Source organism: Ichthyophthirius multifiliis (assembly GCF_000220395.1).
Source record: "Ichthyophthirius multifiliis unplaced genomic scaffold scaff_1120509250959, whole genome shotgun sequence".
NCBI classification, from domain to species: Eukaryota; Ciliophora; class Oligohymenophorea; order Hymenostomatida; genus Ichthyophthirius; species Ichthyophthirius multifiliis.
Genome location: NW_004086338.1, coordinates 1 through 57,647, shown reverse-complemented (window position 1 = coordinate 57,647; position 57,647 = coordinate 1). Strand labels below are relative to the sequence as shown.

The window sequence follows — 57,647 nt, the reverse complement described above, 5'->3', positions numbered from 1 at the left end:
ACCTCTCGTAACCCTAAAACGAGAATCATGCCACTAGACCAACAACCCTTATTCATAGCTTTTGTTTGTTTTATATATATAATTTAGAGATTTTATATTTTTTTATATTTTTTTTATTGTTTTTAAAATAAAAATATTACTATAATATACTAAATAAAATTTTATATTATATCAAAATATATTTTTAAATATAATTTTTGATTATAATTTTTATATTCTCATATATTTTTTAATTATATCTATATATTAATTTAAATTTGTTTTTTTATTATTTTATATATTTTAATATTTTTTTTTTATATTTATTTCATAATTATTTTACATTTAATTTTTAATATTATTTTTTTATATCTAAATATAAAAATATTTATATCAATATTTTATTAATACTATTTTTATATATTATTATAAAATATTAACAAATTTATTAAAAAAATTTTTTTTTTAATTTATAAAATATAAAATATAAAATATTATTTAATAGTTTATATTCTAGCTTAAATATAGAAAATATTTGAGAATATTTATGATAAGATTAATTTTTTAATTATCAAATACAATAATATTCTGTATGTTCTGATAAAATAATTGATTTTTATATAAATTTAGAATGTTATTATATATATAATTTTTTAAATAAAAATTACTTAAAGAAATCGAAAATATTTAATTACTTTATTATGTCACTTACACATATGTATAATATTAATTTTAATATATTAAATAAATATTGTTTTATACGAACCACATTAAAAAATATTATCAAGAACAATAGCTATCTGAATTATAAATAGAAAAATAAAAATATTAATTTTTATAATTTAGCTTCATATAAATGCACCAATATGTAATAAAAAAAAAAATAATTTTGTCAATTGTGTTAAAAATTTATTGATAAAAAAAAAATTTAGTGAAATATACTGTATAAAAATATTAAAAATTTATTAAATATATTTATAAGTTTATAAGTATACTTAAAAAATATAATAATAATATGGGATGCACAATATAAGATATATATATATATGAATGTGAGGGTAAAAAATTTTATAATAATAAAGGATAATAGAAAAATGGGATAAATTATTTTATTAATAAAAGGAAAAATATTATAATAAAAATGTTTTAGTAATTGAAATGATAAAAAAAAAAATATTTAAATAATTATAAATATAAATAAAATGTATAAAGATATAAAAAATAAATATAAAAATATATAAATATATATATATTTAATATAAATAAATTTATATTATAAATTTTTTTATACAATAATATATTCAATATATATATTTACTGTTTTTTATTATAATTATTTTAACTAATGATTAATCTATTACATCTTTTTATTTATAATATATATATTTATTTATTTAAATATTTATATATATATATATTTATTTATTTTATAAAATTATATAAAAATATTATTATTTTTTTTAATTTTATAATTATAAATAATAATAAAATATTTATTTTTTAAAAATAAAATAATTGAAAATTAATACATATTCTTGTAGTATATATATATTTATTATCGGAAATTTACAAAAAAAATATATTAAATAATTAATATCTCTTTTTTTATATTATTTTTAATACTAATTTTATTTATTTCTTTATTTACTATATTTTAATTTCTTAAACAAGGTATATATTTATAAATTACTTTAAATTTTAGCTAATATCTTTATTTTTATTTTAAATTTAATGTTTTTTAATATAATATAATATTTATTATATTTATAATTAAATCTCAATTAAAAAAAAATATACAAAATATATGTATTAAATTAATAATTATAGTATATATAATATAAATTATACTTTATTTTAAACATAAAAATATAATACAAAAATTATATGTTCTATAATTAATATTGAAAAAATTAAATATATATATAATAACAAAATATGTTATAAATAAATAAAATTAAAGATGATTAATTATTAAAATATTTTTAAAAATCAATAATAAAATTTTCTCGCTTGTAAACTGATTATTTAACTTTTTATGCAGTTTCTATTAATTTAATTTTAAATTAGAATTTTAAAATTAATTTTGTAGAGAATGCTTAGATTATGATAACTTGAAGAAATTAAAAACCTTAAAATTCCTTTACAATATTTTAAAGTGCAATATAAAATTAAAATTTTAAAAAATGAATTAAATATTTTTACATAACTAGTATGATATATTTAATATAAAATATAATATAAAAAAATTAAGAATAAGATAATTTTATATGTATACACGTATATATAATTGAATTTCACTGTAATTATGGCGAAAAATATAGATATGGATATTTTACTAAATCTTTAGGTTAAATGAGGAATATTTATATTATTATATAATTATATTGATTTATTTATTTAAAAATAAATAAATTTAATAATTATTGTTTTATTTTAATTAATATAAGATATTATTATTTTTATATATTATTATGAAATATTTATTATTATTATTTTGAAAAAATTTATGATTATATTAAAAATATAAATTTAATTTATTATTTATTTTTAATCAAATTAAACCTATTTCTTTGATTTTACAAAAAAAAAAAATCATTAGGTTTTTAACTATTAAATATATATAACATAGAAATAAAAAAATATAAAAAAATTTAAATAATATAGAACATTAAAATAAATGAATAATAAAATATTAATAATGATTATATTTGGATTTTTATTTTATCCTATTTATAATTCTCGAATAAAATCAAACCAAAAAGTAATTATTTAAGAATAAAAAAAAAGCGAGATAATAGAAAAAATAAATGACCTTTAAGAAAACTAATTTTTTTAAAAAAATATAAAAGTAGCTTAATAAAAAGATAAAGATTAAACTTAATTTAAACATTATATAGTTTTAGAAATATAAAGGTTTTTTAATGTTTTTTAAAATTTTTATTAAAAATTATATTTGCATTAATCAAATTAGAAAAATATTTACATTATAATTTTTGCCTCTATAATTTTTTTTTTTTTAGCAGGATAACTTATTAAAGGAAATTTTGAGATTCTAAATAATTTATTAAAAAATAATAAATAGGAATAAATTTATAATGAAAATATTGAAAGCTAAAGGCCATCTTCAAATATAATGCTTGATGATTAATAAAAAAATTTAATTGATATTGAATGGTAAAGATTAAAATAAATAGCTTTGAAATATCAACCTTTTGAAAATAAACCATAGCATTAATAATGGAAATAGAGTATTTAAGATAAAAAAAATAATAATATTAATGAAACATTGGATTATTGTGAAAATAATATAAATATTTTAGATTTATTTAGAATTTAAGAATAGTTAAATAACTCAATAATAACATGAAAATAATAATATTAAAATTTTATATTTTAAATAAATTATAATATTTTGTTTATTAAAATTATATTTTTTAGTTTTCTTTTATTAAATTATAATATATTAATGACGTTTTATTTTTTATTATATTTTTTAATTTTATTATTAAAAAAAATAATAATATAACTATTATATAAAATAATATTTTAAATTTTCTATGTAAAATTTTAAAAAATAATAAATATTTCATTTATTTAATCTATTTTTATATATATAATAACTTTTGTTATGTAATAAAAAAATTCATATAAAAGATAAAATTTATAAAACTTTAAGATATATTTATAACTTTTAATTAATTTTAAAAACAAAAATTTAAAAAAATAACAAAAGATATGTAAATTAATCTAATATACAAAAAAAAATATGAAAATAAATTAATAAATAATAAGTTGAATTACATATTTAATTTTTATAAATCATTAATCTATATTAAATAAACTTTAAATATTTTTAGCAATTAATTGAACTAAATATTTATTTGCAGGATCTTATTCATTTTATATGCGTCTATCTAAAAAAAATTAAAAAATAATTTTAATAAATATTAAAAACAAATATAAACCTTAAATTTTTTAATAAACTTAAATTAATTTTTCCATTACTAAACTATAATTAACAATTATATCTTTTTTAATAAACATTGTAATTTTTAATAAGCACTATAATAAATTTCTAGTAAAATTTAAATCTTTAATATCTATTAATAATTCAATAAGATCAAGTGCTTCATCAACCATATTATAAAACAATAATGAATTTCCTAATATATATATATATATATATATATATATATATATAAATATATATATATATATATATATATTAATCTTTTTTTACTTGCGTTACTAATATATATTGTTATTAATTAAAAAACTTGACATATTAAAAGTGTTTCTTTTCTAAAAAGTTTTAAATGCTTTTTTCTTAGAGGTATTAATAAAGGAAAATAGAAATATTATATTAAATTATTTAATTTGTTTATAAAAAATTTATTTGGATCATTATTTATGATTATAAGGTCTTTTTTTTATATGACTTTTAAATTTTATCCTTTTTATTTTTTTGTTCTTCTTCGAATTTAATTCTTGTTTCTCCCCATCTTCTTGTATTTTATTCTATTTTTTACTTTTTTTATTTAAATTTTTATTCTTATTTTATGTCCAATTCATATTCTTAAGGTTTTTTATCTATAAAAAAAAATAAAAAACTAAAAAAATTAATAATAATTGCAATAAGTAGTTGATATTTTTTCAAAGTAAAAATTCGAGTCTTCGTTTTGTGTAAATTCATTAAATTTTTCAGTCATGTATTTATTAGGATTATTTGCTAATTCGTCAGTCGTTTCCATTAATATTTAAATAGTAAAATGTTTATCTCCAATATAACATTCATCACTAAAAAATCTATCTATAATAATCCTATAAATATAAAAAATTAAGTTTATATTTATTATTTATTTGTTCAATTAATTTTTTTTTTTTTAAGTTTAATATTAAAATAATATTTATCTTTTGAAAAAAAATACTTTGAAACATATTCAGGCTTAAATATACATAAACTTATCAAAGCTCTTTTTCTATAGAAATCGAAATTAGGAATCCAATTATCAATTTCATGTATTCTTAAAAGTTAATTAGTTAGTTCTTCCCACATAACAAATAAATCATCTACACTTTTCCTAATTAAATAATTTAAATGTTTTATTGATAGTTCGAATCTTTTTCTATTTTCGGATCTTAATCCTAATAAGCAATCATATAAATGTTTAGGAGCTTATAATATTTATGGATTTTCTTCTGTTGATTCTAATTTAATTTCAAGATATTCGTCCTCTTCACTATCTGTTTGGCTTGAATTTTCACTTTTTTATTTTTCTTCTTCATATTATTTTTTTTATGAATTTTATAACTCAGATTATAATTCTTTTTCAGTTTTTTCGATTTCTTCTTTATTTTCAATTACCATATAGTCTGGATAATTTCGAAAATCTTCCAGTTCTTCTTTATCTATATTTTCTTCTATTTTCATACCTAGTTTTATTGAAAAAGCCTTCCATATACACTTTTATTGATGTTTTTTTTTGTTAAAAAGAATATATAGAATTATATTTTTGTTTGTTTTGTTTTACTAATGCGCATGTTCTTATATATATAAAATCAGAAAATGTCTCAAATCGAGAAGTTATTCCTTTTTATAAACTATTCATTATTTAAGGATTTTCAATATCTTATAGTTTAATTATATTAAATAGTTCTCTTATTAAATTTGTAATAACTATTATTATAGAAAAAAATATATATTTGTTTTTATTTTATTTTTACAATATTATTAATTTTAATGAGCATGTCTAATAAATTCTTATCCTCTCCAAATTTCAATTGCTTAAATAAATATTTTCTTAATATTATCTTTATTTATATATATGTTTATATTTAATTTTTTTATAAATAATACTATAATCAAATTTTAATTAAAAGAATTAAACAAGAAATTTAGCTGTAAAATTATAAAACGTAAAATTGAAAATAATCCGATCTAAAAGTAAATAAAGAAGTTAGTTTTCTTAAATAAAATATAGTGTTTTAGAAAAAACTAGGCTTTATTATTTAATTTCTTATTCTTCTTTTATATCTTTAGAATGTAATTATATTAAAATTCCAATAATTTAATAATATTTTTATATTTATAAAATATTTTTTTATATAATCTTAAAAATATCTTATTATTGATTATTAATATTAAATAAATAAAAGCAAATCAAATTAATATTTCCATTTATAATTATTTTATTTACAATTTATAGAATCTCACTTCCATTTAAAATATAGCAATTTTAAAAAATTAATTAATAGAAATATTCGTTACAAATTTTATATGGACAATCTTCCAAAAAATTAATAAATAATGTCTGTATTTAGAAAATCTTATTTATAAGAATACTTATTAAATCCTTTTCTTATTTTTAAGATGTTAATAATTATAAAATGCTATTTTGATTTTCTAAAAAAGTAATTTCAAACATTTAGTAAATAAATTACTTTTTTAAAATATAAATATTTATTTATGTTTATTATTATTTTATTAAATAATTATAATATATGTTAAAAAGTTGATATTTAGATATTTTTTAATTTAAAAATAATTCCTCTATTTCTTTTTAGACTCTATTTTGGAATTTCCTAAATATTTTATCATTAATGAATAGTTTATAAAATATTTTCTAAAAATAATTTTCTGTAAATTAATACAAATCTAAAATTCTTTTTTATTATTATTAATTAATATTTAAATAATAAAATACTTCATTATTGATTATTTATTAATTTAATTTTTATAAAATAATTATAATTTATTAAATATTATTTGAGTTTTATATTTCTTCTTATATTTCTTAAATTTCTAAATCCATTTTTTTTTTTAGTATAAAAATAATTTATTTATTTAATTAAAAAAATAAATATCTTTTTTTTTATTTTTACTAATTTTTAAATAAAAATACAAATTCTATATATTAAAAAAAAAAAAAATATTATATTTCATATTTATTATTATTATTAGTCATTATTTTGGAAATCTTTAAGTGCTTCTTTTAAAAAGTTAATATTAAATTATAATTTTTCATATTTTTTATTAATATCGATATTATTTTGGATTTAGTTTTTTACTTCTTTAGCTAGTATTTTTGCTTAATTATCACTCTTGTTTTTAGCTTTTTCAAGAATGGCAATTTTATTAGCTAAATAATCATTCTCATGTTTTAATTCTTGAATAGTTTTATTATTTTTGAGAAAAATAGTATCATTTTAAATATTTTTTTTTTCAATATCTTTCACTTTTTAAGACAAGTACTCCTTCAATTACTCCAAAGATATTTTTTATGCTTAAATATCTTCCAATTTATTAATAAGAATCGAATTTTATAAATTAGTCTATATTAACTAATTAGATAAAAACATCTAAAGCTCATACATTTCCTTACATTCTTAAAAAAGCATTTTCGAAAATACGAAAAGTAAACAAAAAGAATATTAAAATTTTTCAAAAAAATCGTTAGTTTTAACATTATCACCAATAGAACATATTTTAAAAAATAAATCTTTTAATTTTCTTTTAGTTTCATCTATATCGAAATTAAGTTTTTTTAATGCAATTTCTCTTTCTTCGCAAAATAAATTTATAATATCAGTATCAATATAGAGCTCTTATTAAATGTTCTAAGCTGCTTAATTTGCTATTGATGATGTAATATTTTTATTTAAAATTTATTCTTGTTGTATTATTTATTTTAATACATTATTTTCTGTATTAGGTTTTTTATTTTCGAAAAGTTTTCTCATAAAATTAAAAGCGCCTCCTTAATTATTAATATTACTATTATAAATATTACTATTATTATTATTATTATTATTATTATTATTATTATTATTATTATTATTTAATAATATTATCTTTTTCTTCTTATTAAATAATTTCGTCGTTTAATAAATCTACATTTAATATTTATTAATTTTATTAAGTTTTTTTTAAAGAAATAAATGAATTTTCTAATGAATTATTTAAAGATTAATACCCTTCTATTAATTATTAGCATTCCGCTAAAACAGGTTACATAAAGTCTCCTATCTATTATTTTTTACACAAGAATTTTACAATCGAAACTTTTAATATTTACATAGGCATTTTATCTGCAATATCTTCAAAAAATGTCGCCTTTTTTTTCAAAAGTAATAAAGTATTATTATATTTTTTTTCATATTCTGTATTAAATATTATAGTAGTTAGAAATCTCGTATAATTATTACATTAAATTCTTTATTAACTAATCTGAATTTTAATATATTTTATATATCTAAATACTATAGTATATTATGTTTTATATTTTTTCCAGTAAACATTGATTTTAAGTTTTTTTCTTTTGGATATTAATATAATTCCGAATTATATATAGCCTTTATTTTTATTATATTTAAATTTTATTTTTCTAGTTCTTTTTCTAAATTATCAATTTTCTATTAATATAAAGCTTCTCTTTATTTTAAAGTTTAGTTATAAGTTAAATTTTCTTCTAATTATTTTTTGGTTTAATTTCTTTCATTTATCAAATTATATATTTATTAATTTAATTAATCATATTCATTTTAGTGTTATTGTTTTAAGTTTATTATTTCTTCTTTATGTTCATTTATAATATTGTCTAATGTTTTTTCTAAAGTGTTTATTTTTTAGTCTTTTTCTTAGCTTTATTATAAAATAGAAAAATGCTATTGTTTTTCTTTTTCGAATTCTTCTTGTGCAATTTATATTTGTTCTGAATTAGAATTAAGAAATAATAATAAATTGGTTATTTCATCCATTAGATCAGTCTCAAATGTTATGTTACAAGAAACTATTTTCTTATTTAGACAGTTTTCAATATTTTATAACATTTCGTAATATTAGATATTGTTAAATTTGAAATCAGCGAAATATTTTTATTAATTTTAGGAAATTTTTTATTCATCTTATTTTTAATCTTTGAAAAAATTAAATAAATTCTAAGTCTTTTTGAATATTATGTTCTACATTTTTTATTTTAAGTTTTTTTTTTATAATAAGATTTTAGTTTATTATTTTTATTTTTCCTTTATGAAATATTAAAAAACAAAAATAAAGTTTTAATATAATTTAGAATTATTATATTTTTATTTTAAAATAATATGAAAAAATGAAATAATATAAATATATATATAGATAAATTATTTAAAATTGATTATAAATTTATTATATGTTAGTTATAGTATTTTAGAAAATCATTATCTTGCTTTAAAAGAAATAAGCTAACTTAATTTTGCCTAAAAATAAGTTTCTTGTTTTATATTTTATAATTTACTAAAGTTTTTTATTAAAATAATTATAATTATTAAAAAAAAATTATTATATTATTCAATACCTTTTAAATGTTAACTTTTTAATTTTCTAAATTTTTTTCAAAAATTAAAGCAATGAAATAGTAAATGCTTTCATATTTAAAATATTATAACATTTACTTTGTATTTATTTAATTTTAAAAAATAGTAAACAAAATAAATTAAAATAAAAAATTAAAAACAAATTAAACAAAATAAAACTAAAAAATTAAAAATTAAAAATTAAAAATAAATAATATATATAAATGAATAATTAAAAATAAATATGATTAAATATAAAATTAATATATAAATAAATATAAATAAATATAAATAAATATAAATAAATATAAATAAAATATATATATTTATATATTTATATATTTATATATAAATTTTTCATATTACTTATATATATATATATTTTATTACATAAAAACAGAGATATTAACCATATTTATTTTACTATTAATTTCAAATTAACTAATTTTTAATATTTCTTTAATATATAAATACTAAAAAAATTACTTAAATTATAATATTATTTATTCTAAATTTTTATATAATTTCATAAATAAGCCTAAACTTTCTAATATTTTATTCGTTAAATTTTCATTTTCACTAAAATTATATATTTTTTTTTTTATTATTTATAATATAGATATTTATTTTTTACTTAAAGTATAATGTTAGTTGTTTCATATCTTTTAATCTCTATAATTTCTAATATAATTATTAAAATAAATCGTCTGTAATTTTTCTATTATAACTTTTTTATTTTAAATTTATTAGCATAATTTTAAAATATTACGATAAATTTAGCATTAAATTTTACATCTTTATTTTATTTTGAAGTTATTCACCAAAATAAATTGCTGCATTATTGGTAAAAGAGTTGTTTTTACTTTTTTTTTTTTTATAAAAAATAAATTATTACTTAAAATTTAATTCTAAGCTTTCTAATTCATTTAAATATTTTATAGATTTACTTAGATATATTAAACCTTCATTTGTGAAATTTGTATTCCAACTTTATTTATAGGATAGAATTTTTATTAAAATATTTTTAAAAATATAAAATTTAATTTTAATATTAAAAATAAAAATATTATTTATTCTACTTAAAGTTTAGACCCAAATCTGTTATTTATATCATTTTTTGTATAGCTTTACTTATGTATATTATTCCTTAATCAGTAATATTATTATTCCAACTTTATAAATTATAAAATAAATTTATAGAAATTAATAATTTTTGATTTTTAAACTCAAAATTTAAATTTAAATTCTTAAGATCCTTCAAATTACTTAAGCAAAAATAAAAATACTTAAATGATTAATCAGTAAATTTATGATTTCCACTATAAAAGTAAAATATTATTTAAAAATAATATTTAAATTTACTCAAAATTTAATTAAATTTATTATAAATTAAACATTTTTTAAATTGATTAGCATAACTTTTGAATTCCTTTATCACAAAATTTTTAATTATAGCTATTTATTAAATAATAAATAATTTATAAAATATTTACTTAAAAAATAATTTCAAATTCATTAAATTTTCTAATGAATACAAAGCATAACTTAATTTAATTAATCCTTAACTTGTAAAAGATCTATTATTACTATTTTATGAATATAAATATATTAAAAAATATTTATTTATTATTACCAAAAATTTAAATATAAACTTTATAATTAAATCATATTTTTAAGTTCTACACTTAATAAAGATAATCCTTTATCAGTAAATTAATCATTAAATCTTTAATATAAAACAAAATGTTTTATTATGAATAAAATATTTTATTATTATACTCAAAGTTAAGATAAATATTTTTCATAAAGATTTTATTTTTAATAGCATCACTTAATGATTTCAAAGAATCGTCATTCATTTGATTGTTTAAACTATATATACATATGTATATATCGGAAAAATTAATTTAATGTTTTTATTTACTCAAACGATAATACTAAAGTAACTAGATTCTACATATTTTTAAAAGAGTTACATAGAAAAGATAGTCCTTGACTAGTTATACGGTTATTCCAACTTTTTAAAATAAAAATATGATATTCTTTGGTTAAGTAATAAAATTTATTAATATAAGTTATTCTTTATACCTAAAATTGAATTCCAAATTTTAAAGTTTTTTCAAGTTTTTTATTTTTTAAGATATTTCTTATATTTCTTAATCATTAATTGTCAAATTTTTTCTATAAAAAAATAAAATAATTTTTATTTAATTTATAAATAGAAAGAAATTTACTAAAAATTTAAATTTAGTTTGTTTAAGGTTTTCATATTTCCAATTAAATAAATTAAGAATTATAACTCCTATTTATTTATATTTTTTCTTTCCCTAATTTTTTAATAATTAATTTGTTTAGACATTAATTAAATATTTATATTTTGTTTTTATTACATTAAATTTATATTTAAATGTATTTATTTTTCATTTTTAAATACTAATAAGTTTTAAATTTATTAATGTTATTACTTCTAATTAATACTAATACAATAATATATATATTTAATATAAGAAAATTAATATAAATATATATATATATATATAAAATTTAAATTTTATTTTTTAATATTAAATTTATAATTTACTTATCATTATATTTAAAGGTGTCATTTATTTCAATATTTGTATTTAATTGCTATATAATTTATTTTTCAAAATTATTAACTTATAAACTAAAAAAAAAAAAAATTTTTAAAAACTAAATAAATTAAATAATAATAATAACAAAATTAAATATAAATTTATATTATTATATATAATTAATTTGTTTTTATTATTAAAAAATAAAGTTTCTAAATTTATATTATTTTATAATAATAATATTTAAAATTATTATTATTTAACTACATTTATTTTTAGATATAAATGATAAATAATTTATTATTTAACTCTAGATTTATCTTTTTTTTTATTTATAAAAAATATTAATAATTTTTATTAAAAAAAAAAAAAAAATTATATAAATAAATGTTTAAGTTTTAATAAATTTAAAATAAATATTTTTTTTACATATTTTCTTCTCGTTAAAATTAATTTATTTTGATATTTTATTATATACTATTTTATAAAATATATTTTATATGTCTAATAAAATAATTATTATATATATACTGATCATCTATCTTTAATTCTATTGTTTAACTTCTGTTGATTAAAGAAAGTTAATATTTTTAATTATTAAAAGAATTTATTTAAGATTATTGAAGATATTTATAAAACAAATCTATTGAATCCATTTTTTTTTTATTTCTTAAATTTTATTTAATATATATTTGGGTTATATAAATATATAAATAATATTTTTATATTTAATTTATTATATTTTTTTTTTTTTTGCTAAATATTATAAAATATTTTAAATATATTAATTTAATTTTAATTTTTCTAGTATAAATATAATATATAAATATATATATTTTTATTTGATTTAAAATTTTTTGATTTCTGTTTTCATTAACAAGTTAATTATAAAAATTTTAATATTAATATTATTAAAGTATATTAATATAAATTGTAAATTATATTTTATTAATATAAAAAATATTATATAATTTTTTTATTATTTTTTTCTAAAATTAATTTAATATATAATATAGATTTATTTTTATAATATAATTTTTTTTCTTTTTAATTATGTTTTTTATTTCATTAATCTTATACAAGTTATGCTTATTAAAATTTTAAAATATAAATCTAAAGTAAAAGAAGAGATAATATGTAAATTATCATATATATATTTTAGATTTATACTTTGTTTTTATTCAAAAAAATATATAATTTTTTTTTTTAATAGAAAAAACTATAAAACTGTAGAACATTTTATAATTATATATAAATATATAAAAAATATAAATTAAATAATCTAATGATTTAAATAAAAAAAAAAAAAAATTATATCTAAAAGTTTTTTTTTTTTTTATTTTTTTTTATTAACAATTTCTTTTAAACAAAAATATAATATTTTTTTTTTTTTTTTTAATAATTATTAACTTTAAAAATTCTTAATTTATTTTTAATAAAGCAGAGAATTTTCTATTTAAAGAAAAGAAAAAAAAAATTAATTATATAATTTTTTTTTATATAAATTTATATATATGTATATGTTTTGAATATTTTTAATTAATTTTAATTATTTATACTAAAATCATTTATCTTCTTAATTATTGCTTTTATTATTTTATTATTCGGTAGTATTTGTTTTCTGATTATTATTGTTATTTTATTATTCTGGAATTCTTGTCTTAAGATTAAAACCATGAACTTCTTTTAAAATTTCCCTTAAAGCATTTGTTACCATTTAATGTTATTCTACTTTTGTCCTTTCTTAAAACAGGGGAGATTCTACAGATAATTTATACATTTATCCACCTTTTTATGATTTATGTAAATTTTATTTTAATTTTTTTACAAGATCCACCAACTGTTGTATCTTAAACATAAACATAAGTTGCTTAGAGCTCTAATTTTAGTATATCTGCAATTTCTTTTTCTTTTTATCGTTTTATATTATCCATTTCAATACAAAAATTCATTCTAACATTTTAAAATTTAAATAAATTTACTTATTTAAAAATATTTCTTATCATTTTTTTTGTTATATATAATTTTTATTAATTTCTTTCTTTTTTTTTTTTTTTAATTAAAATTATATATCTTTTATTAAAAATATATATAATAAAATAAATTAGAAATTTTTTTGAGTTTTTTTTTTTTTTTTAACATATTTTTCGTTAAACAAAAAAAATAATATTAATTTTTTCATTTAAATAAAAGAATAAAATATTAAAATTTTAATCATAGTTTTGAAAATAAAACATCTACTATACAAAAAAATATAAAATAAATACTATATTTTTTTTGAAAAAATAAATAAATATACATATAATTTATCTTTTTTATTAAAAAAAAAGAAAAAAGTAAACAAAAAAACTCCGCAAACCTTCCCCACCACCAAAAAAAAAAAATCATCTTAAATCAATATTCGAAGGATAAAGTGAACTAAAAGCATTATCCTTTGTTTTTTATCCTCTAAAAATATTCCAAAACCTCAAACTTTCATCACCTGCTCCTGTAACAATATTTTACCCACAAGGACTCATAGATAAATAAAGTACCCTTTAAGTATGTCCTGTAAGAGTGGATATCTTTTACATATAAGGATACTTCCACACAATAATTTAGTTGAGGCTATACCCATGCGTAGACACAATTTCATTCGCATTTTTTGAAAACATTAGATTACAAACCTAAGATCCAGTATCTACACAATTAATTTCCTTTAAAGTTTAAGTATTCCAAAATCTAATACACCTATCCGCTGTACCTCCTCCACTGGCCAATATATTATGTTAATGAGGTGAAAATCCTATAGCCTTAACAGCTGCTGTATGTTATGAAAACCTGGCTAATTCCCCTCCTTTTTTCAGACTCCATAAAAATAATTTATTATCATTTCCACCTGAAGCTAATGTGTTTTCATCAAAAGACCATTTTAAGCCACAAATTTCTTATTTATGTCCTATATATTTTTACGCACAATTATTCTAATCTCTCACATCTCTTATTATAATATTCCTATCTCTAGACCCCGAGGCTAATAAAGAACCGTTCCAGGAAACACTTCCTACTCTAGATTCATGTCCTTGCATTATTTTTATCAATTTTTATTTCGTATAATCATATAAATGAATATTCCCTATTGAATCGCCTATAGCTATATGATTGTTTCTTTGACTCCAGGCTACTGAAGAGACTTGTTCAGGCTCGTTTATGCTAAATAGAGGCTACATATGAGAATTAAAACCGGAAAATACATACGCAGTATTTTTTAAACCGACTGCAAGGTAATTTAAAGGGGACCAATCGAGAAGGTTTAGGTAAAAATCGTCTTATAAATTTGGAGCTTCTAAAATTTTGTAAGGCATTTTTTGGATTTTTCGGTTCCTTTCAATTGTATTTAAAAAGTCGTCGTTTTAGTGAAGATTTATTTATTATTCTGTTATTAATTTTTTGGCTTTTTTATATGTGAATAGCTTTTTTTCTTGCTGGTCGTCGCATTGAGAAATTTAGGATGAAGTCGATAGGCTTTTGCCTAATATTGTCGACTTTAGGAGGTTTGAATATGCTTAAGAATGCTATTCTATACGGGTTATTTGATGATCGGTTTCTTTATTCATGAAAAGAATGTATTTATTTGGGGGAACACGGTTTGGTATAAATCTATCGGAGGTTATATATAGGTTTTTTTTGTTTAAGTCATTTTTTTAGTTGATTGGGATGTTTTCATTGTTTTCGTACATTTAAATTTTTTTTTTTGTAAATTAAAAAATAAATAATTTGTTAATTAATTAATTTAACTCCTATTTTTTATTATTTTAGTAAAAAATGTGTTTTAATATTATAAATAGATATATTTATTTATTATTAACGATATTTCTTTTAATTAATAATAAAATTCAAATAAATAGATTAATAAGATAATTAAATAATATATATTTTTTAATTCAAAATGATAATTATAAAATTAATAGTATTATAAAAATGATAGATATTACGAATATATATTCTATAAATATATAAAATTTTTAAAATTAATAAAAATATTATAATATATAAATAACTAATTAATATATTCTTAAAATTTAGAAAAAAGAATCAATAAAAATTTTAATTAGTTATTTTTAAAAAGTTTTTATTTATTAAATTATATAATTCATAAAATTTTAGTTATATTGTTTATTTTAATAAAGATATCTGAATTATTTAATTACAATAATTTTCATAATGATAGTATTAATGTCTTTTATTTTATAAAATTTAAATTTTTATTTTTTAAATAAAAATAGAAATTATAAATTAAATTTTATTAATAATATTGTGTTTTCTTAAAAAAAAAAAAATAAAGAAAATAAATCTTAATTATATTTTATGATAATATTAAAAGAATAAATTTTTTATTTTTATTTATATAAAATAAAATTTTATTTATATTATTATTTAATTTTTAAAATCTTAGTTAGTTTTTTATAAAAAATTAAGATTTTATAAAAATAAAAAAACTAAAATAATATAGATTATTTAATATATTATATATAGAATATATATTTTATTTTTCAAATAAAAATTCTCTTATTTAATCTATAAATTTTATAATATATTTAAATTTTTTTTAACTTTTCTTTAATAAAAAATTATTTAATTAAAAATAAAAAATTGTATAATAATCATAATTTTTTATGAAAAATAATATAAAATAATTTATAAAAATTAGAAAATGTTTTATATTTATATTATATCTCTTTTTTTTTTTTAAAAAAAAAAAGTTAAATAAATAAAAAAATATAATATAAATTATTATTATTATCAAAAAAAAAAAAAAAACTATAAACAAAAAATTTATTATATATAATACAGAAAAAATAAAAAACAGAAAAAACACATATAAATATATTAAAATATAAACACATATCAATACATAAAAAATAAAATGAGCACTCCATAAAAATAAAAGTAATTTAAAAAAAAAAAAAATGATAATAAAAAAAAAAGAAAATGTATAAACTTATTAGAATACTAAATAAATAATATAGACTAAAATAATAAAGAATTCGAACAAATAAAAGATTTATTAAAAAAAGCTTAATATGATTAAGCAATCATTTTATTAAAATAATATTTATCAATTAATCCATCAAATAAAATCTAAGCATTGTATATAAAAGGAGATTGCTATTTATTTTAAAAACAATATTAAGAATATATATAATGTCAAGAGGAAATTTTATAACTAGACCCTTAATAACATATAGCTTTATTAAATAAAGGAAACGCATATCATTAATTGAAATAATATAAATAATCATTATAATATTTAGAAGAATATATAAAATATGATAAATATAATGCCAATGCATATTATATGAAAGGTTTAGTTGAGGAAAAGTTAAAATTATATAAATAAGCAATTCAAAGTTATGATGAATCTTTAAGAATAAATCCTTAGTAATTATCAGTATTATAAAATACAATTCCTTTGTTGATAAAAGTATAAGATTTTAATGCGGCGATAAAAAATTAAATATTAATAATAGATTTATTTGATAAAAGTACTAATAAATATAATAAGAAAAATATGTATAAACAATATTTTATATTGGGAAAAATTTATTTCCTAAATAATTAATATTCATTGGCTTTAGAAAATTTGGAAAAATCTATTTGTTTAAAAACTGATTTTCAGAAGCATATTTTTATTAAGGAGAATGCTTTGAAAAAACAGGTCAAAGTGAAAACGCAAAAGAGTGCTTTGAAAAAGCTGCTTTATATGATTGTAATAATAGTGCTGCTATTTTAAAAGCTAAAGATTTATAAATAGATTTTTAAAATGAAAAATTAGAATAAAGTATTAAAGGGTTAACAATAGATGATATATAAAAAGGTATTTTTTTATTAATTAAATATATTATATTATATTATTTAATATTTTTATTTTTCAATTTTTTTTTTATTATGAGATATGGAAAAATTATAAAATGAAAAAATAAGTAAAAAAAAGATAATTAATAAAGAAAATGTAAATGTTGGAGATGATAATGAAGATAAAATTTCGAATTTAATTAAAAATTATTAATATGGGTTAATTAGTTATAAATCTTTTTATCATATATAGGAAAAAATAGATAAATCTTCAATGAATTCTAAATTTTCAGTTCGTTCAATTTCGTCATTATATTCTTTAAGTTTTTTTTTTTTTTTTTTTTTATTTAATATAAAATTTTAGACTTTAATAAATTAAAAAATTATAAAAATAATACAAATAATAATAATTTTGACGCAATTTAAGAAAGTAATAATTAATAAAAATGAAAAAGGCCTGAAATATTTATTAATTTATTTTTTATTATTTAATATATGTATATTTTTTATTAAATTTGTTAAATATTTATAAAATTATCTTTTTATAAATTTATGTTTTATATGTATTAGATATTAACAAATTAATATTTTCATATAAAGCATTTTTTATTTAAAAATATAATTTATTTTTGTTATAAATTTGCTAGAAAGTAATTTATATTTTAATTATAGTATAAAGTATTTATTTTATATTATAATATATAATTAATACATATTATTTTTCTATATTAATGTAATTTTTTTTATTTTTAAATATTATTTTTTATTCATAGTTTTTTTTTATACTTTATCTGTATAAAAAGTATAAAATTAATATTTTTTTTCTTTTTATTAATTATTATTAATATTAATTTACATAAAAAAAAAATATATTTTAAAATGAAATTTATTTATTTTAAAAATATTTTTTTTTTTATAAAATATTATATCTTCTAAATTAACAAATTTTATATTTTTAATTATTATTTTTTTAAATAAAATTTTAAATTTAAGTTTTATAAAAATATATAGATTTCATAAGTAGTTTCAAAATTACCTAAAATATGTGTAAAAAAATTAATTATATATTAAAAAATTTATTTAAACTTTATACTTATTATAATAATTAGTTAGTTTAATATTATTAAAAAATTAAAATAATCATATATTTTTGAGATTCCTATTTTTTTTTTAAATTTAAAACTATATTAATATAATTTTATAATTTTTTATTTTTAATCAAAAATGTTAATTATAAAATATTTATTTTTCTCTTTTAATTTTATTTTTTTATTGTTTTATATTAAAAAAAAAAAAAATATTTATAATAAATTATGAGGCAATTTAATTATTTTAGCATTTCTATAAAATAAATTTAATATTTTGAAAATTTTATATTTTCATATATGTAATTAATTATTTAATTATATTTTAAAATATCGACTTTTTTTTTTTTTCTTTTTAAATAAATTAAAGAAAAAATATAAAAAAAATATTATAATTAAAAATAAAAATAATTAATTTGGAATAAAAAATGATATCGATATTATTTTAGTAAATAAATAGTTTCTTTTATGATTCTTTGGGCAATATATAAGCTTTAAATATTAATTTTCTTATAAAAATATTGATATTTTTATTAATTATTAAAATTTTTTTAGCCAAATATGTTTTTAATAAATATTCTAAAAGTAGGTTTAAAGAAAACATTAGAGATAGGCATTTTAAAAAGTTATTATTTACAAATTGTGAAATTTTAAAAGATTTAACTTAGGAAGAAAGAATATTAATGTAATAAACTTTTGAAAATACAATATAAAATGCATAAAAACCACATATAATCGATTTAATTCAGAAAAAGAAAAATTAAAAAAAGGTAACTTTTACACATGATACTAAATTGAATTGATTTGGCTATAAAAAATTAATAAGTAAAAAAGAATATTATAAATTTATTAAATAGATATAAAAATTAAAAAATGAATTATAAAAAAATAAAATTAGTGTATACAAAATTATATAAATGTTTAAAAAAAATTGTGTGTAAAATATATTTTTATATATTTTTGTTATGTGTATTCATATAATTTTTGTTAAATAATTATTTATAAAATTTATTAAATAAATAATAATTATAAATTATGTAAAAATAATATTATATTATATGATATGATATTATATATTTATTTAAAATAAAAATGTTATATTAGATTGTTTTCAAAAAAAATTAGTCAAATATTTAAAAATGTATTTATATTAATTAATAAATTATATTTATATTAATTATATGATTTTATTAAATTATAAATAAACTTTACAATAATCTTCAAAAAAAGAAAAAAAAGGATATAATAAAATAAATAATATTAATAAATTAACATGATTTATAATAATTTATGTGTTATTTTAAAAAAATAAAAAATTATTATAATATCTAAAAATTTTCTATCTAAATAATTAATAATTAAATAATATATATATCATTACACATATATTAATTGTAACCAAATTATAAAAATTTATTAGATAAATAAATTATAATATAACATGAAATATAATATTAATTATATTGAAATATATTATATAAAATCTATAAAAAAATAATATTTATAATAATAAATATTTTGTTTAAGACAATTTGACAAAGATTAACTAATTAAAATGGAATTATTATTAAATTTAATATTTTAAATAAATATATGTAATTTTTATATTAAATAATTATTAACTTATATATATTTACATTATAAAAATATTAATAAAATTAATAATAATGTTTAAAAAATACATATCAAAATATTTTTAGTTTTCAAATAAATAAAAATGAAAAAATTGATAAAATTTATTAGTTAAAATACTTGAATGAAAAAATAAAAAAAATTATGACTGAAAAAAAGTCAAATTCAATATAAAATATAAATAAAAAAATAAAATAAAAATAAAATAAATTATAGTTATAGTTATTTAAGATATAAATATATAAATATATAAATATATATAAATTATATTTATATTATATTATTCTTATATTATTTTTAGAAATTTCGTAAATGCAAATTTTTATATAAATCTATTTTTATTTTTATTTATTAAATTTCTTATTTTTTACTTTTTTTATATTATTATAATTACATTTTTAATATTTTTATATTTTAAACAAATATTTATTATTATAAATATTTTTTATTTTATTTTTTATATTAAGTACTATTTATTATAATTTTTCTATTTTTCTAATGCTTTTCAAATTTTTTTATTATTTTATATTAGTTTTATGTGCTTTATTTAAAATAATATAAATTTAAAAATATAAAAAGTTTAATATTCTTATATTCAAAAAATAAATATTAAAAATTAGGAAAATTATTTTTTTAAAGAAATTATTATATTAAATATTATGATTATTAATTTTTTTAATTATATAGTTTTTTTCTTATTTCTTTTTATTAATAACTAAATATAATGTAAATTTTTTGATTATTATTATTAAAAATAAATATAATATAAAAATTTTATATTTTATATATCGACTATAATTTATTATTATTAAAAAATAAATTTGTTATATTTTTAAAATATTATTATGATATATTTTAGTAAAATTTTTGATAAAATTAATTAAAAAAAGAGTATTTTATTAAGATTCTTAAAATAAACTAATATTGGCTTTTATATAATCTAAAAATTAAATAAAAAAATATTAAAATTATAAATATATATTAACTATTTTTATACTAATTGTTATATTTATTTTTATTATTTTATATATATAAAAATTTTAAGATATTTTATAAATTTGAAAATTTTATTTAATAATTTTAATATAACATTTTAGTAACCATGAAAATAAAGCAAATACATTTTAAAAATATAATTATTATTAAAAAAAATAATATTTTTTATTATTTACAAATAGATTAACTTACTTTTATTTTGTTGTTGTCTTATTTAAAAATAATATCTATAAATAAATAAGAAATAATAATTTAAGAAAATAAAAAATACCAAAAAAAATAGCTAGCTTAATAAAAACTAAAATTACTTAATTAAACTTCGATTTTTTATTAAAAAAACTAAAATGCAGCATTTATATATATAATAAAAATACATTTTTTTATTAAATTAAAATATTAAATTTTTTCTATTATATTTTAAAATACATAATTCAATAAAAAATATATAACAAAAAAAAATGTAAATAAATATATCAAAATTCGACAATTATAAAATAATAGACAAAAAATATTATATTAAAACTCATAAATTAGGGGAAGGAAGTTATGCTAAAACATATTTAGCGACTAAAATAGAAGACGAGACTTAAGTATTTGCCTGTAAAATGATAAAAAATAAAAAGTTGTTGAAAAATATAAAAGATCACCTAACGCAGAAGAACTAGTTAATTTTCAAGTGGAAAGTTTGCGAAAGGAATTTGAGTTATATAAAAATTTAAACCATTCAAATATTATAAAACTAATCTATTTTTCAGAAACTATAGATAACATATATTTTATTTTAGAGTATTGTAATGGTGATAATTTAGAAAAACTAGTTAAAAAAATGGTAGGTTATAATAATAATAAGCATTTCCTATTTTTTAATAATTAGCAAATTCTTGTGATTATTTACATGACCTAAATGTCTTCCATAGAGATTTGAAACCAGAAAATATATTATTTCATGAGAATTAAATTAAAATAATTGATTTTGGGTTTGCGAGAATAAATCAAGGAGAAAATACGGGATAAAATGTAGGAACATTATATTATATGCCCCCTCAAATGATTAAAAATGAAAATTATTCACTAAAATGTGATGTATGGAGCCTTGGAATCATCTATTTTTATTGTTTAAATGGATTTTTGCCTCTTAAAAATTTAAATGATTAAAAGCTGTTAAAGGATGAAATAATTAATTTAAATGTTATTTTTGGAAATTAAGATGAATTAATTTGGCCAGAATTAAAGAATGTTATAAAAAATATGCTCTTAATTGATGAATAATAAAGGTTAAATATTAAATAAGTAAAAAATTGTTTAGACAATATAGCTTAAAAGTATTTATGATAATTAATAAATAAAATATAATAAATTTATATTGAATAATAATATAAATTTTTATATATAAATATATATATATAATAATTTTTATTATTTTCAATTTTTTAATAATTATAATTAATATTAAATAATTTAAGAATTAGTCATGTATATTTTATATTATAATTTTTTAAGAATTATATCAATCAATTTTAAAAAAATATATATGTATTATTTTTTTCAGAAAATAAAATTTTAAATTTTAATAATTTTAATTTAAATTGGATTTTGTGTATAATTTAATTTATAGAAGTATTTTAAAAAAAAAATTTTCTTATTTTATATTACAAATATTAAATTTAATAAAAGAAAAAAATAAATTAAATATAAAAGACTTATATAAAAATAAAACTAAAAATAAAACAAACACATCCTATAAGAAAAGAAATAAAAAAATGTAAAAATGTCTATAATTAAAAATTTAATCTAATAAAATAACATATATATAATTTATATATTTAAATTATTATTTATTTTTAAAAAGGAAGTTTTATTACGAAAAAGATGATTAGAAGTAAAATATTAACTAAAAATTTACTAAAAAAAAATTTAAAAAAAATAAAAAAGCAAGAAAAACAAAAAGAAGCAAACTTAAACATAATAAGAATCTCAACCAAATACAATATATACAGTAAAAAATAATAGTATTCTAAAAATAATTTTTTTAAAAAAAATTATTAATAGAACTTATATTATCCTTCAAACAAAGTACATTGTGATAATTGCAAAAAAGACATAAGCAAATAAGTAAAAATATACTGTACATTATCCAATGCAGACATATGTGTAAATTGTTTCGCAGATGGAATAGAATTTGATAATCATAAAATAGAAGAAGACTATAATGTAATAAATAAATTAAATTATCCTTTAATAAGCGAAAATTGGACTTGTGAGGAAGAACTTTTATTATTTGAAGGTAAAAATAGAAAAAAAAATATTAATATAAAATTAAAAATATATATAATAAAATATATTAATAAAAAAATATAACAGATAAATTAAGATAACATATCAATATATATATATATATATATATATATATATATATATATATATAATATATAATATTTTTATATATAAATAAATATATATTTACAAAATTTATATAAATAATAATTAATTTTTATTTTACATTTATTAATATTTATGATTACAATTATTTATAAAATTATAATTACATATAAATATATTTTTAAAGTTTATTTTTATTTTATATGTTATAAATTAAATCAAAAATTATAAAATAATTTAATTTATTATTTATATTTCAAAATTCTAAAGAGTTATTAATTATCTATAAAAATATATATTTTTATATAAAAATATTTTTTATAAAAAGGATTATAGAGATATGGTTTTGGAAATTGGAATGATGTTTAAGATCATATAGGAACTGATAAAACAAAAGAGGAAATAGAAAAACACTACGAAGATTATCATTTAGACAAAATAAATAAATAATTTTATCCTGTATTATAATTTATAAATTTATAAATATATATATATATAAATTTATATATTTATATTTTTTATTTTATATATATCTATTATAGTAAGAATTTTTAAGTTTTATTGCTGAAAGATAAGAAAATACTTTAGAATTAAAAATTTTAAATAATCTTAATAATGAAATATTTGAAGATAAATTTTTAAAGAAAAAATTGTAAACAATATCGAAATCTAATACAAATATTTAATAATCATAAAATAAATCAAATGTAAGAGGTATTACTAAAATAATTAATCATTATTTTAAAATAATAATAATAAAATATAATAATAATAATAATAATAATAATAATAATAATATTAATAATAATAATATAATAATACTATGAATTAAAGCGGAAATGTTTCTGAAACTATTGGTTATATGCCTTTAAGAGGTGATTTTGAAGTTGAATATGATAATGATGCCGAACTTTTATTAGCAGAAATGGAGTTTAACGATGATGATAAACCTAATGAACTTGCCATGAAATATAAATTGCTTGAAATATATAATGCTAGACTAGATGAACGTGTTAAAAGAAAAAATTTGTTATAGAAAGAGGTTTATTAGATTTTAGGTATTTTTTTTTTTCTTAAATATAAATTAAATTAATAATAAAAGAAAATAAAATAATCTTGATAAAGAAAGATCAAAAGAAGAAAAAGAAATATATAATATGATGAAAGTTTTTGCTAGATTTAGTACTCCAGAAGAACATGAAAGATTAGTTTAAGGAATTATAAAAGAAAGACAAATAAGATAAAAAATTGAAGAACTTAAAACTTATAAAAAAATCGGATTAAATACGTTTGAAGATATTGAAATTTATTTAAATGAAAAAAGAAAAAATGATGAAACTTATAATAAAAAAATGAAACAAAATGAAAAAATTATTAATGAAAAAGCCATTATAAATAATAATAGTACTAATTAAATTAATAATAATTAGAATAATAATAGTGGCAATAATAATCCTAATATTAATAGTGCAAATAATAATAATAGTGCAACTAATAGATCTAATTCACGAAGAACACGTTCTTTAAATACTTTTATTGAAGTAACATATAAAAACATAAATATATTATTTTATATTTAAAATATAATTAATAGAATAAAGACATGGTAACAGAAAAAAAAAAAGATAATTCACTTAATTTATCTGAATAAGTATTAGATAATTATTTGATTTCATATTATATATATATATAAATTATATATAAATATATATATATATATATATATATATATATATATATATAAATATATGTATTTATAAATATATTTATATATACTTTTATTTTAGATTAATATAAATTTTTTTTCTTTATAAATATTTTTATATATATGTATGTATTTTTATATTTTTTTAAGGAAATTAATTTGTGTGAATAATTAGATATATCTCCTTATGAATATTTAGTTATGAAGGAAGTACTTGTAAGAGAAGCCGTAAAAGAAAACTTTATAAAAAAAGATTTTGCTGAAAATAAATTAAAATTAGGTTTATTTTAATTATAGTATAAATAATTATATAATATTTATTTTTTAAAAGATAAAGATAGAGCAACAGGAATATTTGACTTTTTAGTAGCTAATAAATATATACTTGAAAAAAAACAATGATAATTAACTAATTTTTTTAAATAATAATATTTATTATAATAACCATAAAATAGTTTTTAATAAATAAATATTATATTAAAATATAAAATATATAAAAAAAAATCTTAATATTTAAAAAAAAAATAATAAAAAATTTGATAATATTAATATAATATAAAATAATTTTAAATTATAAATATATAAATATATATAATAAATATATATATATATATATATATATTTATATATATTATTAAAATCATAAATAAGCTTATCTATCATTTTTAAATAAAGGAATATTACTTTTTCTTATTCCTGATTATAATTAAATCTACTTATCGAATACTTTTTTCATTTTCTAAAAGTTTCCAATTAATTCATTAAATAAAAAGTCTTCTGTTTTATTTGCATTCCATTATTATTAATCTTTTAATTATTATAATCTTATTTACAGTTCATTAGGAACTTATTTAAGTATATTTTCACCTTCAATAAACTTTTCATATGTAACTATTTTATTTGCAAAATCAATTAATACTGATTTATCGTTTTTATATTTAATATTTTCTGCAATATCATTAATCCAATACTAAATAGTTAAATCTATCTTCTAATTTTTTTTTTACTATTAATAAAAAGCACACACTATACTGATAATTTCTACTACATTTTCACACTCCCCCCTTTCACAAATTTCCAGAATTTTAAAAATAATTAACAATCTCGAATCTCTACACATTTTATAAAAATAATCATTTTAAAAATCCCCATTATTATCATCTAAATAATACTTATTAACATAATATAAATAACTAAAGGCCTACATGCAATATTTCCATTCTCCTTTAAGTGCATTGTTTTTTGCGTAAATGCAAACTTCTGCATTAATAGATTAATTAAAGAACTCTTACTATAATGACTAGGCTAAGTTCATTTCTTATTAATTCAAAATAATATCTTTAGGAGCCTTAAATTCACCCATTCCCTTAATATACTATTTGAGTTTACTTTTTAATTTCTAGTTTTCTAAATTTCCCAGGTTCTAATTTTTAACCACTTCTTATACACAGGAATCTAATAAAAGCCATTTGTATATATTATTATATGATTATTAATTCCCGTTTATATTTTTCGGATGTAATTTTATATATACGCATAGCTAAATTAAAGGAGGAGGAGCTCCTTTTGTATTTTCTATACTCAATTTACATTTCCTTGATTATTCATTAGTTTACTCAAATCTATTTATATATTAATCTATGATTATTTTACTTTGATTGTTTGCCCGATAGTCTTCTATTTCTTCTTAAAATTTTAAATTATCAACACAAATTTGATTCTATTGTTCTTCTGATAATAAATTATAGTAATAATCAACAATCTTATGTTCATTAGAAGGGAATTGATATAACCTCATGGGCATATTTTCAACTGGAATAGCACTGTCATAAGTCACGTATACTAGACTATATGCACTAGCCTTACCCCAGCCACCAGAGGCTTCCTTAAAGACGTTTTCTTCAGTTTCTTCTGAGACTTAAATGTCATTATATCGCCTCCATTTTTTTTATTATAGATCTTAAATGAAAGTATAATAATGCCCACTTTATGCATCACCATCGTGTATTATTATAGCTTGGAGATAGTATTTATTTTTATTGAAATTATTGTAAGATTGACTTATATTTTTTTATAAGAAGTTAATTTTTTATTATAAAAGGTCTACTCTTTCCTATATTTTTTAAATATTTTCCTCCAAAACAGATATAGTTGCCTATAATTAAGAATTATTGATTTTTTAGTCAAAAAATAAAGGAAAGTTAACCGGATCTTCCTTTTTTTATTATTATTATAAAGTAATATTTTCCTAAAGAAAATCATATAGATTCTTACACATATTAAAAAGTGGAATATTTGAATTTTTATAGTTTAAGATTTGCTAAAGAGCGTTTTCATTTTTTTGTTTTTCCAAAATTAAATTCTTTACCTGAGAATAAATTTACAAATAAGCTTCTTTTTGGCTATACATGAACCTTTCGAGGTAAATTTCTTTCTCAATCTGGAAAAAATCGTTTATTTTTTTCAAATTTTTAGTCTCTTTATCATATATAACCCTCTAGAGTTAAAAAAAAAGGGTCTTGGGGGCCTTTTTTATCCAATTATATTTATCAGCTTAAACAATATCTCCCCTATCGTTTTTATATTCATCTATTTTATTGATTACATATTCATCTAAAGCATAATAGAGTTCTTTTTGTTTAATATCTAAGTAAATAATATTAAATATTTCTTCTTATTCTTTCTAATGATATTAATCACCTAGCATATATTTCATTTAAATAAAGACTTTTCCAAAGAATTATTAAGTAACGACAGTTTCTACACTCATATTTAATTAAAAGCTTTTTGAGACAGTCAATTCACTATTATTTTCTTCTTAATTTATAGTAATTCTTGATATTATATCATCATTATTATTTTAGCTTAAATTTTAAGAATATACTAATTCCTCCATTTCCATATTATTATTATTATTATTATTATTACTATTAGATAATTTTTTAACTTATTATTTTCTTGAATATAAAAGTCCTTCGTTTATTCTTGCTAATAAATTAATATTAAATTCACCAATATCTTATTAATTGCCTATTTAATACTATTCTCCGTTTTCGTCTAGTATATTTTTCACAATATCAGATGGGTCAGCGTACATTTTTTCACTTCCAATTAAATGCCCATATAGATTTTGCATTTCTTAAACAAGTTAAATACATGATTTTATATTTTTTAATTAGTTTTGGTCTTTTCCTTTTATTTCTTCTTCTTTTAAAGGTTAAAAATTCATTATTTCTTTTGTAAATTATGCGTTGTGGAAATATATTTGTAAAAGAGGATTCATATAGCATGTATTACCTAAATTTTTTAAACCTACTGGGGTTCCTTCTTTTCTAATTCTCTATTCTGGATTTAAAGGCTCTATTATCAATTATTTATGTTTAGCCTCTTGGACGCTTTCTAAAATTGCTTAATTTAATTATTTCTCTTCGTCCATATTATTAGTGTATTTTTGTAAGTTTTATTATTATATATATGATTGTTTTTCAGCTTGTTCGATTTATTAATTATAACTCATGGTAGTATAGAGGTTTTGGTAAGAGTCTAGTAAGGTACTCTCGTTTCCTTTACATTCGTCCCAGGCTTATTATAATAAAGTAGGGTTTAAACCGATTTCTTGGTATTATTTTAATACTCGATCAGGAATTTTGTGTTTATTTAAGGGTTGGGACATACTTTTGCTTATTTTTTTTATTTTTATTTTTTTTAATTTAAATTTTTTTTTTATTATTTTACTCAATTTTTTATTTTTATTTTTAATTTCAAATTTTTTATTATTTTTGATAATTTATATAATTATATATATTAAGATATTCTTTTAATATCAGATAGTATTTTAATATATATAAATAATTAATATTAATGAATATGTAATTAAAAGCAAAAAGAAATATTATTTTTATTAGTAATTAGATATAATTTATAATAAAATATAATTTATATATATATATATTTATATATATATATATATATATATATTTTATATATATATATTTTTATATATATTATTGTATAAAATTTATTTTATATTTAATTAACTAAATCCAATTAAAAACATAAATAATTTAAAATTTTTTAAAGTATATATTATTATATCAATCCTAATTTGAATTCCTTTCCTTTCCTTTTGTTTTTTTGTTTTTTTGTTTTTTTGTTTTTTTTTTTTTATTTTTTAAAATAATAAATAAACAAGCAAAATAATACATAATACTTAAATAATAATATAAAATAAAATAAAATAGCAATAAAAAAATAAAACAAAAAATCCAAAAAAAATAAAATAAAATGGGCAATACCAACTAATACCTAATAAACGAACCTCTATATAATGAAAAAAGCCACACCTAACTTTAAAAATTAAATGATAAACACTATGGTTTAATAAATGTAATAAAAAATAATACTCAAGACGATTTATATTACGCTTAAATAACCAAAGACATAAAAAATAGTACGATATTTATGAATTTAATGACTTAATTTCAATTTCGTTTATAACTTTGTCATTCAAACCTTACAAGACTAATAAAATTAAATTCCGAAAAAGAAGAAAAAATGTGCACTTCTTTATATAAAATTAACCTATTATATGAATATTATAATAATGATTTAAAACACGAAATAAAACAAAGATAAAAAATAAATGTCCCATATAAACTTGGAGAACTTTATTATATATTAGATTCCTTAATAAACGTGGTTTTTTATTTAGATTCTTATTAAGTTACACATGGAGATATTCGACCTTTTAATGTCCTAATAGACCCTTTTGGATAAATTAAATTAGGAGAGCTTTATTTACATTCAGAACCACTTTCAGCATATACTTAGATATTAATTTAGTCCTAAACAGCTGAGTTTTATGTTTCTCCTTAGGCTTTATAATCTTTAAGGTATAGAAAATTTGAACCTACATACGATAAAGTCTCAAATGAGATTTTTTGTATAGGGATGAGTCTTTTGGAGGCTTCTACATTAGAAGATGTGGATGATATTTGTTACAATAAGGAATTTTTTTAAATAAATGAAGAATAAATTTAATAACTTTTATAAAAAGTAAAAGATTAATATGGTGATTTTTTAAGTAATATTATTTAATAAATGATTGCATTTAATGAAGAGGAGAGGATTGAATTATATAAATTAAAAAATATTTTAAAACAAAATAAGGATATTTAGTAAGTTAAATTGGATAGAATTACTACTATTGAAATTACTTAATAGATAAATTAAATATCGCAACATAAAATGCTCAATAGTTCAAAATAATATTAATATTAATATTAATATTAATAATAATAATAATAATTATAATAATAATAATAATTATAATAATAATAATAATAGAGTTATAATGAAAACAAATTATAAAATAGTATTTAATTAAATAATAATTATTTTTATTTATAATAACATAGTACGCTTCCTTTATAATATAATATCAAAAATTAGAGTTAATAAAATTAATTATTTAATAATAATATTTCTAATTATGAGTTTAATAATAATAATAATAATTTAGAATTAGATTAAAGAATAAAAGTTGCACTTTAACTTTCAAATGATACTATTTAAAGATATGGAGTAGGAGAAGCTAGAATATCGAATTATAATTATTAATAAAATAATTAAAATATAAGTATTAAAAATAATTTTGAAATAAAATAGTGAAAAAAGTTTATTTTAGAGGAAAAAATAAATACAATAATATTATACATATATCAAAAAATTGTTTTTTAGTATATTTAAAAAAAAAAAAAAATTATAAAAACTAAAAAATTAACTCCTTAACAGAAATTTTTTATAATATTAAATAATTATAATATTTTATAAATAATTTTTTTTAAAAAAAATAAAAAATATTTGATGATGGAGGGGTTCGAACCCTCGCCCTTTCGGAATAGAGCCTAAATCTACCGCCTTGGACCGCTCGGCCACATCATCTTTAATAAGATAATATAATTCTTAAATAAAATTTATTTAATGATTAATTATTTTAAAATTTACAAATAAATTAATTTACTGAATTTTATGTAACTAAACAAAAATAAAAAATAATATATAAAATATATATAAATAAGTAGAAAACATATAAAAATGGGAAGTTAAAAAGAATAAATTAAAAAATTCGATTTTGATTATCCTGTTATTATTATTTATATAATATATACCTATAAATAAAAAAAATTATATTTATTTTAAAACATTTAAATTTATTTTATTTTTTAAAAAAAGCCATTGTCAAAATCAAAATTTAGTTAAATAAAATAATATAGATTTACCTAAATAAATATAATTAAAAAAAAATAAAAATAGAAAAACATTAGAATAATAAAAATATGAATTATATTTACAAAGATAAAAAAAATAAAAAGAAAAATGAAATATAGCTAAGAGTGATAATAATAATATTCATATTACAAACAAACTTTAGTAATTATAGAGTGATGATATTTAAAAAAATTAAAAAAAAAATTATAAATAAAAATAAATAAAATAAATAAACAAATTAATATAAAGATAATTAATATAAATAAGTAAAAATTAATTTTAAATTAAATTATATTAAAAAATATATATAATAAATATATAATTAAAAATATAAATAAATATTATTTATATAAATATATATATATATTTTTTTTAATTATTTTATTTAGATTTTAATATTTTTTAAAAAAGCTTTGAATATTTTAAAAATTTATTATTGCTTATAATATAATATGTCCATTTTTAAAATTAAGATTAGTATATATAATTTTTTAAAATTAATTTTAAAATAAAATTTTATATTTTTTTTAATTTTAATTAACTTTAATAAATATTTATAGAATGAATAATGTGAAAAAAAAATTAAATTATTTTACAAAAACCATAACTAAATTGATAAAAGTAATTTATATTTAGAAAAATTATTTAAATTAAATATAAATTTATAAAAAATATTTTATAAAATAGAAGTTATAAAAAATGATACAAAAAATAAAAATTATTAAAATTTAAAATAAATTAGTTTAACTGACAAAAAAAGTGAAATACTCATAATTTAAAAAGCAAATTTACACGAACAAATAAAAATTAATTAAATGTAATAGCTATTAAAGTATAAATTGAAGAAATAATTAATAAATAAACTATATCAATATATAAAAATGTGAATAATTAATTGTTTATTTAATATTAATTCATTTTTGAAAATTCTATATATATTTATTATATATATTATATATATATATATTTAAATTTCTATATAAACATAATATTAATTAAAATAAAATAATATTTATAAAAAAATGAATTTAAAAATTAAAAGTCTATCTCCTTAATAAAAAATTATTAACGATTTATAATAATTAGATTTTTAAATATATTTAAAGGACAAAGAGATTAAAATATAAATATAGATTGAATAAACTATTGGTTAATTAATAAAATTAGTAAAATAAGAGTCAAAAAAATTATCCCCAATTCATTTTTAAGGACTCGTATATTTAGAAACTTTTAACGGAAACGAAGTAGCAGATTATTATTTAACTTAAGAAGATAAACCAATATTTAAATTAAAAAATATAACATAATTAAAAGGCGTATATTAATAAAAATTAAATGAAAACTAATCAAATTAAGATGTTAAAATTTAAGATTTTTCTTTTTTAAAATGTTTAGGAAAAGGAGGAACATCTGATGTTTTTTTAGGTTAATAATCATTATTTTAATTTTTAAATAAAAAATAATATAAAAATTTTAATCTTTTAATAAAAAAATTTATATTGAATAAAGAAAATATATATTTATATATCTATAAATATTTATATATATATTTATTTATATTCATATATTTAATTATGTATTAACTTATAATTTTAATTTTATAGTTAGACATAAAGAATCATGTAAATTATTTGCTTTAAAAATGATTTCAAAAACTCATTTAACTGAATTTAAACGCCTAGAATAACTTCTTAGAGAGCGTAAAATCCTTATAGATGCTTCTAAAACTCCTTTTATAGCTACTTTACATTGTTGTTTTGAGTCTAATTCTCATTTAAATTTTTTATTAGAATTTTATTGTGGTGGTGAACTTTTTTTTCATTTGTAGAATAAAAAATTATCCGAAAGTGAGTCTAAATTTTACTTTTCTTAAATCTTAATATGCTTTGAGTAACTTCATAATACTAAAATACTATATAGGGATTTAAAACCTGAAAATATAGTACTAGATGTTGATGGTTACGTGCATTTAACAGATTTTGGATTATCAAAAATAGGCATGAACAGTGAAGAAATGACAGACTCTTTTTGCGGATCACCTGAATATATGGCCCCAGAGGTTTTGGCCAGAAAAGGTTATAATTATTCAGTTGACTTTTATACTTTGGGTGCTTTTTTACATGAATTAGTGACTGGATTACCACCTTTTTACTCTGATTGTACAGAAACAATCCTTAATAATATTGCTAATTAAGAATTAATTATTCCTTAGTATTTAAATAACGACCTTAAATGTTTATTGTATTAATTGTTGGACAAAAAACCATAAAATAGAATTAAATCTTTTGAATAAATAAAGAAATCGAAATGGTTAAAAGATGTAAACTGGATAGACATCGAATAATGTAAAATTAAACCACCAATATAGATTAAATTAAACAAATCTTATATTCATTAAGAATTTAAAAATGTGGAAATTCCAAAAGAAGTTTTTTCTAAAAATAATAATGAATAATCATTATTTAAATTTTTTTATTATTTAAATCCGGAATCTAAATTATTTTTTAAGTAACAAACTAATATATTTATATTAAATATATATTTTTTTGTTTTTAATTAAATATTAATATTTTTCTACAAAATAGAAATATATAAGAAAATTTTAATTAAGAAATATAATAAATGAATTTTAATAATAGTTAAAAAATAATTCAAAAATTAGAAAATTTCAAAAGTACAACAAGCTCTAGTTTAAATTTAATAAATGAATATACTTAAGGATATTAAACTTTAAGTAATTCTTAAAGTAATAATTAAAAAATATTAGAAACTATATAGTCAGCTCAAAGAAATTAAATAAATAATGGAATCTTAAATTAAAGTTATGCTAATTATTCATAATCAAAGAATAATAGTAATAATAATACATGTGTTAATAATAAATAATAAAATAATTAAATTAAATAAAATTAATAAATTTTAAAATAATTTATTTCACAAAAAAGAAATAATACAGATACTAATTTAAATAAATAGATGATATGTTCAAATAAAAAATCAAACTTTTAATTAAATTAAACATAAAAAAATAAAAATAATGATATCTATGAACTTATATAAGAGTTAGAAAATAACAATAATAATATAAGTAAAAATTATATAAACACTTATGTAAATAATAATAATAATAATAATAATAATATTATAATAATAATAATAATAATAGCATTAATTCAAGTTCTAAAAACATAAAATATTGCTCTAAAAATAATTCTTTAATTAAAACTTTTTTAAAAGGTTAGATGTATTTCTCAACTAAAATATTTAAACAAGAAATAATTTAATTAATTCTAAAAAGAAACAAAAAAACGATTCCTTTCACCTTGTTATTCTCCAACAAACTATTAAATTTTAGATTAAAAAAGGCCAATTACATAAACTATATTAAAAAATAATTTAAAAAAAGGTGGATAATCAACAAAAAAAAAGGATGATTTGCTTTTAAATATATACTCTTCTAAAAATAATTAAATTTTAAATAATAATAATAATAAAAATTGTGAAACAAATTATTTAAGTAATAAATATATTAATGAAATAAAAGTAGGAGCAACTTCTACAACACCTGAATAAAATAATCTACAAAAAATAAAAATTCTAGTATTTTATTTAAAATAGGATCAAGAGATTATTCTTAAGAAAATAATATAAAACACATAAAAAAATACTGTATAATAATCTTTATTAAATAATAAAAATAAATAAAATTTTATAAGTAATAAAGTTATGATGTCAGCCACGAAAAACATATAAGATAAATAAAAATTAAACTAAAATTAAAGAAAATCATTAGATCCATAACATAAAAAGATATCTATAAATGATATAAGGGCTTAAAAAAATAATTTTATAAAATATTTTGAAGATATTGCAACTTAAAATAAAGTTTAAACATTCTTTAATATAAAAAATGGATAATAATAATAATAATAATAATAATAATAATAATAATAATAATAATAATAATAATATTTATAATAGCAATATAAAAATTAAGAAAATAAAAAAAATACTTTTACATGGAAATATATGAAATAAAGAATAACATATAATATATTATGATTATAAAAAATATATATATATATATATATATATTTTTGTTTTTAAATATATATATATATAATTTTATTTATATAAATTTTTTTCATTTATATTTAAAATTTTTCTCTTATAAATGAATTTATATTTTAATATAATAATTTTTTTTTTATTTTTTTTATTAATTTATTAATATTTTTTTAATTTTTATATTTATTAATAAATTTAATTTTTATAATAAAATCATTTATTATTTTATTTTATAATAAATATTTAACTATTTAAAAAATTATATAAAATTTTAAATTAAATAATATATAATTTTTTTAAAATTTAAAAATTAAAAAAATATGTCATCACCTATAAATAATTTAAATCTTAGTAATATATAAAATAAGTAAAATTTTAGTCAAAATTGCAAATAAATTGATTAAACCGCTGAACTTTTATTTAATATTGAAAATAAATTGAATAATTTAATAATAAACAAAAATATAAAAGAAAAAGAAAAAAAAATATAAGATAAAATTGATGAATATTTTAAAGAAAAAGAAAATAAATAATAAAATATTAAAAAAGAAATAATAGATATATATTAATATTAGAAATAAAATAATGAAATTAGAGAAACATATTTAAATTCCAATTCTATAATAAAAGAAAATAAAGAATTAAAAAAAAAATGTTAAATTTATAATAAATTTAAGCAAAATAATAAGAAGAAATATATTTATTATAAAAAAATAATAATAATCTTGAATAATTAGTAATTGATTTATAGTTAAAAAATAAAAATTTAGAAAATAATATGATAAATTTCAGTAATAAAATTAATACATAATAAAACAATAAATAACACATAATAAGTATTAAAAGTAATAAAACAAACAATGATAATAATAATAATAATAATAATAATAATAATAATAATAATAATAATAATAATATATTTGAATAAATCAAAACTGATTATGAAATACAATTTAAAAATAGTTCTTAATAAGATATTAATAAAATATAATAATTCAACAATTAAAATCATATTGATTAATTATAAAAATAATTATAATCTTAATAATTATAAAATTAAATTATTATTGAAAAATTGAATGAATTTCAACTTTTTTTCTATAAATAATAATAATTAAAATCATATTAAACTAATTTAATCTAAAGTTATAATAATATAGAAAACTAAACTAAAAATACACTAAATAGGTCTTTAACCTTATAAAAATAAGAAAAAAATAAAATTATCCATCTTCAAATACTAGTTCTAAGAACTTATCTAAAATAAAGAACTCAGAAAGTAAGAAATAATTATCTTTACATTTAAAGAAATCTAAATCGTAAATAAATATTAATAAAAAATGATAAAAACTTTTTTTTTTTTTTCGTTAAAAATATAAATAAATATATATATATATATATATATATATATATATATATATATATATATATATATATAGTTTCAATTTAAAAAATATATATAAATAAATAAACATTAATTTATTATAAAATAATCAACAAATAAAAAACTTCTCAATAGAAAGTACTTTTTTCTAACATTCCTTCCTTGGACATATTTTGATTTAACTATTATGTAAACATTATTCACAAAAGCTGGCATGTTAACACGGATAAACTAATATATTACAATCCCTTTCCGCACAAAATACACATTTTCTATATTAAACCGGTTCTATTTCTATCATGGATTCATTTTAATTTTTAAAAGCTTTAAATGTAAATACATATGGTTAAATTTTTATTTCGTTTCCAACAAAAATCTACACTTATTCACTTTCTTCTTTACATTTAGAAAGCCTAATCCAAGTCCCATATGTTGAATCTAAATCCGTAATAGTGATTTTTCCATTCCTAAAGGTTAATTTAGAATGATAATCGCTCAAAAATTCATCATTCGAAAATGAAAGTTGACAAAAGGAATTCTTCCCAATAATAAAAGGGGTATTTTTTTTAACTTTACACAAATATTAATTATTTTTATTCATAAGTTGTATATCCCCTTAATAAATAACTAAAATAACCTTTGCGAAATCCTCAAAACACTCAATTGATTGAACTTTAAATTCGTTACTTCCACATTCGAAAATCTTCCCTTCATCTAACTCATATACTTAATCTTTTAAACTCAAAAAAGTCCCACAAGAACTACCCATATCTTTCAAATAAAATTAATTATTTATAAATTATATTTCAGAGTGTTTTTATGAAATAGATTTGTCATTCAATTTTAAATTATTTTTACTTGATTTACCAATCGTGTTTAAAATTTAGGTGTTTAATTCATATTTTTTTGTTTATTTTTTCTCCTCGAAATTGTAATATTCAAGACAGTATTTTATATTATTTTCACTTTTTAAATATTTTAACTATTCTTGGAATATTTAACTGTCACTTATTGACTTTTGAAATTAATCTTTTGCTAATTCGAATTCAATTATTAAATTAAAATCAAACGGGTCGTAAGGAAGCATTCGCTTTTTATATTATTTTGTTTGACAATAGCCTAATAATTAATTTTGAATTTTTGGTTTGGAATCGATTTTTGGGTTAAAATCACATATTTAATTAAAATCAATATCCATTTTTTATTTTATTATGAAATTATTTATAAATTTTTAATATATATATATATATTAATATATATAATTAAAATTAAATATTATATATAATATATATATAATATATTTATATATATATTTATTGTATTTTTATTTTTTATTTTTTTTAGTTATTATCGTATTATTTATTTTTATTTTAATTATATTTGATAATTGAACAATTTTATTTTTACATGAAATATTTAATTATATATATCTAACAAATTTTACTCTATAAATTCCATATTTTTTTTAAAAAAATAATTTGTATCTAATTTAATTTTTATTTTACTTATATAGTTCTTAATATTAAATTTCCAATTATTTTTAAATATAATATTTTTTTTAAATTTATTTGTATTATACCAATTATACAATTTTTTTTTAAATAATAAATAATATATATTTTTCATTATTTAGTATTCTTATAAATATTTTAATTATATATTATAAATTACATAACATTAATAATTTTCATCAGCCATAAAAATAAAATATTTTATATAATATTGTATATAATATATATAATTTAATAAGTAAAATATATTTCTATAATATATATGTATAATTAAAAAATTTTAACACTTTATATTTATATATAATAGTATTATATTTTAAATGGTATTTATATGTTTAATAGTTTTTTTTATTATTATAGTTAATTTAATATTATATATAAAAATATTTAATTATGGTATTGCAATTATTTTGGCTATACCTACATATAGAATAACTTATATATTTTTATAAAAGGTATTATATTTATCTAAAATTACAAAATTTTATTATTTATTTATTTATATTGACATAATATATATTATTTTTATTAATATCAATCATTTTCTGAACTTTTTTATAGTTGAATATTATATTTCTGATTTTTTAGTATTATTGAATTATTATAAATCTTCTATTCTTTTATTTAGAATTTCTATATTCTGATCGTAATTTTTTTTAATATAATTAAGTTCCTTTATTTAATAAAAAGTAAAAAAATACAATAAGAAAATATAATTATATACATTATTTTATTTTTCTAAATCTTGTATTTTTTAGATAATGACTTATTCTTTATTTCTGGCTTAAATTAAATTATTTTTTAAATTTCTAATAAGTTAATCTTTTTATTAAATAAATATGTCTTTTATTTAATCTGGCATTAATTTTTATTAGCATATTTTTTCTAGTTAATTTTATAAAACAGTATTGTTTAACTTTTTAAAAATAAAATTATTTAATATCAAATAAAAAAAAAGAAAAAAACTAGAAATAAAATTTACTTATAAATCATTAATTTATTTCTTTTATTCTTCTTTTTCCTATAATAGATTTTTAATTTCTTCTTTTTTAGAAATAAAAACTTATTCTTATTTACTTATTTTTAATTATAACTAGAAAACTTATTCTTTTAATTAAAACTATTAAAATGTATATAAATTATTACAAACAAATAAAATATAATTATAAATAAATAATATTACTTATTAATTTCCATCTTATTCAGGAATATTTTAATTTTATTAATCATTATTATTAAATAAAGTTTTATTAGCATTTAAATGTAATTATTTTTCTAAATTTTTATATTATTCCTATTTATAAATTAGTTATTTTTAAATTTGCTCCTTTTCATCTTTCATTGAATTTAGTTAAATTTTTAACAAATCATTTTTTTTATTTAATTAATCTTCTTTTTTTACAAAATCAAGTCGAGAAACATCTTAAAAAACAGTTATTTTTTTATTTTCTAGAGTATTTTCTAAAGGAATTTATTCTTATTTTTCTTTAATTTTGTCAGTTTAACAAATTTAACTCTATAAGCAATATACAGCATTATAAATATCAAAAATATTCCATTCAAAAACTTTATCTTTTTAATAATTTTAAATATATAAAACTAAGCAGTCTTCATCTTCTCCTCTAAGCTATATTCCATTTTAATTTAAAGCCTAAAAAAAATTCAATCGTGAAATATTCTAAGAATTAAAAGAATAAAGAAGTTAAAAAAGGTTAATTTTTTTAACTTATTATATATAACTTTTCAATACAAAGGCTATTTCTTACCCGTTTTTCGAAAAACTCTCTTTGTTGGGAGGTTTTAGATAATTATTTTAATCTTAATATATATTATTTTATATTTCGTTTAGATTTTAAACCAAAAGGTTATTTTTATAATTAATATCTTCTTCAAGTTTTTTAATAGTCTTTAAAGAATTTAAGTAATTATTATTTTCCTTTTTTATTTAATCTTATAATTATTTAATATTTTCTTTATTTTCATCCAAAAGAATCTCTTATTTCTTCCTATTTTTTTTATCATATTAGGCTAAAACTCCATTTCCAAGTTAAGTATTTAATTAATCATTTTGTTTTTTTAATTTTTCATTTTCCCTTTTATTTTATTAACTTTATAACAATAAAATTTTAACTTCGGATTTTAAATTTTCAATTTCTGAATTCATCTTTTTAATTGCTTATAAAGATTTCTTTAATTCATTTTCTAAGAATTCAGAATTAGTTTATTCTTTTAACATTTATTCTTTAAATTCTTTCTCTTTTTCAATATTTTCCTCTATAGCATTTTTATGATCAATAGTTAATTCTTATAAAGAGGTCTTTATTTCTTATATCGAAAGGTTACGGTCTTAAATCATACTTTTTAAATATTTAATTTATGATTCTAGTTTATCAGTTTTATTATTTAATTTTTCTGCACTTAACAAATCTTATAAATTTATTATTTTCTCATTTTACTAATTATTAAATAATATATAAAAAATATTTATATAAATATATATAAATATATATATATATATATATATATATTATATATATATCTATTTTTTTATTTATATATTTATATGGTTTTTTTTATATTTTATATATTATATTACTGCTTTCATTTTCTCTTCTTATATATTATATTCTAATTCAATTTTTTCTTTTAATGTTAATAGTTCTTCAAACGCCATATCTTTTTCTTTTAATACTTCCTATATTTCTTCAAGATATTGATTTGTTTCAATTTTTATCTAATGTTTATTTATTTATTTTAAAGGTAAAACATTTTAGTTACTAATATTATTATTATTTTCAGAATTTTATATAAGACATTTGATTTAATTATTATCTTTTTCTTTTTCCATCTTAAAATTATTCTTCAACTATTCTATAAAAATATCTTTTCTTTCCAAAGCTTTTTCTTTATCATCTATAATTCCTTGTAGTGTTTAAATAGTTTTCTAAGCAGTAAGAGCTATGAATTATTCTTATTATTATTAAACAATTTCTGTATTTATAATATTTTTCAATTACAAACATTTTTCTAATATAGAATTTTTTTCATTTTCCAAATTTTAAATTTCTATGTTTTTTTATAATATTGAATTTTTTAATTCAAATTCATTTTTTTTGAAATTTTCCATTTAATTTTTATAATCATCAACAACTTATTAATACTATTACTATAAATCATTATTATTATTTTAAAATTCTATATTTAATAATTTTGATTATTAAGGTTTTTCTAATATATTAATAACTTCATTATTATTAGTATTTCTTATTAAAATATTAGATAATTCTTCATATTTTTTTACCAGAAAATTTCTCTTTATTATATTTTTTTATTTACATTATCTAATTCTACTTCCAAATAAGTTTAATGTTCTATATGTTATCTCATTTATTTTTAATAAAATTCTTACTATTAAATATTAATTTATCTATCTTTTTTTAATTAAAATTCTAATATTTTCAGTTCATTTACTTAAGTAGCATATTATATTACTTTTAATTTATAAAATTCCTCATTTTAATCTATTTTAATAAAATTCTTCATTTCCTATAATCCTTATTCTAAATATTCAAAATAATCACATTTTATATTTAATTCATTATTTTCATTCCTTATTTTATTATTTTATATTTCTAAATTACTTTTTTATGTACTTAATTCGCAAATCTACCTATACATTCTTTCAATTTTACCCATATTTATACACGGGATTATTTTTTTCCTTAAACCTGATATTTATTATTCATAAAAGCTTATTTTTTACCTCAAAATTTCCCTATTTTCGATATTTTCGGTTTCCAATTCTTAAATAGTTCCTTCTAAATTAATAATTTCAGTCTTCGCTTATTCGAATTAACTCAAAACTTTTTCATATTTACATCCAATTAATCCCTAATTAAACCTCGAAATCATCAATTAGTGTTAAATTTTCCCCAAAACAACATTTTCATCGCTTAAACTTTATAAAAACTTAACTAAATCTCTCAAAGTATTAAACTCATATTAAATTTTTTAATTTGAAACAAGTAATTATTTAACCTAATCGCTTGCAAACTAATACAAAGTATTTAATGTATTATTAGAGTTTTTTAACTCTAAATTTTATTTAATTAATTTTTAATTTAGAGCATGAACTTGTTTAATTTTTTAACTTTTTAATACATTTTATCCCTATTCTACTAATATATTATTCTAAATTAACAACTCCTATATTTTTTTCCCATTAGATTTCTATTCTTCCTCCAAATCTTTAATTTAAAGTTCTAATTTAGCTTTATCTTTTTCACATCTAGCTATAAAAAGTTCTAAACATTCACTTTTTTCAACCAAAGCCTTATTTTTTAACTAAATCAACTAAAAATCTATCTCAAATCGTTCTTCCCTTGATAAACTGGAAGAAATCTAATTATTATTCCCTTCTTAAAGTTGTAAAAACTCTTAAGTTTTTTATGTAAAATCCTTACTTATTTATTAAATTTTATTCTATATTTTTTACATTTTTATAATTTTAATTTTCTCACTCTAAGCCTTTCTTATATAATTAATTAATTCATTATATTCTATATAGCCAGAATTATCCGCATCTATATCTTAAAAAAGCAATTTCGCATCTTCATCTTCTATTTAAATTTCCAATTTTTAAAAAAGTCCGAAAAATTCTTCTAAACTAATCTAATCATTATTATCCATATCCAATAGTGTATATAAATCTTTAATATATAAATCTTTCTAGTGTATTTTTTCATCTATTTTTAATGCCAAGTTTTTCTCCCAACTTAAATCTTACATCTCCTTAATAGCCTCCTATCTAATTAATTCTTAAATATTATTTTCAAAAAGTCCGAAAAATTCACTATATGTAATTTTCCCATCGCCAGAAGTATCTGCTATTTAAAAAATATAATCAATTGTTTCTTTCTTAATTTCTTTTATTAAAATTTATATTTAAGACATCATTTCTTATTTTGAAATTTATCCTTCTTTATTTTAATCAAATAAGGTGAAGGCTTAATCTAATGTAATTCCAGCTTATTTAAATTAATCCCATAATTCATATATTATTTCATCGTGGTGTGAACGAACTGTTAAACCCATTCTTTTTGCTTTACGAATGAATTCTTGTAATTCTATCATATTATTCCCGTCATTATCTATAAATCTTAGTAGATTAAATATATATAAATAAAAATATATATAAAATATATATATATATATATATTTATATATTTTTATATATTATATATATAATTTTATATATAATTAATACTTAAATATTATTTCCACTTCATCAGGTTTTAAATCTATCCGGAAAGATTAAAATACTTATTTAAATTATTCGAGAGTTATATAAGTTTAATCTAATTGATTTACAGATTATTTTTAAATTAATTTGTTTGGGCTAATTTTTTTCTTGCATTATCTTAATTATTTTACCAAAAGCAGTTTAGAATCTATTAAATAAAGGATTCGATTTTTCTAGCATTTTATTTGATAATTCTAATTCTAATTATGTATCCATTAATTCATTTTTTAGTAACTATGTTTCCCTACTTTTTTCAAATACTTATCTTTCAAAATCTATTTTTTTATTTTATATATTTTTATTTTTATATATATTTTTTTATTTTTCTAACTTTTTATTTATTATATTTGATATTAATATGTAGCATTTTTTCTTTAATAAGAACTATTTCTTCTATATATTTATCTAGTTAATTTCTTAACTCATTATGATCAGATTTAGGAATTGAATTATTACATTCTATTAAAAGAGTTTTCAAATAATGCTATGCTTTACTTTTCCAACCCATTAATTAATGTATTTTATTTAATAATAATTTCTCTTTTTCACAAAATTCAACGCTATAATTTTAATAACTTTCCGACATTTCATTATATTCATCTTTAATACATTGATATTATCTATTTAACCTATATATAAGTTAATATATATATATATAATAAAAATGATAATTAACCTAACTAAGCATATTTCTAATTTAGAATTTTTTAAAGTTAATTCTTAAATTCTTTATTTTATTTGTCCTTAATTATTATTTTATTATAATGCTTGATTTTTTATATATTCTTAAATTTATTATTAAACTAGAAGTAATTCTTAACTTTTTTCGTCAATCTATTTTTATAAAATCTTATTTTTATTTAGAAATTCTTCCTTTTTTTCAAAATACTATTCATATAAATTATCCTATATTAAAAGACATTATTTAAACTAATTTCTCATTTCTTCCAATTCCTCTTTGATTATTAAATTTTCTTTTTCTTTTTAGGATACTATATGCATTAATTCAATATTCATAATTTGCAATTAACTAACTTAAAACTTACTTAACATTACATCGAATCCTGAATCATTTTAAAATTATATTAATTATGCAGGAATAATTTAATTTAATCGATAAGATTTAACAGTAGAAATATCTTTATAATTAAATTATATACCAGGAATAGGTTCAGGCCATTTAGCTAAATAATCATTATCTTAATTTTAATTTTAAATTTAATTATCTATTTAATTTATATTTTAAACAGGTTAATTTTTATTAGATTTCAAATTCCTTTTCTGGTTTATATTTTATAATTAATCAGTGATAATTTCCAAAGCTTTTTTTAAATCTTCGTTTTATTTAATAATCGAAAGTATATCTGAATGTTTCTAAATTAAATATAAATAAATATAATTTTATAAGTTATGAAATATAAATAAGGTATATATATAAATAATTATACTAATTATGCTAAATAATTTATTTTATCATCATCTAAATTAACTTATTAATTTTGTAATTCCTTTAATTTCTCTTCTAATAATTAAATTTTCAACTAGCATTATTTATGATTATGTGTATCTTTATTAACTAAAACGTTTTTTAAATTAAGAACAAATTCATCTACTTATTATCTAATTATTAAAAAATACATAAATAAAATAAATAATTATAAAGAAAAATAATATATATTTTAAATTTTTTTTTATATATATATATATATATATATATATATATATATATATATATATATATATATATTTATTTTACATTTCTATAGGTGTTAAATTTGCATATCTTTCACCTTATGGATGCTTATCAAGCATATTTTAAAGAATTCTAATTTTATTTCTTAATTAAATTCTTTCACCTTCAAATTCTTCTTATTCTTTAACTAAATATCTAATTTCAGCTTTATAATCTTCTACTCTTTTAAAATCATTAATTTTTATTTATTCTATATCAAATCCATAATTATCTGGCACCTTTGCTAATTTTCTTAAAACCCTATTTTCTGCTAAAATATTATTTAATTATACTGATACAATATTATATTCTTTTTAAATTGACTATATTTTTTTTGAGTTAGTTTTAATTATCAAAATGTTATTTTTCGTTATAATCCCATATATCCTCATTTATTTATTCCTAAGATTGACTATTAGTGATCATCATTAGTTGATTTTTCAAGCTTTTTATCGTCTCTATTTTATTGTTATTTTCAATTTCAATTTATTCAATTTTTCTCATTTATGAATTAGTCTAATCATTTAATCTTTTATTTTCTTAAATTAAATTTTGTATTTTTTAATTATCTTATTCTTTGCTTTTTTATATTTCTTATTTTATTATTTAATTTATACGCATTTTTACTTATAATAATTTCTAATATTCATTATAATAATCTTCTTTTTCCTTATTTTTTATAATTATTCATATATATTAAATAAATGTATATTTTTTATTGTGTTTTACTAAACGACATTAATGCAATTAATCATCTATTGCCTAATTTTCCTTACGTAATTATTCTATGAGATCATTTGCAAAAATTAATTAACGTTTAATTTTAGCATTTTCTTACACATTAGTATTCATAATTATATATATAATATTTATTTAAAAAATATAAAAAAAAAAAAATTCTAAAATTAAATATAAATATAAATTATTTTATTTAAATATTCGATTAAAAATATAATAATATATATATATATATATTTATTTTAATTTTTTTTTTTGGTTAAATAATAAAATTTCATTCTACTATAATAACCTTTATATTGTTTGTTTAATTTGCTTTATCTTCAATATCTCCATAAGTAATTACCACAAAATCTCCTGGAAATAACTTTCCTTCATTTTTTTAAATATTAATAATCTATTTCATTATAAATTCTGTTCCTATTAAACTCTCAATCAACAAGCTTTAAATCCCACATACACAAGTTAAAATTCTAGCCACTCTTTTATCTGAAGTAATTGCTAAAATCGGACAATAAGGTCTCATTTTTGATATTTTCAAAGCCGTATATCCCCTTGTAGTAAACGCAAATATAAACTTAGCATTAATATTAAAAGCAGTTTAAATTGCACACTCAATAATACAACTTTAGATAGTTGTTTTAGCTGATCTAAGTTATTAGCTGCTATTAAGTTTATAAATACTATCCAAAATTCTTATATTTTCTGCTTCAATGCAAACTTTTTCTAATGTTTTTATGGCCTCGACAGGATTAGTACTACATGAAGTTTCCGAAGATAAAATGATACCATCTACATATTCATTTACCAAATTAGATATTTCCCCTATTTCAGACATTGAGGGTAATAATGAGGAAACCATAGAATTTAATATATTACAAGAAATTAATACTGGCTTCATATATTCATGACATTTTTTTATCATTTCTCTTTATTATACAAATAACTTTTCTACAGGCATATGTATAGTTAAATATCCTCTAGCTATTTATATGCCATCAGATTCTTTTATTATTTCTTCTATATTTTCAACAGCTATATATATATATATATTTATATTTATTATATAATTAATATTTTTATATCTATTATAATTATGCGGATTAATTTTTATATAAAAATATACCTTCTTTAGATTATATTCTAGCTATTAATGATATACTATTTTTATTTTTCCCAATTATATTTTTTACAGCTTTTAAATTTTTAGAAGATTGAACATTAGATATACATATGCAATCTATATTATTATCAACACACCAACTAATATCATTTATATCTTTTGGTGTTATAAATTCTAAAAAAAAAAAAAAAAGTTTTGTAAATATAAATATTATGTATATATATAAACATATGTTTAAATACATATATATATATATTTATATATTTATATATATTCATATATATATATTATTTAAATATTTAGTATTACCCTAATCATCATCATAATAATCATCATCATCTTCACAAAATTCTTATTCTTTGAAATTTTCTTCATCTTCACTACTTACAATTTACTCTCTTTAATTTTCCTTTATATTTTCTATTAGCTTTTACCTTATTATAAAATTAGATTTAGTACTTGGCATTTTCTTCTAATAAATAAAAAGTGGTTTATGTGATCTCAAAAGACAATCATTATCAATTTAACAAACAATGACTTTATAATTTTTCTCTTTTTTCTTATTTTATTTAAATTTTTAAGCAAATAAATTATCATTATTTTCATCTTCATAAATACAATAAAAATCTCCTTTTTATACATTTTTTACAAAATCTCCTTCTATTTAAGTTTAAGAACTACCTATTATTTAACATTATTAATTAATTAATTTTTTCGAATGAGATTCCACTTCTTGGAATTCATCACTTAAATACCCACAATTTTCCTTTAAATACTTAATACTTTCACAAGACTTTTCTATTTTCAAAACTCCCATAGAAATCTATCCATAATCAATAATTATAGTATCCCCTATTTTTATCTTTTAACCTAATTCTTTCTCATCTATTCCACAGTAATGATCATTCTCTAAAATATTATTACGTAAAATCAATCTATATTACTAGCCTTTTTTTAAATAAATTTATGGCTTTTATAATAACCCTATTCTAATTAATGATCCTTTTAAAGTGCATATAATAGGTATTTGTTTATTTAACTCTTTTCTAGTTAATCTCGGTATTTTTTTAATTCTTCTGCTGTTTTGGTAGTACAATAAGCCATATTTATTGTAAAAATATTTAAACCAGCCTTTATTAAGTCTTTTAACTTTTCATAAGTGTTTTACTTATCTGATATTGTTCCAATTATTTTTGTTCGGCGAAATTAAGATTGTGGTTGGATTATGTCATGACTTTCTTCAAGTAATTCTTCTCGGGATTTGGCACAATATGCTTTTTTTTTAAGAAACTTTGGCTTTTAGGAATTTTTAAAGGTGATAATTAATTATGCATTTTTTGGATATTGTTTTATTTTTTTTATAAATTTTTTATTTTATTTTTTTTAAGAATTAAAATGGATTCTTTATTAGTTATTTATTTATATTATTTTATTTATATATTTTCGATAATTATTATTTTTTAAGACTTTTAATCTTTTTTAATATAATGTATTTTTTTGTTTATATAATATTAATTTTTATAATAACATTTTATTAATTATCTATTTTTTTATAAAATGATTTATTATTTTTGAGTTCATAAATATTTATTTAATAAATTAGTAATTTTTATTTAATTTTTACAATCTTTTGGAAAAAAATTAATATATATATCTATGGTTAATTTTTAAACATACATTTAATATTTTTATATTAAGAATATTTAATTTTTTTTAAAAAAGCAAATTATAGATATATTTAAAGAAACAAACATGCATATATATAATAATATATACTTTATATTTAATATAAAAACTATAAATATTATTATTATTATGTATTGTAAATAAAATTAACTTTATATAGATATAAAAATATTATATTTAGTAAATAAATAATATAATCTGGAATAACTTTTAATAATATGTATATATAAATCAATAAAATAGTCTCTCTAATATAAAAAAAAGAAAAATAAATTATAAAATAAAAAAAAAATATTTAAAATAAAAAAATAAAATAAAAAATTTTAATATATAATATACTAATAATAATATAAATTATTTTTTATATATGGATATATATTTTTAATAAAATATTATTTAAAAATTTAAAAGTTAATTTAACATTAAATGCATAGTTAGTGCTTCAGATAAATGTAAATAATATTTTTTAAAGTTAGGAATAACCCCAGCGGAGTATTTTCTACCATTTGGTCTACTAAAAAAACCAACATAATAGTTAACTATTAATTATACAAAAAGAAAAATAGAGAATATATATTTAAACTTTGTTGATGATACTGAATATGAATATATTACTTATAAATAATATGAAAATGAACTATAAAAAATAATGGAGACAGAAAATTCTTAACTTATAAAAGATGTTTTAAAATATATAAAAATAACTAAAGTTTATATATTATTAATAAAAAGAATTTAAATAATGAATGCTTTATGAATAATTATTTTTCTAAATGTTGTTTAACACTACAAGATGTAAAAATAAAAAAAAAAATTAAAAAATTAAAATAATATATTAAAGCATTGCAAATATTTCTATGATATAAATTTTTTGGATCATCCAGTATGTGTTTTTATTTGCGTTTTAATTACAGATAATATTCTAGATTAAATAAAAAAAATTGAGTAATATATAAATATAAATATATAAATATATAAATATATAAATATATATAAAAATATAAAATATTAATTTATATATTATTATTTTATTTTTTTTATTAAAATCAACTAAAGTTTATTTCTCCAATTTTTATAAAAAAAAGAATATTTTATAATTAATAAAATGTAAATTAATAATGTTAAAAATTATATTACTATAAAGATTTTATCATTATTTATTTTACATTTTTTTTTTTTTTATTTTTAAACTATTTAATAAAATAAATATATATATATTTTTTTTGATATAATTTTAAAATTAAAATTATATAAAAAATATAATAAATAATTTTTAATTTTATTTACTTTGTTTTATATAAATATATATATATTATAATTAATATAAGTAATGATAATAAATAAAAACTCAATAATATTTATTATAATTGCAATGAAGAAATAAACAAAATACAAAATGTTATTATTTTATTTAATGATTTTTCAAATCCAATAAAAGATAGTGAAAAAAATGAATTAATTATTTTATTACAATAAATGTATTAAAACTATATAATTTAATTTTTGAATATAAATTCATTAGATCCTATTTTTCACTTTGATTTATGGCAAAAAAATATTACAAAGAAATATTTTATTAACCAAAAATAAACTAATTATAATAAAGATCATAAAATTTTAAATTAATAAGATTATTTCTAAACAGATGATTTTATTTAAAATAAAGTTTTTTAAAGCATAATTTCTTATATAGAAAATAAAATAATAGTCATGTATTAGTAATATTAAATGCGAAAAACCTCTTTAAAAGATAAGTTTAAAAAAATCTGGAAATAAAAATAAGTGGCTAAACCCGGAGAAATATATTAAATGACATAAATTGAGATAATATTAAGATATTTAGGGGATTTAAACTTTTTAATATAAGATTATGAATAAGCTTAAAACTTTTATAAATTATACAATAAAAAAATTAAAGTAATAAAAAAAATAGAAAATATATATAATATTCCTTTATTTATATTTTTTTTAAAAAAAGGAAAAATCTCATGTTCATTTCGCGAATTGTTAAGAAATGGAAATTTATTGCTATATTCTATTTAATTTGGAAAATTCAAACGCTTATAAACAATAAGATATACTAAAAATATTATATACCCTTTAAAACTCAATTGAATTTTATGTAAAGTAAACATAATTTTCTAATTTTGTGATCAGGGTTATTATTTTTAAAATATTTATATAATATAATTGTAAAAAAATAAAAAAAACACACAAAAATTATTTTTATTAATTTAAAAAAATGAAAATAGATGATGTTTTTAATGAATAATTATTAGATTAACTTTTTTAATCAATATATTATTTACAATAAGACAAAAACTATTAACATGATATATTTTAACTTTTACTCTAAGAATAATATTCTTATATGCAATTAAAAATATTGCCTTCTTAAAAAAGAAAGTTTTGTCAAAATCTAGTAATAGTAAGTTATTAATATGAAAAAATGATTTTCCATAAACATTCAATAAGATGTTTTATAATTGTTCATACTGCTCTAAATAATAGCTAATGGGATATTCTATAAATATATGTCTGCAAATAAATAACTGAATATTGTTTAAAAGTAGAAGAGCATTAAATGGCTCTTCATTTTAAGAAATTAATGTTTAATCTTTAAACAAAAAAAATATAAAAAGATTAATAATAAAATCATGAAACTTTGATATAAAATATGATAATTTTTTTAAGTAATTTAGATTAATAAATACTCCATTAAATAGATGAAAACGAAGTTCAAATATAAATTCCAATAATAAATTAAAAAAATTTAAATATCTAAATTTTAGATGAAATTATTTATATTCCTAATTCTTTTAAATATAAGAAACAAAAATCTTTAATTTTCTTTTAAAAAAATAAAAAAATCAATTTATAAAAATAAATTAATTGGAATAATACTTTCTTTAAATTTAAAAGAAAAAAATCAAATTAAATACACTTACTACAATAGTAATTTATTTTAGAATCCATTTCATTTACCTCAATAGAAGAAAGATAAAAATTATTTAAGACAAATAATTTTATAAGACATATATTCATAGATGAACCCGTTTAATTTAACCTTTAATTAAAAAATCCTCTTTTAACAAATTTTTACATATAAAAATTAAAATTAATATATACTTTTATTCCTAAAAATAAAGAAATAGAGGAAAATCATATATACATAGAAGAAGAAATACATCAATTAATTATAATGTAAAATTAACAAACAATAGATTTGAGTATAACCTTAATTCCAAAAGAAGAGGGAAATTTAAAAATATAAGGATTATAATGGATAATATTTAAATAATTAAACGAGAAATTTTATTTTAATAAAAATTAATTTTTTAAAGAAAATGAGTTTATTATTTTACCAAAAATAGGAAAACTGGAAATTTTTGATAAAAATGAAAATAAAGAATTTTTACTTGGGGAAATAAAAGAAAAAACTTTAGAACTAAAAAATACAGGAAATTTGCCTATTACTAACATAATTATTTATTTTAATAATTCTTAAATTTTTGGTTAAAAAACTTTACATTTAAAAAATGTTATAATTTAGCCTAATGAAAGCTATTTTTCTAATTTCTATATAAGAGCTTGTTTTGATTAATTTTAAAAAGTTAAAATTTTATTTTAATATTAATGTTTGGATACATAATGGATTAGATATGTTAGATTTCATTAAAAAATTTAAGTATTTTTTATTTTTTTATAAATATATATATATTAAAAAAAAAGGTAAAGAAATTCTTTAATTTAGATACTAATAACTTTTTCAATTAGAATTTATAATATTTATAATTAAAATTTTTCTAAAATGATATATAATAAGAATAAATAAAATTCTTTGAGAATCTATAAATTAATTAAATAATAATTATTGAAAAAAATTGGAAATTTAAAAAAATACCAGATGTTTACAAATCTATTGAAAAAGATTAATATTTTAATTTATAATTATAAAAATATAATAAACTAGAAATATAAAAAAGTCGAACTCTTAGAAAATCTCTTTCTTTTTGTTCTGCAAATAAATCATATATGTAAATTAATAACTAACCGGATGATGATGTATAAGAAAACGAAGAATAAGAAATTTCCAATTTTAAATAATTAATTTAATTAAATGAAAAATAATTCGAGTTTATTGATATTTAAAATCATTAGATTTCTTAAAAATTTTAATAAATTGATGATTTTTAAATAACTTTTTAAAATATTTTGAATTACATATTATTTGATATGTAATTTATTTATAAGTAATTCTAAAAAAACTCTATTCAGTTTAAAAGTCCTGATTTACTTTCATTGTATATTATATGGAGAACATAAAATGAATAAAGTATTTTTTTAAAAAAAATTGAAATATATATATATAAATATATATATATATATATATATATATATATATATATATATATATATATTTATATATATTCTATTTTTATATAAAAATAGATCAAATATTAAATGGTGTAACATTTTTGCCTAAAATTAAAATGGGCATATTTACGGATTTACATTTGAAACTAATTAACTAAGATTATCCTTTAAAAATAGATGTATAATATACATAATAAGTATAACATAATTTCCAAGAAAATCCGTAAATAAAAAAATAAATATTTTATATAATTTATATTTAAAAAATAAATAAATAAATAAAGAGCATGTATTGTTAATTTTAAAATAAATATTGAAAATATATATCATCAAGAAAGTCTATTTTTTGTCTTTTAAATTAACGAATAAGAAATTTGCCATGATGTATTTAATTCCTGTATTTGGGAAGGAGAAACATTAAAGAATTTTTATAATTTTACTTATCTATAAAAGGATAGTTTAAATATAACAGGAATATTTTTTAAACAAGGAGTATATACATTAAATTAATTCCAATTAGTATTTTTTATAAATAAATTCGAGAAAAACTAAATATTAAATTTGAGTGATTTCGAAAAAAATAAAAATTCTATGATAAAATATGAATACAATCTATAATAATAATTAGATAATTTATAAATAAATATAAATTAATTATGAAAAAAATAATAAATATAAATTAAAAATAAATAAATCTATTAGTTTTATTTTTAATATAAAATAAAAAATATTTTAAAAAACATTAAAGTTATATATATTTTATTTAAATAAAATAAAAAAATTAAGTTGACATTTTTCTTATTAATATTTTTTTTTTTATGCTATTATAGATTTTTACTAAATATTTTTTTTTTATAAATTTTTTCTAATTTTTTTTTTTTTTTTTTCAATTAAAAAATAAAAAAAATTAAATAAACTTTTTATTAATTTTTCTAATTAGAAAAATGTACTTAATTTTTTTTTTATTTTTATTAATTTATTAAAATCTTAATATTTTAAAAAAAACTATATATATATAAAAATGACTTCAAAAATAATAATTTTATAAAATTAAATATAAAAATGACTTCAAAAATAATAATTTTATAAAATTAATAACTTTTTTATTCTAAATAAATTTTTAATTTAATTTTTGTTAAGTCATATTTTCTATAAATAATTATTTTTATTTTATTTGTGGTTTATAATTTTTATAAAAAACAAAAAAAACATACAAAAAAACACAAAAGACATAACAAAAATTATGGGAAGTTAAGTATGTAAAGATCTATGTGATACAAGTATAGTAAAAAGATCAAGTATTAATGACCATTTAGTTTAAGATTGTACATTGCATTATATTCGTTCAAATTAACCTTCTTTACGTTAAATTAATGGTTTTTAAATAGAAAAATATAATATAAATTATGTTGGAGATTTCTAATCTGGGAAATCATATTTTGCATGTAAATTTATGAATAGAATTTCTAATCTAAATATATTAACATAAACATAGCGTAAATTCCTTTTATATTTATATTCTTTTTGTTATTTTTATTTTTTAATATATATATAATTTTAGATCCTTTTGATTATGAAATATAAACTATTCAAGATATTTATATTACAAATTTTAAAATGGTAGAAAATTCTTATGATTCAATTAGTAAATGTAGTGCAGAGTAATTAAATGCCTTTGAGGGATATATATTCGTTTTAAAATATGATTCTGATGAAGAATCTATACAAATATAAATAGAAAATATCCATAATATATTAGAAAATTTTTATCATCCTTACATTATTATTATTAGTAATTTTACAGATAAAACTGATAAAGAAATTATAAGAAATTTAAGTTAAAATAAAGATTATATTAAATTTCAATAAAATTAAATTTTTTATCTTGACAAAGATTCATAAAAAGAAGATATATAAAATGTTTTTGTTTAAATTTCATTTATTATAAAGTAAAACAAAAAAAGCTAAATATCATGAATATTTAAAAATATATGTATTGTAAAAATATATAATATATATTTATTTATTTTAAATTTTGGATAAATTATTGAAAATACCCCCAAATTAAATTTGATTTATATAAATTTAATTTTAATTAATTTTTTTTATTTAAAAAAAAAAAAAAATTAAATATTTAAAATTTTATATAAATAAACTCAAATTAAAAAAAAAAAATGTTCTTAAGCAAAATATATTCAAAATTAATAAATAAAAATAATTAAAAAAAAATATTATTTAAAAAAAAAAGATTTCATAAAAAAAATTTATGAAATAAAAATAAATATTCTTATTTTAATAAAAATTAAGCAAAAAATATATATTTTTATTTTTTTAATATATAAACCATAATAATCTATAATATATATATATATATATATATATATATATATATATATATATATACATATATTTATTTTAATTTTAGGTAAATATTAAAAAAAGAATTAAAATTATGTCGAAAATAATAAGACTTTCTTAATATAATAAATAAGACTGTAAAGAAATAAATTTTTAAATAATTTTAACTTTAAAAAAATTGGAAATTAATTTAAATTTATAATAATGTTACATTTTTATAGTTTTAAAAGATGGTTAAATATATTTTATTTAATAATATTATATATTTATAATAATATATATTTTTTTTATTTAAATTACAATAAGGTAATAATAAATATGAAATAAAAAATCCTTCAATGTTTTAAAATAAATAAGCCTCTTTTGATATGTAAACATTAAATATAAATACAAATTTAATTTTGGGATGAAAAAAAAAAAGAATTTCAATCAAAAAATGTAAATAAAAATTAAAAATTTATATTTATATTAATAAATATAAAAAAAAGCTTTAAATATAGGTTTATATTAAACATAAAGCTATACAAAAATTAGCAGGAGTAATAGATTTTGATATTTAAAAATATATAATAAAAAATTAATTTTATTTATAAGAATAATAAATAATTCAAAAATGTGTTGATTAATATGCCAAATTATATTATGATATATAAATTTTAAAAGAGAAGTGAAATAATAGATAATCTTATAAAAACTTAAAATTAACTTTAAGAGTAAATATTTAAATAAATTTAATTTAAAAATATATTCATAAAAAAAAAATATTACTTAAATATTTTTAATATTACATTAAATAGAAAATATAAATAAAATGATGTTTTTAATACTTAAACATATACAAAAGAATAATAATAAAATGAATTTTAATAAAGTAAAATTCTTATTTTTATTTTTTAAAAATATTAATTTATTTTCTAAACAAAAAAAGAAACCATTTAACCAATAAACATATTCTAAACTAATAATATAATGATAAAATAAAAAACTAAAATAATAATAATAATATTAATAATAAAGTAAATATACCTGAATTATAAAGAAACAATAAGAATATAATAAATAGTAATTTGTAAAAAAACTTTAGTACTGTTTTAAATCACACAATAAAAAATGAATCTCCATAGTACAATATAATTAAAAATATGAATCAATTTTTAAATATATTATAATATTGAAAAGTAACGAAGCTCGTATAATCTTTAAATAATTAAAAATCGGAAATCATTTAAAAAATAAATAAGTATTTATAATTTATTTTCTAAAAAACTTTTTAATTAATATAAAGATAAAAAAATACAATATTGATTTATTAGAAAATGAATTATATAACTATACTAACAATAATGAGTGTAAATATTAATAATGTGAATAATAAGAACTTTAGAAATAAATAGCTAATAAAGATCAAATAATAAAAGTTTTATAAATAGAAAACTAATAATTAAAATGCAATTTAAATGTATAAAAAAAAAACAAAAATTAATCTATTTTTTTAATATTTTGAGAAATTAAATAAATAAATAATAGTAAAATTTATAGGATTAAGATGAAAACGAAAAATAAAAATTTTTATAATAAATT

At 15.0% G+C, this 57,647-nt stretch overlaps 8 protein-coding genes and 1 non-coding gene across 9 annotated transcripts, besides 117 other annotated features; 2 read left to right on the top strand and 7 right to left on the bottom strand. All coding sequences in view use genetic code 6, as the record gives it.

The window, feature by feature from the left end:
* Positions 1–90: 90 nt before the first annotated feature.
* Positions 91–125: a microsatellite.
* Positions 126–174: 49 nt separating this feature from the next.
* Positions 175–213: a microsatellite.
* A 937-nt stretch (positions 214–1,150) lies between these two features.
* Positions 1,151–1,252: a microsatellite.
* Positions 1,175–1,221: a microsatellite.
* Positions 1,215–1,254: a microsatellite.
* A 91-nt stretch (positions 1,255–1,345) lies between these two features.
* Positions 1,346–1,407: a microsatellite.
* Positions 1,348–1,407: a microsatellite.
* Positions 1,348–1,421: a microsatellite.
* A 1,012-nt stretch (positions 1,422–2,433) lies between these two features.
* Positions 2,434–2,493: a microsatellite.
* Positions 2,494–3,473: 980 nt separating this feature from the next.
* Positions 3,474–3,528: a microsatellite.
* A 617-nt stretch (positions 3,529–4,145) lies between these two features.
* Positions 4,146–4,205: a microsatellite.
* A 407-nt stretch (positions 4,206–4,612) lies between these two features.
* IMG5_119530 (hypothetical protein) lies at positions 4,613–5,410 on the bottom strand (the record flags this gene model as incomplete). The annotated part of the gene is made up of 2 exons (XM_004034449.1): positions 4,613–4,800; positions 4,908–5,410. Coding segments are annotated over 2 exons (691 nt in total), but the record flags the coding sequence as incomplete, so codon positions are not given.
* Positions 5,411–6,056: 646 nt separating this feature from the next.
* Positions 6,057–6,100: a microsatellite.
* A 1,640-nt stretch (positions 6,101–7,740) lies between these two features.
* Positions 7,741–7,818: a microsatellite.
* A 1,628-nt stretch (positions 7,819–9,446) lies between these two features.
* Positions 9,447–9,521: a microsatellite.
* Positions 9,471–9,518: a microsatellite.
* Positions 9,492–9,549: a microsatellite.
* Positions 9,508–9,635: a microsatellite.
* Positions 9,512–9,630: a microsatellite.
* Positions 9,515–9,625: a microsatellite.
* Positions 9,573–9,691: a microsatellite.
* Positions 9,629–9,659: a microsatellite.
* Positions 9,692–10,388: 697 nt separating the features above from the next.
* Positions 10,389–15,229, bottom strand: IMG5_119520 (hypothetical protein; the record flags this gene model as incomplete). The annotated part of the gene is made up of 9 exons (XM_004034448.1): positions 10,389–10,481; positions 10,536–10,628; positions 10,672–10,764; positions 10,803–10,895; positions 10,943–11,035; positions 11,891–11,940; positions 12,195–12,205; positions 13,714–13,838; positions 14,838–15,229. Coding segments are annotated over 9 exons (1,043 nt in total), but the record flags the coding sequence as incomplete, so codon positions are not given.
* Positions 12,348–12,386: a microsatellite.
* Positions 12,892–12,928: a microsatellite.
* Positions 13,939–13,978: a microsatellite.
* A 645-nt stretch (positions 15,230–15,874) lies between the features above and the next one.
* Positions 15,875–15,921: a microsatellite.
* An 816-nt stretch (positions 15,922–16,737) lies between these two features.
* Positions 16,738–16,791: a microsatellite.
* A 13-nt stretch (positions 16,792–16,804) lies between these two features.
* Positions 16,805–16,864: a microsatellite.
* Positions 16,821–16,864: a microsatellite.
* A 1,381-nt stretch (positions 16,865–18,245) lies between these two features.
* Positions 18,246–18,279: a microsatellite.
* Positions 18,280–18,590: 311 nt separating this feature from the next.
* Positions 18,591–18,645: a microsatellite.
* Positions 18,646–19,947: 1,302 nt separating this feature from the next.
* Positions 19,948–19,997: a microsatellite.
* Positions 19,964–20,005: a microsatellite.
* Positions 20,006–20,607: 602 nt separating this feature from the next.
* Positions 20,608–20,647: a microsatellite.
* Positions 20,608–20,648: a microsatellite.
* A 20-nt stretch (positions 20,649–20,668) lies between these two features.
* Positions 20,669–20,697: a microsatellite.
* A 79-nt stretch (positions 20,698–20,776) lies between these two features.
* Positions 20,777–20,856: a microsatellite.
* Positions 20,805–20,849: a microsatellite.
* A 707-nt stretch (positions 20,857–21,563) lies between the features above and the next one.
* Positions 21,564–21,604: a microsatellite.
* Positions 21,605–22,259: 655 nt separating this feature from the next.
* IMG5_119510 (hypothetical protein) lies at positions 22,260–25,919 on the top strand (the record flags this gene model as incomplete). Its single annotated transcript, XM_004034447.1, has 10 exons — positions 22,260–22,266; positions 22,897–22,906; positions 23,283–23,312; positions 23,366–23,429; positions 23,483–23,717; positions 24,141–24,271; positions 24,355–24,464; positions 24,647–24,870; positions 24,938–25,216; positions 25,600–25,919. 10 exons carry the CDS (start codon positions 22,260–22,262, stop codon positions 25,917–25,919), a joined length of 1,410 nt encoding a protein of 469 aa, XP_004034495.1.
* Positions 22,781–22,840: a microsatellite.
* Positions 23,752–23,790: a microsatellite.
* Positions 23,753–23,783: a microsatellite.
* Positions 23,816–23,893: a microsatellite.
* Positions 24,097–24,139: a microsatellite.
* Positions 24,108–24,139: a microsatellite.
* Positions 24,275–24,326: a microsatellite.
* Positions 24,275–24,327: a microsatellite.
* Positions 24,275–24,343: a microsatellite.
* Positions 24,558–24,633: a microsatellite.
* Positions 25,126–25,197: a microsatellite.
* Positions 25,231–25,293: a microsatellite.
* Positions 25,268–25,309: a microsatellite.
* Positions 25,487–25,587: a microsatellite.
* A 120-nt stretch (positions 25,920–26,039) lies between the features above and the next one.
* Positions 26,040–26,105: a microsatellite.
* Positions 26,078–26,122: a microsatellite.
* Positions 26,090–26,149: a microsatellite.
* A 949-nt stretch (positions 26,150–27,098) lies between these two features.
* Positions 27,099–29,190, bottom strand: IMG5_119500 (ubiquitin carboxyl-terminal hydrolase family protein, putative; the record flags this gene model as incomplete). Its single annotated transcript, XM_004034446.1, has 3 exons — positions 27,099–27,139; positions 27,171–27,672; positions 27,886–29,190. The coding sequence occupies 3 exons, from the start codon at positions 29,188–29,190 to the stop codon at positions 27,099–27,101; spliced, it is 1,848 nt and encodes a 615-aa protein (XP_004034494.1).
* Positions 28,419–28,450: a microsatellite.
* An 8-nt stretch (positions 29,191–29,198) lies between the features above and the next one.
* Positions 29,199–29,250: a microsatellite.
* Positions 29,204–29,292: a microsatellite.
* Positions 29,293–29,324: 32 nt separating this feature from the next.
* Positions 29,325–29,359: a microsatellite.
* A 63-nt stretch (positions 29,360–29,422) lies between these two features.
* Positions 29,423–29,458: a microsatellite.
* Positions 29,455–29,522: a microsatellite.
* Positions 29,457–29,522: a microsatellite.
* Positions 29,459–29,531: a microsatellite.
* Positions 29,532–29,641: 110 nt separating this feature from the next.
* Positions 29,642–29,683: a microsatellite.
* Positions 29,642–29,690: a microsatellite.
* Positions 29,691–29,736: 46 nt separating this feature from the next.
* Positions 29,737–29,803: a microsatellite.
* A 977-nt stretch (positions 29,804–30,780) lies between these two features.
* Positions 30,781–30,862: a microsatellite.
* Positions 30,863–31,380: 518 nt separating this feature from the next.
* IMG5_119490 lies at positions 31,381–31,460 on the bottom strand. The gene has a single exon. It is a non-coding gene; the product is annotated as a tRNA-Leu (tRNA).
* Positions 31,461–31,980: 520 nt separating this feature from the next.
* Positions 31,981–32,053: a microsatellite.
* Positions 31,994–32,040: a microsatellite.
* Positions 32,002–32,053: a microsatellite.
* Positions 32,054–32,072: 19 nt separating this feature from the next.
* Positions 32,073–32,149: a microsatellite.
* Positions 32,150–32,714: 565 nt separating this feature from the next.
* Positions 32,715–32,769: a microsatellite.
* Positions 32,718–32,752: a microsatellite.
* Positions 32,718–32,754: a microsatellite.
* Positions 32,767–32,809: a microsatellite.
* IMG5_119480 (protein kinase domain protein) lies at positions 32,810–37,416 on the top strand (the record flags this gene model as incomplete). The annotated part of the gene is made up of 5 exons (XM_004034445.1): positions 32,810–33,212; positions 33,392–33,677; positions 33,708–34,132; positions 37,044–37,174; positions 37,375–37,416. 5 exons carry the CDS (start codon positions 32,810–32,812, stop codon positions 37,414–37,416), a joined length of 1,287 nt encoding a protein of 428 aa, XP_004034493.1.
* Positions 33,215–33,279: a microsatellite.
* Positions 33,271–33,308: a microsatellite.
* Positions 33,322–33,363: a microsatellite.
* Positions 34,662–34,716: a microsatellite.
* Positions 34,664–34,706: a microsatellite.
* Positions 34,902–34,952: a microsatellite.
* Positions 35,702–35,758: a microsatellite.
* Positions 36,001–36,061: a microsatellite.
* Positions 36,719–36,772: a microsatellite.
* Positions 37,229–37,293: a microsatellite.
* Positions 37,417–38,473: 1,057 nt separating the features above from the next.
* Positions 38,474–38,552: a microsatellite.
* Positions 38,550–38,610: a microsatellite.
* A 2,620-nt stretch (positions 38,611–41,230) lies between these two features.
* Positions 41,231–41,289: a microsatellite.
* Positions 41,231–41,343: a microsatellite.
* Positions 41,272–41,343: a microsatellite.
* Positions 41,295–41,336: a microsatellite.
* A 416-nt stretch (positions 41,344–41,759) lies between the features above and the next one.
* IMG5_119470 (hypothetical protein) lies at positions 41,760–46,052 on the bottom strand (the record flags this gene model as incomplete). Its single annotated transcript, XM_004034444.1, has 6 exons — positions 45,809–46,052; positions 45,501–45,672; positions 44,729–45,426; positions 44,384–44,681; positions 44,017–44,327; positions 41,760–43,908 (listed from the first exon to the last, which is right to left on the bottom strand). Exons 1-6 carry the CDS (start codon positions 45,862–45,864, stop codon positions 41,760–41,762), a joined length of 3,684 nt encoding a protein of 1,227 aa, XP_004034492.1. The 5' UTR covers positions 45,865–46,052.
* Positions 43,919–44,009: a microsatellite.
* Positions 43,922–44,008: a microsatellite.
* Positions 44,329–44,377: a microsatellite.
* Positions 44,329–44,399: a microsatellite.
* Positions 44,333–44,374: a microsatellite.
* Positions 44,333–44,378: a microsatellite.
* Positions 45,745–45,799: a microsatellite.
* Positions 46,053–46,335: 283 nt separating the features above from the next.
* Positions 46,336–46,383: a microsatellite.
* Positions 46,384–46,796: 413 nt separating this feature from the next.
* On the bottom strand, positions 46,797–48,462 carry IMG5_119460 (pyruvate kinase, putative; the record flags this gene model as incomplete). Its single annotated transcript, XM_004034443.1, has 3 exons — positions 46,797–47,557; positions 47,649–47,819; positions 48,327–48,462. The coding sequence occupies 3 exons, from the start codon at positions 48,460–48,462 to the stop codon at positions 46,797–46,799; spliced, it is 1,068 nt and encodes a 355-aa protein (XP_004034491.1).
* Positions 47,567–47,612: a microsatellite.
* Positions 47,847–47,933: a microsatellite.
* Positions 48,463–48,547: 85 nt separating the features above from the next.
* On the bottom strand, positions 48,548–48,925 carry IMG5_119450 (hypothetical protein; the record flags this gene model as incomplete). Its single annotated transcript, XM_004034442.1, has 1 exon — positions 48,548–48,925. A coding segment is annotated over one exon (378 nt), but the record flags the coding sequence as incomplete, so codon positions are not given.
* Positions 48,926–49,059: 134 nt separating this feature from the next.
* Positions 49,060–49,089: a microsatellite.
* Positions 49,090–49,581: 492 nt separating this feature from the next.
* Positions 49,582–49,653: a microsatellite.
* Positions 49,601–49,658: a microsatellite.
* Positions 49,602–49,658: a microsatellite.
* A 620-nt stretch (positions 49,659–50,278) lies between these two features.
* Positions 50,279–50,324: a microsatellite.
* Positions 50,279–50,337: a microsatellite.
* Positions 50,282–50,336: a microsatellite.
* Positions 50,338–53,690: 3,353 nt separating the features above from the next.
* Positions 53,691–53,762: a microsatellite.
* Positions 53,763–54,532: 770 nt separating this feature from the next.
* Positions 54,533–54,590: a microsatellite.
* Positions 54,540–54,573: a microsatellite.
* Positions 54,591–54,721: 131 nt separating the features above from the next.
* Positions 54,722–54,803: a microsatellite.
* Positions 54,804–54,902: 99 nt separating this feature from the next.
* Positions 54,903–54,949: a microsatellite.
* Positions 54,950–55,686: 737 nt separating this feature from the next.
* Positions 55,687–55,718: a microsatellite.
* Positions 55,719–56,062: 344 nt separating this feature from the next.
* Positions 56,063–56,118: a microsatellite.
* A 194-nt stretch (positions 56,119–56,312) lies between these two features.
* Positions 56,313–56,350: a microsatellite.
* A 675-nt stretch (positions 56,351–57,025) lies between these two features.
* Positions 57,026–57,081: a microsatellite.
* Between the last annotated feature and the right edge of the window lie 566 nt (positions 57,082–57,647).